Source organism: Lygodium microphyllum, chromosome 7 (assembly GCF_053477565.2).
Source record: "Lygodium microphyllum isolate KBCC chromosome 7, Lygodium_microphyllum_v1.1.10, whole genome shotgun sequence".
NCBI lineage: Eukaryota > Viridiplantae > Streptophyta > Polypodiopsida > Schizaeales > Lygodiaceae > Lygodium > Lygodium microphyllum.
The window spans coordinates 121,079,110-121,147,570 of NC_141141.1; the positions used below are offsets into that span (position 1 = coordinate 121,079,110).

A 68,461-nucleotide genomic window follows, 5' to 3' on the forward strand; every position below is an offset into this window, starting at 1 on the left:
TACAAATTTACTTTTTGAAGCTTGTGATCCGAGGTCTGGCTAGAAAGTTATAAGCTATTCTGTGCTGTGCTCTATGAAGCCAATTTTCAGAAAAAGGAGTTTGTCTTTGTCAGATGTTTTCAAAGCTTTTAATCAAGGTTTGTTCACACTCTAGGGGGTGGCTAATCATGGTGAGTGAAAATGAGTGACCGGGGACATGCTGCTTCATGAAGTCAAGTGGGGTAACACTTGCAAATATCATTTTTTTGTCTTTCTAACACTTACATGTAGTGGAAGTCGGGTTGATAAATGGAAATCCCAAGTGGTACCATGCATGTTTGACACGTGGTTGAGATATTTCAGTTTTGAGACACGCGATTCATGCAGGAAGAGAATAAAATGTGTTGTCATTTTCGATTTTGAGTCCCCTAGTGGAATTTTACGTGGCAAGGGGCATGTTTGCCATCTAGCAATTAAGGGGAAGCAAGGAGCAACTTGAAAAATTGAGGGAAAAAGAAAAAACATGAGTAGTTTTTAAGAAGAAGGGAAGAGAAGTTTAAAAAACAAGAGAAAATGTGTGTGTGTGTGTGAGAGAGAGAGAGAGAGAGAGAGAGAGAGAGAGAGAGAGAGAGAGAGAGAGAGAGAGAGAGAGAGAGAGAGAGAGAGAGAGAGAGAGAGAGAGAGAGAGAGAGAGAGAGAGAGAGGAAGAGAAGAACATTGTAGGCTCAAGAAGGTAGAAATCTGAAGCTCAGAAGAAGAACAACAAATTGTCAGAAGAAAGAGACTGTGAAGCTGAAGTTATTGAAGCTGTGGAGCAGGATGGCAGGGCTGCAGTCGATGGGCTGATGTGGGTTCTCAGTTTCCAAATGATGGTAATAAGAGTTTTCCTTTGTTTGGTTTTCTTCTACTGCTTTGTGGAGCAGAAGGTTTGTAGATCAGTTTTGATGTATGGACATGAGTGAAATACATCATATGGCTATTCTTCGTCCTATTGAGAGTCATGCACATTAGTTGTTGAGTGAGGCTTTCAATAGAGAAGAATGGAAGTGAAGGGCCTCTACATCTGAAACTTGGTATGAGGCATGGAATATGTATTATGGAGAGATGTTGAATGCATGGGTTCGAGTTAGTGAAAATCTGAAAGGATTCGTAGCCAAGGAAATAATGAATCAGTATTTGTAAAGTTCAAAGCTCCTACAACTCTTCATTAATGTAAGATTCTACTTTTGAAACTGAGTATTTGTGTTTGTTGTATAGAGTATGCAAAAATTTATGAGTGCAGACTGTGCAGAGCTATTTCAAGGCAACAGATCAAAGAATTTGGCTCTGAGATGTTCTAGAGAATTATAGAGTGGAAAGAGAGCTAAAACTTTCCTTTTTAAAGCTTGGAAATCTGGTGTTAAAAAGTTATGAACTTTGTGTGTAATGCTTCATGAAGCAATTTCTGTGCTCTATGAGAAAATAGGTGAATTTAGCCACTTCTACAACACTAACTTGGTTTCCCATGGAAGTCATCATGATTATCCATTGATATATCAGTGTAAAAAAATTTTGATGCAATAATGGAATGTCTACAGCAATGAAATGCTTGTAGCTGTTGAATGGGGATGGGAATTTTCCATGTAAAGCTTTGATTACCTGTGTATTGGGTTCGCATTTATGTGTGATCCGAGGAAAGAAAAATCGAGAGGGTCTACAACTGATTTTGTACTACTTGAAGCAATCACGCTTTGTGGAGCGGTTTGTTGCGTGGGGTTGCCATCCCTTAAAAATAGGAGTCGTGTGAATGTGAAAGCTCTTGTTGTCAGAATCTCTATCATGGTTGTTTCAGCATTAGATTCTCTCTAAAAGTGGTAAAATCTGAACTTGAAGTTTTGAATTATTTAAGTGTTGAGTTGAGTCTCAGTGAGGAGTGAGTGATCGGGAATTTCTTATCATGTGTTTAGTGGTGCCATCTCGTGGGTTTTTTTGAGGTGAGATCCTTAGTCTTTATCTTGCGGTGTTGTCTTGGGGGTTGTTAGAGGCCGACTACCCAATTCACCTACCAATGTAGAGAGATACCAAGAGTAAATAAGAGAGAGTATGTAAGAGAGTAAGAGATAGATAGATAGATAGAGAGAGAGAGAGTGTGTGTGTGTGTGTGTGTGCATAGATGAGAGAGAGAGAGAGAGAGAGAGAGAATAGGTTAAAAGAGAAACAAAGAGAATATAAAAAGTAAGGGAGAGAAGGGAAAAAAGAGAGAGCAATTGTGTGTGTGTGTGTGCAAGAGAGAGAGAGAAAGGAGCCAAATAGAAAGAGCAGGTGAGAGAGAGAGGGAGGGAGGGAGAAAGAGCTAGAGAGAGAGAGAGTTAGAGAGAGAAAGAGTAGGAGAGGAAGAGAACAAGAGAAAGTCAAAGATAAAGAGAAAGATTAAGTAAGAGAGTAAGAAAATGAGAGAACTTCAAAGATAAAGCAAGAGAGTAGTATAGAAAACTTTGAGCTAAGGTATACAATACCAAAAATGAGTTGCAAAAAGAATGGACATATTGGGGATCAGGGGACATATCTCCATCAACATGTCCCATATTCATGCCCTCAATGTTAGTGGGTAATTTTTTGAATGCTTCATTTTTCCATAGAGCATGTGTGATGGCATGTGATTTCCAACCAGAAAGTATTACTCGAGCAATTATAGACTACAAGTTAGTGATGAGTAAAGTGTATGTGTTTTATGTGGAACTCACAATGAAGACATTCACTTTGTGCAATGTGTATAAAAATGGAGGTCTCATAATGTATTGCTTATATTTATAAATTTGTGCATGGTGATGAAGGTATATTGCAACTAGTAAATCTACTACATCACATGAAAATACTTTGCATGCCATGCAAGGAGCACCCAAGCAATTCTTCTACTATACCTTTCACAATTAATAACTTTTCAAAACTATGTTCCTTCTCCACATATCCAAATACACATGGATAATAAGAAACTATATATCTATTTTTATCATATGACAAGCCCCTATAAACACATGATAATTATTGTATATCCAACTAAATCTCTTTCAATGAAGTTAATCATACTCAATGTTATGTTTGATTATGTATGACGTGCCAAACCATATATCTTGATAATGTATCTTTTGGTACTAAAAACTGAGCCTCCATGACATCCTGGATTACAAATGCTATTAGCTCTTATCTACAATGTAACATCAAATATTCTCTTTAAAGTATACTTACATCTTGCATATAATAACTACAATTGAGTTATTCTCACAACATGGGCACGATTGATCTCCTCTATTTGATTTTGACCAATTTTCATGCACTTTTAAAAATCAAAATTGTGAGAAAAATGAATTTCCACTTGAAATCATTCCAAGTCTTTTATTATATTATCTTATCTTATGATATTGGTAAACTCCCATTCAATTTCAATACCATATGCAGATGCTATTTCAAATATATTGAAATAGGACTAATGTTAATAATGCCGAGTGTGATTATCCATATGATTTCAAGCTAGTCATTCTTAGATTCCAAAAATCATGGAGGGAAACATAAGTGACAATGGAAAATTAAAGCTTATTTAAGAACTCAAAATGTAACCTTGAGGGAGCCTTTTATGCCTACTTGTGAACAAATAATATTGGGACCACCATGACCCACTTTCTTTAATCGGGATTTCACAAGATAGTTGGAAAAGCATGTATTTCACTTTTAGATTTACCATGCATAGAATGGAGAAAAAGTTTGAATTTAGTATTTGAATGTTTGACCACATTTATATGAGATATGCTTTTACTTGTCTTGGGATCTCTACTTTCCGCCACATGCATGTGAGGTTTCCTATTTTGTGTCCACAAAGTATTTCAAAGGGCCATGAAGCTTTATTGCAAATCTATAAAAACTCCTTATAGAAAACTAATATACCATACTTTTAGATTTAGTTAAAACCCCTAGTTAATGTTACTTGGAAATGTAGTAATTTACTAATCTAACATGTTTCCTTTCTTGCTCAATCTATACTTATGTAACCTAGTTAGTAAGGTATGTAATGTAAAGTATTTTTCAACTTTCCTAGATTTCTCTACTACAATTGTCTCCTAGTGGGTTGCCTATGATGGGCACATCTTTCAATCATGACATATAAGGATCTCTTACTCTTATATTCAATTTTTAATTACTATCCCAAAATTTTTTCCATTTGTATTTACCTCGTTCTTTTAGGCTCTGAATGCCATATTGAACCTTCCAAATCATGAGAGGATATAACCAATGCATTGAGAGAGTGTGTTTAAGTAGTGGATATGTATTTATGCATTTTATTATTCTCTTCTAATAATATCTACAATGCATTTGAGCATGTTAATCCAATTATCTCAAATCAAATAGTATACATAACATCATTATGAATTTTTATATAACTATGTATTGCACTTTTAATAAAAGCAAGCATGGATTTCCAATCTTCATCCTCCTTGCTGAGAACACTTAAAACCCACTACATTAGCCATAGCCACAAGTTTGAAGCACCAATTTTGTCAATATTTGGCTCTTTCAAACTTCTAAGGATTATCTAGTATCATTTGCCAGCAAGGTTGGCTTCAATTTTGAAGACATTGGAAAGATTCTAGCATATTGAGGTACTTGGAGTGCATAATGCGGTTATCTTTTGGGGCTTCTGGTCAGAGATCTTAAGTATTTGGTATTCAAGTGTTCAAGAGTACTCAAGGCATTGATTATTTAGAAATCTTAATAGTCTTCAAGCATGTCGGAGTTGATTTAATTGGATTCTTAGAAGCATGAAGCTCTTGGACATATTTTGGGCAATCTCTTCAACTAATGGACTAATAACTAAATCATTCATCTTCTTTAAGCTCAATAAAGTCATTTCACATGCTTAATCTTTGAATATTTATCAATAAAGGTATTTCACGTTCTTAATCTCTGAAAATCTCTCAATATCCACATGTTCTAAGCTTTCTCACTTGTTGATGGGAGATTTTTTATCAATTAAGCATCTAAATTAATCAATAGATCAAAGATTATTGCTTTTCTTCAATAATCACAACCTATTAGTTGAATTTTATCATTCATTTTAGTCCTTTTTCATCATGATTATCATATACAATACCTTGATGCTGCATAACTTTGATTTGATTGTGTAATTCGCTTATATTCAAGAAACAAATATTGTAATGGGTAGGTACTTGCAATTAGTGAGTCATTAAATTTGGGTGGTAAGATCCTTAGTCAACCCCCATTTAATGATTCCATTTTGATTGATCAAATACTTGCATATCATTGAAGGTTGAAATGATTATACATCTCATCCCTATTTTCTTAAATAGAATGATCTTTCCATGTTAATATTCCCATTAAGGAAAAAGGTAGATGTTGGGGTTGATAGTGGGACAATAGAGAGGCAACCCATCCCCACTATTAAAGATCTCAAAGGAGTACAACCAACCAACCTAGGAAAGATGTTTCCCACCTCCTAGTGATTTGAAGCCCATGTAGAGAGCATCTCATGCCATTTTATCCCTTAGCATATGTTTCATGACTAAATTCATCATGATGAGGAAGAATCTCAAGAGTATGGTACATTTAGAACTCTCAATGCCACTCTTTGTAACCATGAGACTAGGCATTCTATCAAACATATGGAGTGAGTCTCAAAATTGGATCAAGTGATAGAATAGATGGTTCAATCCAATATTAAAACCAAGGAAGACATGTAGTAGATGGCAGACTCTATGAAGGATTCCTTGGAGAAGTTTTCCTCTTCTACTAGCCATTCATTGGAAAAGCTTAGTGCTCAAACCTCTATGCTTGTGGTAACACAAATGGGGCACAAAGAGAGTAGAGATAAATAGTCCTTTTAGCCATCAAATAATAACCCTCAACTTGATATTATTAGGAAGAAGGGTATACCATATACCACTCATGAGATTGGGGAGACTTCTTTTAGGACGGATGAGCCTATTTTAAGTATTCATGGGTCAAATCCTCCTATAGGAGCTAGAAGTCGACTACCTATTCCTCAAACTAGGGTTCAAACTAACTATCATAGGAGTACTTCTAATCTTTCAAGCCCCATTGGTTGTTACATGGATACGTAGCCCCAAGTAATCAATGGACAAAAAAGCTTTATTGAGAGGAAACTATGTGATAAGATTGTGTTGACCAAATATAGTGGTCATTCGTCATCACTGGTTGATTTGCAAGAGTAGACTTTGAAGTTAGAATCTTATTTTGAAATTTTCTCTATGTCAGATGACCAAAAGATTCATTTTGCTACACTCTACCTTGAGGGCTTTGGTTATACATGGTGGAGGTACATAAAGAGGGAAAATCAATAGGTTGATAGTTGGGAGGAATTCAGAGCTAAGATGGCTCAAGTATTCCTCTCTCCCATTGAGCAAGAAAAGTTGGCTAGAAGATGGTATCAATTGGACCAAAAAAACCTATCAGCCTAGAGAGTATACCAATGAATTCTTGAATCTTTTCATACCATATATGTAAAGAGTGTGAATGATGATGCAAAGTTGCAACAATACATTTATGATTTAGAGCCTAATTTTTAAGTTGATGTTATGGCCTAGAAACCCTCCACACTATTCCACACTATTAAGCTAGTAGAGAGATATGCTTGTAATTACAAGAAGGATATTCCCATGCAAGGATCTTTTGGACAACAAAGGGTTATCAATAAACAAGGAAACTTTGGTGGCAGAACTTCAATTAGTAGTCTCAAAGTCCCTACATATTCTACTTTCAATATTTCAAGATAGCAAGGTGCTTCAAAGTAGAAATCAACCATAAAGTAGAGCTTGAGAAAGGTGATAATAGACCTAGAAATAATTAAGCAACCATTTGTGGCAAGTTTGTATTTATGGATCCTTTGAGAGGGCACAAAGAGAAGGATCCATGTTTCAAATGTGGTAAACAAATATACAGTTGATCGTGCATCTAAGTGCACTTATAAGAATACCCAATACAAGAATTACAATATGATAGTACTTGAGGATGCAAATTAAGAGATCATTAAAGAACCACATGTGAGTGTATAAGATAAATTTGAAGAGCATGATGATGATCTTGATTGGGATCAGTCTTATGAGATTGTTGATGGATTTTCATTTGAACTTGGTGGACTATTTATTGAGATGGCAAGCTCAACACGTGCAGACATTGATGATGAACTACCTAGTTACATGGGTCCACATGTCTACAATTAGCATGTTGGTGGTCATTATGATCCTCACAAAGCCATTGAACTATCACTTATTATATTTAGATTGTTGCACATACCTACAACTGGTATAATTATAGTGCCAATAAATTAGTATGGTTAATTATGCATTGTTTGACTTAGTAGGCCACTTTACTTTATGTTACATTGTATCTATACTTTGTATATATTATATTGTATATGAAAATAGAAGAAAAAACCAGCAATAAAATATTTTGGACCCTATCTCTCTTCTTGTATTCTTGAGTGAGCTTCCTCTTATATCTATGGTGTGTGTTTGGCATAGCACGTCCAGCAAGTCTACCTACCATGTGATTCATGACATGGATCTTGGGTAAATTACTCATGAATATATGTGTGCATCACATGGGTTCAAAATAAGGTATTTTTAAAATACCATTTTTTACATTCAAAAGGGTGTAATATAAAGGAGTTACTTTTAGATTGAATAGAAAAGGATTATGTTTTATTCATGACAAATTCACAAATAAGGATATTTATAAATAGGCATTGAACGCATGTGACGTAGTGGATATACATATAGTAACTTCCATGATTGTAGTATCAAAGAGGATCTCCTAAAAGCATAGCACTTGTCTATCAAATTACTGACCTACATTGAGCATAAGAGATTCTTTTACTGTAGGTTAGAGGGGCTATCTTTAGAGAAAATTTGTGTGAGAAAATGATAAATCTCGTGGAACAAAAAATTAAAAAGAGAAGACTATGTTTCGTTGTTCCTTATATGTTAAAACAATGTATCCCAAAGCTAATCCTAGGGTATAGGAGAGCCATAGGAGCCACAACATTCAGCTGAGGGGTTCCATGTATGTGTATAAATCAAGGTGAAGTAGTTAGCTATGTATGGAAAGCTCCCTATGCTAGGAGTCCAAATGGGTAAACTATTGGACTACACTTTGAAACTTATGTTTACAAACACATTAGTTACATAAACCATTTTGTATTATCCACATGCTACCAGCCTTGAGGCCATGAGGATTGTTTAGTGTGTGTAGGAGACTACTGATAGAGCTAGTGTCAAGTCGTGCCCATTTTTGGTCCCGACAAGTGGTATATTTGTTAGGAGCTGCTAATAAGGGACAGTTCTTGAACCTTGGCTAATAGGGACCTAGTTCAATATATCCCAATACAAATTGTCAAGCTTAGATTCAATGTCAAGAAAGATATGAAAGGGCTAAATGAATAGCAGAGATCCTTAGAAGGTATTCTCCTAAGCACAATAGTCCAGTATCGCTAAGAGTGAGATGTCTTACTAACCCAAATATCCCAATTTTTCCATTAGGGGGAGGAGAAATCTCTAGCATTCCTATTTTCTCCAAAAATTAGTCTACTTTGAGTGGGAGTGTAATTCCCCTTGACACAAACCCCTAGAGAAAAACTAGTCCTTATTATGACACAATTAATTGTGATACTTGTATGAATGGTGGATTTGCCTATGCTTAGTTTTTCCCCACCCATTTTTAATAGTTAGTAAAAGAATATCTTATATACATGTGGGGAGTTTGTACTCAATCTTGTATCGTTTAAGTTTTGGAATTCTCTTCTCTCATAGTATTTGTTACTTTCTTTTTCTATTCTCAATTATTGGCTACTCCATGGTGAAGGCAAGCAACATTGGTATTAGAGCAAGCTGTTTGGTTCAAAGTGTCAACATCAAGAAGAGACTTATCCATCCATCTTGAAGACTACATCCTTATTCATATCAAGCACCATCACCAAAATATCTATTTAAAAAAAAGCTTTGTACTTTGATTTGTTCCATAAATCCTAGAAGGGTAGCTTTCAAGGTACAAAGTTACAAAGGTTTCACACAATGTCATTTTCTCTTCTTTTTCTCCAACCCAACTTAGAGACTAGCATCAAAACTACTTTTCTTAGTGATTTTCACCATATAAGAGGTTTTCCATAGAGAGAGGGAAAGAAGGATTGTCTACCATCATCGATTCTTCTGTGATTCCTCACATTACAAGGGAATGGGGTGATAGCAATAGCAATTTGTGATGCAAAATAGCAGCCTCACTATAAGAATCTCTATTAGCATCACAAATTGAAATTTATAACACATATAGTGACGCCAATAGTGACAATTAGCGATGTCAATAGCAACGCTTATAATGGCACTTAGTAACACTAATTGTGATGCAAACAACAATGTCAATCCAAGAAAAAAGTGCCAAAAACCAGAGCGCGGTATTTTTTGCAAACATTTCTAAGAGAGAGAATAAGAGAGCAAGAGCGATCACCACTTTAAGAGAGAGAGAGAGAGAGGGGGGGAGAGAGAGAGAGAGAGAGAGAGAGAGAGAGAGAGAGAGAGAGAGAGAGAGAGAGAGAGAGAGAGAGAGAGAGAGAAGGAGAGTTCCTCATTGTCGCCACTGTCACTGCCATCGTACGCAAAGAAGAGGGAGAAGTCTAGAAGGGAGAAATAAGAAAAGCAGCAAAGGGGAGACACACATCTTCAAAACTTTGAGATAGGCACATTCCTCTTCTTACTTTATTTTTGTGTTTTTTTCTATTCTTTTTTTTTGTTTTTCTTTGTAATTAAATGCATTGAAACAAAGTGAGAAAGGAGGGAGGTAGAAGAAGGAAGGGAGGGAGACGAAGGGAGGAAGGGAGCGAGACGAAGAGAGAGAGAGAGAGAAAGGTAACAAAAAGAAAGAGAAAGAGGGAAATGAGATATGAAGAAAGGGAGAGAGAACAATAAGTGAGAAACAATGAGAGATAGAGGGGGGGAGAGAATCAATAAGAAAGGAAACAAAGAAAGAGAAGAGAAAAAGAAGGAAAGGAGGAGAGAAATAGAGAGGGAGAGAGGAGGAGGCAGAAAGAAAGGGTAAGGTAAAGAGAGTCAAAAGAACACAAAGAGAGAGAGAGAGAGAGGGGGGGAGAAAAAGATAGGAAAAGAGAGAGAAAAATATAAAAACAAATAGAGAGCAAAAGAGAGGGAGAGAGAAATAGGGAAACAATGAGAGAATTAAAGAGAATTGAAAGATAGAAAAATAAAGCGGGAGGGGGAGAGAAAGACAAAGAGAGGTGGGGAGAGAGGGTCTTTCAATATCCTAGTTTTCTAAGTTTCTTATTTTCTATCTTTGATTTTGATTGTAACAATGCATTGAGTGAGAGTGGGGAGGGAAGGAGAGAGAGACAGAGAGAGAAATAGAGAGAAGGGAGGGAAAGAAAGAGAGAGAAGAAGTAAGAGTGGGAAGGGAAGGTGGGGGAGAGAGAGAAACAATGAGAGAGAGAGAGAGAAGGGAGAAACAAAGAAATATAGGCAAATAAGAAAAGAGAAAGAGAGAGAGAGAAAGAGGGGTGGGGAGAGAAGTAGAGAGGGGGATAGATGAGGATAGAGAGAGGGGGAAAAAAAACGAATAGACAAAGAGACATGAAGGGATTAAAATAGAGGAAGATCATCAATGAGGGAAACAAAAACATATTTTTTGTCATAACATAGACCAATGGCGAAGGATCATGGTTATGACATCCAAGATTGTGAGGCATATCTTAATCAATGTATTTTGTATCCTTGTACTCAGTACAAACTGAAAATCAAATGAAAGCATTGCTTGTTGGAGCCCCAAGAGAGACACCAAGGCAAAGGGGATTCTACTGCAAGAAAATCTATCTTGTAACATCAACAAGCTTTTATTTCATTCTTTTGATGACCAAAACAAGGAAAACAACAAATCTTCACGTAGCATCATAGTAGATATCTCCCACGGATTTGATAGAATCAACCATAATCTTCAGCATCTTCAAAGAATCCATCAATAGAACAAGGAACATAAAAGAATATACCATTTTTTAATGGAAATTAATCACATAGTATTCATCTTCAATGTCTTCATAGTTTTCTCTCCCAATCTCTCATATACAGTTAGACTATTTTGATAGAATTGACTATCTCTGGCTCTCTCTCTCTCTATCTCTCTATCAATAGTACATCATCTCTTCACTACAACTCAATAATGACACTTAATAATCCCTCTTAGGTCGTGGATGCACCTCCCAAGAGGTATGGGAGTTATGAAAGGGCACTAGAGCCACTACAGTGTCTCCTCATAACTCACTACTGTCACTATCACTTCAGTCTTCTCTTCAATCTTCAACAGTTGCTTCTTCCATTTGTTTTAGATCTTTTGAACTTATATTCATCCTTTCCAAAAGTTAGATATCTTTTCCAAAGTCAAACATACATTCTACACAACACTTACAAAAGATCTACAGAACAGAACAGAACAGGAACAGAGCAGAGATAGAAGGTCTATAGAAGGTTTACAAAGGGTTATAGAAGGTCATCAGAGAACAACAGAACCTCATAACTCATACTAAAACCATTCCAAACTATCAAAAACTATTCAATAAGATTTCAAAATATTTCAACCTTCATCAATCATCAATCCATGCTTCATACAAAAGAAAATCGGAATAAAACAGAAGCTAAATAGAAGGTATCAGAACCAATCAGAACCTCAACAGAACCTATCAAAACATCACAGAGCCTCATATTTCTAATAATAATCATTATGAAATTCCAAAACATTATCAATATCATCCAAAACACTCTCAAAACTTCCATTAACAACTATACATCACTCAAAATCCATAAAAAATCAACCATTCAAACTCAAAAACAACAAAAATCAACCAAAATTTCAATGTTTTTCCACTCTCAACATATCCCCACACTTAGAAAGGAAGCATCCTCGCGACCTAAGGAAAAAAAGAATATAATTTCAATAAAGAGGTCAAGCCTATCTTCTTTAGTATCTTCAACAATCACTCCACCACGACCCCAAATTATTACCTGTATCTCTCATAATACTACAACGAAAGGAAAACACCCTTTTGGATATTATCTCCTTTTTTAAAAAGAATTGTTAGCAACACAAATTCATAAAGGATATAAGAGTTTTCTTTGAATCAACATCATCTTCTGCTAGCTTTTAGTCCAACGTCTTCTTCATCAATCCATCTTCAACTTCAGCTCCATTCAACAAAGATAAACAATATATACATACCATATATACAACTCACACAGACACAACACCAAGTAATCTGAATGGCACATGCCCCCAAAAAATGGTGAGCAAAGAAAAAGATTTCCATTAAAGAAAAAGAATTGATACATCCAAAAAGAACTCCACTGTTAAGCAGGATGCAGACACTTCTTTTTGAGATGCTCCAAAGTTTTACTCTCATCTACAAAATGCAAAGGCACATTCTAGAGGAACTGTATACAACACATCCTTTCCAGCAAAATAAGAAACTTGGTAGGAAAATCTTGTGCAAAGTAATACAGAATATCCATCTGAGTAGCAGTCACATCCACATTCGGATTAATGATCAAACGGGAGATACACTTGCGAGTGTTCAAATTAAACTTCTGATGCATAAAAGCAAGGTACCAGCAAAAATGAGCTGCAAGACATATAGAGGTATCCTCAGAATGAGTATGCACCCAAGCAAAATGAAGGTAAGAGTTTGAACATGTTGCAGAGGTATCCCAGCGCCTTGGAGTGAAAGGCCGGTTAAACACTAGTCCTGTCACAAAATCATGTAGTGTCCATTGTCGTCGATGAAATATGCACTATCATATCCTAGTGTATCCAACAGTGATTGAGGAGGAAGGTTAATGTAATCGAAAGGAGAGGGGAATGGAATAAGAGGAGATAATTGTAAAGGAGGATAGGATAGATCATAAAAAGAAGGAAAATGAAGAGATAAGGAAGATGGAAGAGATGGAAAATTCAGCAAAAACTTTTGAAGGGAATCTACTAAGAAAAAAAAAGGAATAGGAGGAACTACAGGAGGAGGTTCAGAAGGGGTGGGCGATGATGTTGGATCGGCAATGAAAGGACAAAAAGTAAAAACAGGAATGTGAGGGAAATTAGAAGGAGTAAAAGACAACAGAGGAATAGTGTCAGGGTTGGAAGTGAGGAGGGAAATATACAACGGAAAACAATAGGACATAAGAGAATAAGACAAAATATCAATGGGATCTAATGGATAAAAAGAACAATGATAAGCAAGAGCTTGGAAAAAGAATCAGTGAATAATGGATGATCACCAATATGACGCAACAGTTGAGTTTGCAAAGGCTGGATTTCAAATTTGTGGAATACACCCCTGAGACAACGAGGCTCCAAAGCAACATCCTTCAAAGGTAGATGCCAAACATGTCCTCTACACCAATACATCTACTCATGATAAGTTTTTAACCCTTCAAATAAAAGAAGCTCCACTGAATGTACATACATCACAGCCTGTAAGATGACATCTCCCACATAAAAATTGATATCTTCCTCATCAAGAATCTGCAAATGCCCCGTAAGATATATGAAAGACAGCAAGTATACGTCATGCTAAAACAACTCATCAACAAATCTATCAAACACAGACTTTAACAAATATGCAGACCACAAATTCTACCACCCATCCTTTGGAGGTTCTAAATCCACATTGCTTAAAGAGATATACAAGGCAAAAAGCTGCTAATTATACTTGATCCAGCGGTGGGGATGACACCAGCTTTGCATAACTAGTAAAATCATCCTGCACATAGTTCATACGTTGTTGAAGGCATTCTACCTTAGCAGAAAAACCATTACACAACTTCACCTTCTGTTGTAACTAGTCAAGCTCCTCGTTGGAAGATACTACAGAAGAAACCACAGGAGGTGGAGGAATAGAAAGGGTAACAATCTTATGATTAAGCTCTGCAATCATCTTCTTCTGTGACTCAACAGTTTCTTGAGAAGACTATAGCTGACCCTCACAAGTACCCAACCTATTGGCTAAGTCGATCATCTCCTCAAGGGTAGAATTCTTCTCTTTAGTCAAAGACGCATTCTCTGCTTCCAGGGTAACTACTTGAGCTTCTAACTTCTGAATGGTGGCCTTCTGGGAATCATCAAGGTAGTAGCTTCAGTCATTTGTTTATGAACATCCGTGAGGGTGGATTTCTCAGATATTAGATCCTTCAAAGACTTACTCAATTGACTAGTCAGGGAATCCACTTTGTCCCACAAGGAAGTATATATCCATGTGTAAATGGATTGAAGACAGGTCCTCAGTGAAGTCTCCAATGTAGCCTGGACACCAGAAACTAGCTGAGGAAGCAAAGATCGAACTAACATTGTTTGTAAGGAAGCAAGGATTTGTTTTTCCATCTGCCCATCCCTTTGTGCTGCAAATAGATTAGGACATGACAAGAATGAAGGAAGGGAACTGGTAGAAACAAGAGGAATGGAGTCCTGTGCAGGAGAATCAGAAACTGAAATAGAAACAGGACTAAGGGGCCCTTTAGTACGTAATCTTTTACTGCGAGAGAATCTGGCAGGGGGCTGATCCGCTGAATTAGAATTGGGCTATAATGGAGGAGGAGTTGGAATAGAATGTGGCAGCTGCTTTAGAAGAGGAGGAGGATCAGGAACTGGCACATCACTAGGAGGAGGTGCAAGGAAGATCATCTTCTGAAGAAAAAAAACCATAGGAGACATTACTGCCCTGACCTTTCCGAACTCTCTAAAAATGATGATCCATCTTCGCGAGTATGAATGCTACCCAATTGAACTTGGCTCTCTCCAGGATCCTAACAGAAGCAGTGAACAGCTTCTTGGATAGACATTTGGAAGTAGGCTTCCTTGACATGAACTTGTCTTGTAGAAACTAGCAAAGTTATTTCCATACCAGGGAGGAGATGTGAGCTACAGAAACCCCAGAACTGGTAATAACTTTGCTGGAGACCAAAGGAGTAGAGGTTTCTTTTTGTAGGAGAGAAAGGATCTCCTTAGCTGTCAATAATTGATTTCCACTAGGGACAAAAGACACTGAAAGAGGCAAACACAACGCATCACTAATATTGGCTGTGGATAAGCAAAAGTGTCCGTTATAAACCAAGCCAGATTGTTTTTTGTAGGATGCTAGGAAGGAGTAGCAAATCGTGTTGTCCACTAGCGAAAACTTCAAACCTACAAAAGGACGAAGACCAGCACGGTGAATGCAATCCACCTCCAGGAGAAGAGCATAATCATGCACTGGCAACGGCGCATGTTGGATGACAATAGGAGGAATAAAGGTAGATACCATTCATACTACATAGGAGACCCACACACACAACCAAGGAAAAAGACAAAAATTTTCCTACAAAACCCAGACAAATCAACACTGAGAAGAATATCAAAACAAAGGATAGACGACCAGACCAGACTGAACCAGACCAAACTAAACCAAACTTCCCCAAACAATCCACATCCTATGGAAAACATTTTGACATGACCTATGCACTCGTGTGACCGAAAGCTTCATGCTATGCAATAAGCAAGCACCCTAATCCCACGTAATCAAGAAATCAATTTAAAAAACTCAAACACACCATACCCCATGCAATGACCAGACTCAAACAGAATCCAAGACTTGGACCAACAAAATAAAGAGAGATAAACAAGACTGACATCTCGGACTTAACAAATCCCAATCCCCGTAAACGCATTGCATAAACCTATGGTGCAGTGAACGTGGATGGGTGAACACTATCGAATTCATTTTAGCCATGTACAAATTAGATTGAAGTTTGTCATTAATTAACCATTAATGCACAGTGAGTCGATTACGTAATCCCAACCCCTACTTAGACTGACTTGACTAACTGGGGGTCTCTAAAAATGCAATTCATTGTTACAACTTACGTGATCTGTGGCGCAAAGCGCATGTATGCGTGACAGTGGGGGTTCATTTTAACTACAAATAAATTGTGTCTGTAGCGCGTGTGCGCGTGCACTGTGGATTTATTTTAGAAAATTATGTGGGTTATTGTACCATGTGCTCGTGCAACGGCGGGGGTTCCTTTTACAATTAATGGTTGGGTTCCTTTTAAATTAAAAATTAATGAAGTGCATTCTGTTTATTTGGTGGGTGCAATGGTTGGTTGATTTTATTACAATTACATTTGTGTTACGATGCAACACGAGAGAGGGAAAAAGAGAAAAAACCTAGCAATGGGTGGGGATGTCTGCAAAGTCTGATACCACATCCTTTAAAAAAAAGGAAATGTGCAATCCACAAATATTCCACACAACGGACAAAAGATCGACTAAACTAATCGTCCTATCGTACGGAAAAATGAAAAAACAACTAACACATTAACGAAAACAAATAATGAAACAAATGATACGTATGACCAAAATAAAATAAAAATATGATGGATATGTTGGGATTTTATTTTGATTAGATTTTATTGTTATGGTTTTGGTGTTTATTTGTTTTTTCATTTTTTCTTTTTAATTTTTTGTTTAAATGATAAAATTGCGGAAAATAAAATGAAGGGCAATATGGTGGTTCATGTTGATGTGTATCGAAACAACAAACCAAATGAGAAAACATGTCGTAGTTGAAATTTCAATATGCGGAAAGTTTGTGGTTTTGTTTTGTTTTGTTTTTTGTTTTGATAGTATGTTTTGGTTTTTATTTTCACATAATGTAAAAATGAGATTTCATCAAATCAAATATGATCATACAATGCCAATAAGGTCATTAGATTTAATTCACATTTTTCAGCCCATTGTTGAGATTGAAAATGAATTTTGTATGAATTTGGGCAAAAATTAGGGTTTTGTCTTCAAATAATACTTCGACCAATTAGAAAAGCATTTTCAATTGAGAAATGATTGAAAAAAGAGAAAAGGAAGTTTTTCGAATTTCTTGAAATTTTTCTAAGATTATATCGGTATTTTTATCAAATTTTAAGAAATTTTGTCGAGTTTTTTAATGTTTTTGAAAAAAAAAATTCAAATTTTTTTCAAATGTTTTCTGACATTTCCAACTTGAAAAATATTTCAATTATGTGGAAAAATATTGGATATTTTTCAAGATTTTTTTGGTATTTTTTTTATTTTAATTGAATTTTAATGAATATTAAAATTTGTTAATGTGTTTTTAGAGATTTCGAGATTTGAAGTACCCGTGACTGCATATGAACGACTGCTAATGACTGTGACTGCATACGAATGGCTGCAAAACCCTACCACACGAACAAGTCGAACGTGCCTCCTCGCGCGTGAACGCACGCGAACAACACGAACACCATGACCATGCATGGCTGCGTGGGCGGAGGTAGGGGGTGGGATAGGGGGCTTAGGTGGGGGGTGAGGTAAATTGAGAGGGGGGGGTAAATTTGGGAAGGGGGTCAACTTAGAGGGGGGGTCAAAGTAGGGGGGGTGGTCAAATTAGAGGGGAGAGTCAACTTTGGGGGGTTAAACGGGCAGGCAGTGGGAGGTTACACCGGGTAGGCAGTGTGGGGGGGGGGGGGGGGGGGCGGGGGGGACTGGTGGTGGGGGACAGGGACAACGGGCGGGGTGGGGTGGGGTGGTGGGGGGAAAGGATAGCGGGCGGTGCAATGGCGTCCGGGGCGGCGGCGACTAGGGTCCGGGGTGGTGGTGGCGACTAGGGGCGATGAAGAAGCGGAAGGGGAGGAGAAGAAGAGGAGAAGAAGAAGAGAGGAGAGGAGGAGAGGAGGAGGAGGGAGGAAGGAGGGGAGGGAGGAGAAGAAGAGAGAGGGGAGGAGGAGGAGGAGGGAGAAGAAGAAGAGAGGGAGGGAGAAGAGCAGGGGAGGAAGAGGAGGGAAAAAGACGAGGAGAGAGAAAGAGAAGGAGAGAGAAGGAAGGAGGGGAAGAAAAGTGTCGGATGGGGACGAGGAGATAATTGTTTTTTTTTTAATTAAAAGAAATATTGTTGTTTTGTTTAGTTTCTTTTTTCTTTTTTCTTGTGTGTGTGTGTGTGTGTGTGCGTGTGTTTTTTTTGTGGTTTATGTTTGGTAATGGTTTTGTTGGTGTTTTATTTATTTATTTATTTTGTTTGGTTGTTTGTTGTTGTTGATTTTTTTTAATGTTTTTGTTAAAATAAAGAAAAAGAAAGAATGGGGAGTCGGTTCCGTCCCGCGCGCATGGACGGGGAGGGGCTAAAAAAAATTAATAACTCGCAAGAAAAACGACACAACAAGGGATAAAGGAAAAAAAAGAAGGAACAGTCCCAAGGGTGGGTTGAACATGGATGAGTGGATGGGGAAGGGACCTCATCAGGGTAAAATCAGGTCAGGGCATACATGCAGGATTAAAGTGAGGCATAGGCAAGGGGTTATGCATCATAGACGTGCAGGGACTCATCCCCACACTTAAAACCTTAATGGACAGGGTTAGATGCAGGAACACAACCTAGGACTCATCAACCGACTAGGCGCTGGCATCCGCACACTTAAAAACATAACGTACACTTGCAATCATAAGGATAAGGGTAGAAAGACTTGGCCTATTTTGCGTATGGTCGAAGAAACCGTAAATGCTATAGAGGGTTGGAGTCGGCTACAAGAGGTACCACGGCTCGCTCCAGCATTCAGCCAGCATGGCTGGGACCATGTAGCAACACCTAGGGAGGTAGCTGGTTGATAAAGCCCATTGGGGGTAGGTGTCGTTGACAAAGGATAGTCACTCCACTCACGGGCACTCAAGAGGATGATAGAATAGTCACTCACCCCATGATGCACATCGCTCAATGAATAAGCATGAATTTTCATAACTTACAACCTGTGTCGAATTGAACAAGGGGAAACTGATTTGGAGAGAGTATGCCAATGTGCGCAATTAATGGTGTATTCATGCATTCCACCCATCTGGCATAGGTGCAAAGAGGAAGGTCAGGGAGCCTTGTAGTGCAGTGCACAGAACAGAGTGGCATGTCTTGTGCTGATGACAAAGACCCATCCTGTGGGTGTATAGGGAAATAGAAATGTACCTGACTCCAATGGTCATAACGTTCCTCAATCCTCACCTCTCAATAATTGATTGAAGAAACACTAGTCACACTCAGCCCACCCTCTATCTCACTCCTTGTTGAAAGATAGAGGAGGGCAACCCGTTCTTGAAACTCATTGATGTAATCTTCACTGTCACTTGTGCAGAAGTTATATGCCTTATGCGCATTTGATGGTGCAACAGTGCATCCCACCCTGTGCTTGCATATAGTGCAAGAAGGAAGGCGAGGGAGCCTTATGGTGTAGTGCACAGGAACATATCATGTGTTGTGCATTGAGAGGCCCCACCCGTGTGTGCAACACTCTGTTCACACATCTCGCCCCTCATTTGATTTAAAAGGAAAAAGTGGTCACTCACCCCACCCTCTGTCTCACACTCTATTAATAGATATAGATGGCATACCATACTCACATCCCCATCCTGTTAGGATGAAGGCTCGCATCACTCAAGGGGTTGGTGATGAAGATCGTGTTCGGCTGTTGTTGTCATCAGGATCTCGAAGACGAGCATACACAGGGAGGCAACCAACAAGTCTAGTACTTCAATGATTTGTATGGAAGGTCGTTTGTTAAAAAGGGAAAACGGACGGATATTGCAGAGACAGCACATCAAGGAAGGTTGCTTCAAATTACTCACTGGAAAGGTTCTGCTGGTGAGTTAGCTATCCTGAACTACGGGGAAGTTATCACATTTTCCATAGTCAGCTTTCCGCCAAGGGTGTTTCCACCTTTTCTTGGAACGATGCCTATTATGACATGAAATTTCTTCCTTTTCTCCCATAATAGTTTTTTTTTTGTGTTATTATTATTTTTTCTTTTTTTTGTTTACTAATAAAGAGAATGGTAGAAATACCATGTGTCACGACCAACCTTGCCACCGTTGCTGAATCAAACGAGAAGAGAACAAGGTAGGGTTGAGAGGTATCTGTGAGGGGCTAGCAAAATGAGACTGCCTCATGAGAAATATCATAAGGGCTATCAGAAGTACGAAGAGGATGATAGTGCGATGCCTAAAAGCGAGAGGGTAGGTTGACTGTGATTGTCAAGATCCCCAAGGAGAAAAGTACTTCTTCAGATGATAGCCATTGATCAGAAAGGGATTGTGAGAAGCGTCGACAGCTTGCACTTGGATAGAGCCATTAGGATTGACAGTAAGTACATTGTAAGGGCCCATCCACTGTTGTTGAAGCTTGCCAGGAAACTTGCCAAATCTCAAATCATAGGCCAGGACAAGATCACCTTCTTTGAACTCCTTGTGCTTGATGAAGCTATCATGATAGGCCTTGCGTTGCGCCTGAGTGGTTTCCATGCACTGTAGAGCTATCCTCCGAATCTCAACCAAACATTCCAAGTGTTGGAGGCAGCATTGCAGTGACTCATCATCTCCCAAGTGTTCTTTAACTGCCACTCACAAAGAGGGCAATTCTAGTTCAACATGGAAGATGGCTTCTGTACCATACACTAGCTGGAAAGGGGTTTGTCCTGTAGCTACCTTATGGGAGGTTCTATATGCCTCGAGGGCCTCTGTAAGTGGACCGTCCCAATCACAACGATGTGCGGAAACCATTCTTGTCAAGATCAAGCAGAGGATGCGATTGGTGACTTCAACTTGGCCGTTGGCTTTGGGATAGTAAGGAGTGGACTTGCAACGGCATATCTTATACAACTCCGTCAGCTCCTCCATGATTTTGTTCAAGAAATGAGTACCTCTGTCACTTACCAGCTCGAGGGCACTACCGAAATGGGTGATAATATTTTCATATATAAATAGAGCTACGGTGTTACCATCGTCCCACTTCAAAGCTTTAGCTTCACACCACTTTGTGACATAATCCGTACATACTAAGATGTATCTATTCTACTTCCGTCTGGTGGGTGGATCAATGGGACCCACAAATCAATCCCCCCCACTTCTTGAATGGCTTTAGGGGAAGAATAGATTGCAATGGCATGGCACTTGTTTTGGTGGGTTTTTCCATTTGCTGACAAGCATCACATCTCTTGTAGTAGTCATGTGCATCCTTGTGAAGGGTCGCCCACCAGTATCCTACTAATAGAGCCTTCGTGGCTATTGCTTCTCTTGCGAAGTGTCCACCACATGGTTTGTCATGACATGCTTTCAATACTATGCCGATTTCATCTCCTGCAATACATATTCACAATACTTCACCTTTGCCTCTCTTGTATAGTGCACCGCCTATAGCAAAGTGTAGGGGGATGATTCTAAGAAAAGCTTCTTTTTCTCATAGCTTGAGATGCTATGAAGATACTATTGAGTTGCCAGGAGGTTGGCTATGTTTGCATACCAAGGAGTAGTTGTTTCAACTAGAAACAAAGAAGCATCAGGAAGGTCTGGATCATCCTATTTCTCTCTTGCAGTTTGAGGGATCCGTGACAAATGATCAGCTAGGAGATAGGAATGGCCAGGCTTAGTGACCACTTCAAAATTGAACTCCTGGAATAGGAGCAACCATCTCATCAGTCGCCCTTTGGCATCTGCTTTGTTCATCAAGAAGGAGAGGGCTTCATGATCCACGTAGAACTTGAAATGCATTGACAATAGATAGTGTCGAAACTTCTTTAGTGCAAACACCATTGCCAAGCACTCAAGCTCTGTCACTGTGTAGTTCTGTTCCCTATCAGTGATCTTTCATCTTGCATAATATATCGGTTCATATAATTTAGGGGGGCCCTTTTGACATAGGACAACATCTAGCCCTTCAACTGATGCATCTCTGTGCACATGAAACTCCTTCGTCTAGTCATGCGGCTGTAAGATAGATGCTTGAATAATGCACTATTTTAAGGTATTAAAGGCTTCTTCACAGTCAACGGTCCAAAGGAAATCTGCATCTTTCCTTAGGAGCTTGTGCAAAGAGGCTGCCTTGGTTGCAAAATGTGCAATAAATCTTCTGTAGTAGCCCACATGGCCAAGAAATCCTCTCAATTTCTTCAGGTTTATTGGTGTTGCCAAGGTGGAAATCTTCACTGAGTCTATTGCAATCCCTTGTGCAGAGACAATATGGCCCAAAAGAACTCCTGATGAGATGCCAAAGACACATTTTTCGGGGTTGAGAGAAATCCCATACTCTCAGCATCTATCAAAACACTTCTCTAGGTGTCCCCAGTGCTCACAGATTAAGTTATAGACACAGAAATCATCAAGATACACCTCAATAAAATCATGCAAATGATTCTGGAAGGCAACCATCATTACTCATTGGAAGGTGGCAGGAGCATTACAGAGCCCAAATGGCATCACTCTATAGGCATAGGTCCCCCATTCTGTGGTGAAGGTTATTTTGGATTTGTCCTCTTCTGCGATTTGGACTTGGTTATATCTGCTGAATCCATCCAAGAGGGAATACAGCTCATGGCCTGCCACTGTGTCCAATAGTTGGTCTGTAAAAGGAATAGGAAAATGATCCTTCTTCGTCTTTGAGTTTAGCTTTCGAAAGTCTACACATATTTTAAGTTTCCCATCCTTCTTAAGTACTACCACAATGGGTGAAACCCATTCACTGTTAGCCATGGAAAGAATGAGCTTGGCTTCAAGAAGTTTCAATAATTTAGTCTTTACTGGAGCAGAATTATTTAGGTTCATACATCTTTGTCTTTGTCTTACAGGTTTGGTATCAGGCTCTAGGTCAATGTGATGTTGGCATACTGTGGGATCGATCCCCTTTAGATCTTTATATGACCAAGCAAACACGTCTAAGTTCTCCTTTAGTAAATCTCTTAGGACCACTACCCACTTTCGGGTGACGTTTAGTACCGTCAATATCCAAGAACATCACTTGCCTTTCACCTTCTCCTTCGTGGATAAATGTCCCACGGATTGCTTCTGGATAGAGGTCTGACTCTTTCAAGGGAGTCGTGTCCTCGTCTGATGTTCCACTAGAACCAGTGTCCTCCTTTTGAACAGATGACTCATTTGTCTATTGAGATTGCTGAAAGGGTATCAGAGTTTTGTTTGCTTTTGTGTGAATGGTGATTTCTTTTGGACTTAGGGATTCATCTTCAGAGGATGCGTCCAAGAATGTCATATAGCACGGACCCTGTAGAAGTCGTGGCTCTAATGGCTTTGGCTTCTATCGATAGGGGCACATTGTCATCATCTTTTCTCTAAAATGAATGGTCAGGGTGATAGGTGCCACTGGTGAACTTAATTTTTATGCCTTTGATCCATTGCTTATGCAGATTCTGCATACTTTGTGGTCCATTGGTCAACCCAAATGGAACCATGGTCATTCCATCCAACACCCCGAGATCTTCAGCCTCTGAGGTCTCTGTAGGGACATCAATAAGATCGTCTGCTATCAGAGGATCTTCTTCAATTGCACTTTCATATCCTGCTTCATTTTTTTCCTCATCATTCTCATCCTTTTCCTCTGAAGGCTCTGTCTCTGCTTCTGTAGAGGCTCTATAGGAGAAGAACAGATCCTTCATCTCTATGTCTATTTTTGCTTCTCCTTCTGTCTCTAGATCTATATTTTCTACTATCTCTGCAACTGCCATGTAACAGGGAGAACAGTATATCCATGCTTCTATTTCGCTATCAGAGGTCAATTCTAGTTGAGGCAAGAGGTATTCTCCCATAGACAAAGACTTGGATTCCTTTGATAGTTGGCTTACAGTACCCATTGTTAGGGACTATGCCTCTGTTTTCTTGGAAAATATCTGTTTAACAGTCTCTTCGTCTCCTGATGTACCATCTATTATCTCTTTGGAGGAGTCAGTTATGACTTCGATGGATGTGGATCCATTACCTTTTTGCGATCCATACAATTTCAACACCACTTTGTTGGGTCCTCTACCTAGGGTTAGGGTGCCTTTGAACCAGTCCGTCCTAGCTCTTGCTTCAAAAAGCCAAGGTCTTCCCAACATCAGAGGGTATGAGGTCCCATAAGAATTTGGTTTGACCACCAGATATGTCAATCAATCCTCTCTTTTTGCAAGGGTTGTTTTTACATATATGGGAGGAGGCCTAACTATTTAATTCTGCTTTGGTCTGCCAATCTGATAAGCTATTGTGTAGGTTGAATTCCTTGCAACCCTAAGTCCTTCATTGTCACATCTATCATTATGTTTACTGATGAGCCTCCATCAATCAATGCATCTAAAATAAAGCATCCTTCTATCCATACACTAATCTCTGGGGTTCTAGGATCTAGGAAGGCGTTAGCCACATCTACTTCCTTTACAGGCTCCAGGGCCTTATTGGTCTTGGTCGTTGTTGAAGGAGCAATCCTTAATCCACATCTTCAAGTCAAGATGCTTTTGAATCAGAGATGGCTTTAGTCTCTGGGGGATTCTCTGGCCAACATCTCTTCTACTTCCTTCTTTTCAACATCTTTGAATTTGGCTTTCAAACCACTACAGAGGGGGAGATATTCCATTCTGAAAGTATCAAAACTCATTCTTCTTAGGATCGTTGTTGTACCATCATTATAATAACGCCATCTTTTGAGGGTTTCAATAGTGTATGTTGTAAAAAACACTCTATCTACCAAGTTCCAGTGGGTTGCTAATTGGACAAACAGAAGATTGTCAGTGCACCAAGCATCCCACATATCTTGCTATTGAGCATCCATGAACAAATTCCAACTCTTTTCCTTCTTGTTTTCATGAGCCTCGACAGACCACGACTCCTAAAGCTTCTTCACGATCTCCCACTTGATGATGTCTGAAACTTCTCAATGAATACCAAATCTTCCATGCATAGTCATTCTCTCTGCTTTTGCTCCTCCTCAGTTTGTTTCCAAACAATTTGCCACCAAGATGCACGTCTCTATTGCCTCAATAGAAAGAGGAAATAGTCCACCACATAGAGCTTGCATCATAATGGTAATATGTTTCCACCATTGTGGGATGAACATCTTGTGGAAAGTGGCTTTGGCAATAAGAATCTCCAACTCTTCAACAGAAGAAGGAACTTTGCAAGCATCCATTGAATTCTCCTCTTCTTGGCAATGCCATTTCCTTCATTTTCAGCCTCTTCTGATGCTTGTTGATGGCAAGCTTCCTCGGCTGCACACAAAAAACATGGAGTCCCAAGAGAGACACCAAGGAAAAGGGGATTCTACTGCAAGAAAATATATATTGTAACATCAACAAGCTTTTATTTCATTCTTTTGATGACCAAAACAAGGAAAACAATAAATCTTCACGCAGCATCATAGTAGATATCTCCCATGGATTTGATAGAATCAACCATAATCTTCAACATCTTCAAAGAATCCATCAATAGAATAAGAAACATAAAATAATACACCATTTTTGAATGGAAATCAATCACATTGTATTCATCTTCAATGTCTTCATAGTTTTCTCTCCCAATCTCTCATATACAATTACACTGTTTTGATAGAATTGACTATCTCTGGCTCTCTCTCTCTATCTCTCTATCAATAGTACATCATCTCTTCACTACACTACTCAATAATGACCCTTAATAATCCCTCTGATCATGGATGCACCTCCCAAGAGGTATGGGAGGTATGAAAGTGCACCACAGCCACTACAGTGTCTCTTCATAACTTAGTACTATCACTGTCACTTCAGTCTTCTCTTTAGTCTTCATCAGCAGCAAGCTGCTTCTTCCATTTGTTTTAGATATTTTGAACTTAGATTCATCCTTTCCAAAAGTTAGAAAAATTTTTCAAAGTCACACATACATTCTATAGAACACTTACAAAAGATCTATAAAACAGAACAGAACAGGAACATAGCAGAGATAGAAGGTCTACAGAAGGTTTACAAAGGGATACTGAAGGTCATCAGAGAACATCAGAACCTCATAGCTCATACTAAAACCATTCCAAACTATTAACAACTATTCAATAAGCTTTCAAAATATTTCAACCTTCATCAATCATCAATCCATGCTTCATATAGAAGAAAATCAGAACAAAAAAGAAGCTAAACAGAAGGTATCAGAACCAATTAGAACCTCAACAGAACCTATTAGAACATCACAGAGCCTCATATTTCTACTAAGAATCATCATGAACTTCCAAAAAATAATCAATATCATCCAAAAGACTCTCAAAAACTTCCATTAACAACCATACATCACTTAAAATCCATCAAAAATCAACCATTCAGACCTCAAAAACAATAAAAATGAACCAAAAATTCAGTCTTTTTTCACTCTCAACACTTGTCCATTATCACGTATGGCACTTTGGTGAGTTTCAATCAAGGATAATTGACTAGGTGATCTCAGACTTTGAATGAATAGTAAGACAAGTGTGTATCAATCATGTTTTATATTCGCAAATTAATTGAATATTACATATAAAAATATTAGACATACCCTAGAAATTTCTACAAAGAGGTGACACTTCATCCCAAGGAATGTACCTATTACGGCTCATCAGAAGAGTTTGTGGGTGTGCAATTGGATGGCATGCCACAGACTACACCCATGATACTAAACAGAGATAATGAACCTATTGGATCTTACTCCAAACTTGGAGCTTGAGATGGAGGCAATGATCGATGCATTATTGCCCATGGATGCCTAGTCATCTGATCCACTAAGAGAGAAAGCATCCATACCATTCTATAATGAGTGTCGAGTATCTCACTTAAAGACACTACTTGTTCTCCTAAGTGTGCAAGCCAAGTAAAATTGGAATGATACGAGTGTGACTAAGTTTTTGAGGTACATTCTACACTTTGTTGCTTTTGACTTCATTATAAAAAACACTTTTTGTGCTCTTCAAGAGTGTTTCATTTTTTTAAAAAGGTTACTAAAATATCACATATTACCACTTGGAAATACGATACTCGAGTCTTGTAATGATGCATGATTGGTGTTACGAAAACTTGGAATGAACTACAACATCATTCATGCATATGTCAATGATTGTGTTTTGTTTTGAGGAGACTACGAGACTATGGAGACATGTCCGAAGTGTGGTGCTCACACAAGTATTGACACGACTTAAAAGGAAAAATTATCCCTCATAAGATTCTCAAAAACTTTTCACTTATACCGCATATATGTCATATGTTTGGTACGTCAAACATGGTGAGCTTGACAATGTGGCATGTGCAAAATAGATCCACACATGGAGTCCAACAAATATTAGTAGATTCATGCACATGGAGCCAGATTGAATCCACCTTTCCATGCTTTGCATGAGAGCCAAGGAATCTTCAACTCGGTCTTGCTATGGATGGCATGAATCCATTCAGTCTTCACTTAACTTCTTACAGTGTTTAGCCTATAGTCCTTGTAAACTATAATATCTTGCCATGGCTTTCTATGAAGAAAGGACACTTCATCCTTAGCTTGCTCATTCTTGGGTGCCACAAAGTCAAGAACATGGATGTCTACCTCTATCCATTATTTGATAAGCTCAAGATTTTGTGGGAGGAGGGGGTTGTATGGAAGACATTAGCAAGCACTTCAATCTCGCGTAGACAAAGTTGACACTCTAGATTGGCTCCGGATGGAGAAAGTGGTTTTGGGAGGTCTTGTGTAGATGTAGATTCTATAAGCCCATGGTCCATTCCAGAGTGGGTTACTACTCCTCACTCTCATACCGATTCTAGAGAGATTAGCTCAGGCAGATGTTGTGGAGGCACCGATGCAATGTCTCCATCTCATTGATCTAATGCAGCACTAGTGCTTACAAGCACTCATCTCACGGTATATGTGTACAAGTCAGCTTTCTGATGAGCTTAATGATATCCACAAATTATATTTGGACTTGATATAAAGCTTCTAAATTAGCACCACACTCTGACTGAGATTAATGAATGATTACAATCTCTGTTAGTGTTACCTAGTGTGATTAATATTGAAAGAAGAAAGCTTGAAGCTTTCTAGCAATGGCTTCCAACAAGGTATACAGTTAGGGTTTTGTTCTGTGTGAGCAATCAACATGATTTTTCTAGAAACCCTCTCAGGTGGAGATATTTCACTTGGGGGGCTACAAATGCCCTATATTGGCTCAAGGGATTGCACCCTATGTTGCCCATGGTGCAGCTCAAAAGTTCACACTATATGAAAGTGCACCAATCTGCATTTTTTGCAATGTCGTGCTCCTGTGCCAACAACATTAGGTTATTTTATGCCAAGATACTACACCATGAGTTGAGAAAGAGATATCTAGAAGAAAGCAAGGAAATATATGCCCTCCTTTGGCCACACCAGCTTCTCCAAGGTTTACAGCTCTAGTTTGGCTATGGAGGTTGACATGTTCAAGTGAGAAAATGGCATGCTCATGTGCACTTAGTGGAGATGAACTTAACAAAAGCTTTTCGAATCAAATATGGCTCTGATACCACGTTGCAATATTAGAGTGAGCAAGAGAAAGTGTACACAAGAGGGAGAGAGAGCTCAAGTACAAGAAGAAGATCTTGCTTAATGAGTTGTTCACAATTACAACTGATACACCCTCCCCCAATTTGACAGTGACTTCTTGGCTATTTAAATAGCCTCTAGATGGCTAGGGTTAGGGTTTTCTCCCACCCTCTAGTCCATTCACACTAGCTACCCTTATCCACCCTTGCATGTATAGGGTTCACATGCCTATCTCTCAACACTATCATATCAAGTCCTTCCAACACTAAAGAAGTTAATATGGAGAACATAAAATCACCTCTTTGGAAATTTTCCTTGCAACAATAAATTGATATTCTTCAACATTATTTGAATGTAGTCATGTGGTCACTTCAAGAGCATAAATGCCAACAAAATCGACAGAAGATGATGATCATATTGCTCAGATCTTGAAGGGCGTATTTGATGCTCAACAAATCAAGGACTAGAAAATCAATTGTAACTATTTTCAATTTTTTAATTTTATGGAGGAAATGATGAAAATTTTATTTTATATTGGTTGAGCCACTTGGAAAGCACAATTAGAACTTGGAACTAATTACAACTAGATACACAACACTAGAGACATTGGATGGGACTTCTATAGTTTCAAAAACTCGCAACTCCCTTCGATGACAATCTTTTACCTTGTCTCTCAACACTTCGCTCTAACTAGCCATACATTCTTCTCCCTAAACCAAGAAATCAATAACACAAGATTAGCATTGAGTTTTTAGTGAGCTCACCTATTTTACCTTCTCCCATTGTAGTCCAAAAGCTTGAAGGCTCTATATTGGTTCTAGGAACCAAGAAACATGATCCGATGCCATCACTCATTCGCATCCACCACTAAGCATGCCAATTAGTTGAGAAGAAAGTAGAGTAGAAGAGAAAACCAAAAAGTCTATGAAGAGCTTCACCTTCCCTCAGTCCCTTAATCAACATACCTCTCACACACTCTCTCTATTACTCACTCTCAATAATGGAGGCAAGGTGATAAAATAGAAAGCTTTAATAGTTGCATTGGCAGAGCTATTGTAGCATGGATGTACCAAAAAGGTAAATAAAATTGAGACCTCCCACCTTATATAGAGACAAAATAGGGTTAAGATTAGATCACCTCTCTAGAGTGGCACCTTGTTTTAGGGTAAGGGTTAGGGTTTGCCCTCCTTTTGCGTTTAGGGTTTTTACAATTGTGACTAGCACTTGCACCGTGTTTTGGAGATCAATCAATCCTTAAAGCATGCTTGCACTAAGCCTAAATAGACTTAACCAATACTATTCTAATAATAGATCCATATGTGTAACCCATGCAACAATTGTGGGTATGATAAATACAATTGTGGGTGATGATATAATGTGTAAAGGTATTGTGAGTGTTGCTCTCACAAAATAATGCAATCATGATAATATGATATTCTCATGAAATATAGAATAATACAAGTCCCCAAAAATACTACACTAAAGCTCCACCAAATAATAATCCTTCAAAAAACTACTCTCTAGATTTGTGCTTTAACCTTCCATTTTAGCCTTCTCCAAATATAATTAACAAACCAATTGTTGCAATACATGATGTGATGATGGTGATGCATGGGTGCTTGTTTCAAGCCATTTGTTATAGCCTATGTGGGGATGATGGCATCAAGATTGTGACGTTTGTTGCAATCTATGCACCCTATACAGAGGAGATGATGGTGAAGCAAAAGATGATGAGGATGAAGATGATCGTGATAAGGAGAGACTAAAAGCAACAAGCACCTATACGTAGCAAGATGAGGTGATGTCATTGAATATGATGGTCTCAAAGGGCAGATGATTGATTTTGGAGGGGAAGAGATTCAAAAAAGGAAAGGAGAGGGAGGTGCCTCTTATTGCTATTTCTTGATTTTCCTTGCTTTTCTTTTGCCTTGCTTTTACTTAAGGCTAAAAAAATCAAGCTAGCCCCTTACTCACTCGTGGGGAGTTCTCTGTTTTCCTATTGACCCTTTGTGCCTTTCTGAGTTTACAAGATACCCAAGGTATGTACCATCAAAGCAAAACGTCCAAGAAAGGAATACCATGCATGATGCCCTTGTTTTGCAATCACTTGACTTTAATAGACATTCTTCCTAGTAGTCATTGATGCTAGTGGATTTGGAATAGGACAGCTAATAGCAATTGAGGTCAATTGCTATCCCCCCCCCAGGGGTATGATGGCAGGAAGCATATTCCACAGTGGATTTCATGAGTTCTTTATTTCATGGTGGATTTTGTAAGGTTTTGCATTGGATTTTGTAAAACTATATTTATTTGCCGCCCGGGCTCGTGCACAAGGTGGATTCCTTATGCGAGAAGTTGACGAGGACGCCTGTCCTTTTTGGGTGTCATGTTAATTTAATGTGCACATGGGTGACTTCACAGCGGGTGATTCCGTAAAATACATATTTAAATTAATGGACGTTTATGAGTTTAGAGTGCACTCGTATTAAATTAAGGTTAGGATAGAGTTTCAACCTATTTATTTATTTTGTAGCTGAAGACTGCTAGGTATTCACTTTTTTCGGTTTAATTTTATTATTTTCTAACAATTGTGAATGCTTCAGTTGATGTGTAGAGTAGGCGGCAGTGGCATTAGGGAGCACTGGGCAATAGCATGTATTCAAATTACCTAGAAAGAATTATCATTTTTGATGTGCGTGCATCTTATCATTAAATGCATGGCGCTAATACTTATTTAGGCGGACTTATTTATTGAAGTGCTTGACAAATATTTATTATCTTGTATACGCATGGGCGCATGATTTAAACATTTCATTATTAGACATTGTATTTGGACACATCTTGACTTTTGGGCCGCCCAACTACTTTATTTTTTATTTGGACAAAAGGAAACACAAATGCTAAAGCATGCTTATTGTAAAATTTAGGCTATTTTTGAGCTTGGAGATGAATAAATTTATAAATACATGCCTCGTGAAGCGCTCACACAAGGCATGGGGGGAGATTGTACCCAATTTGTCTGTTTGCCTCATATGGTGCAAGTCTATCTTATTGTTTTTTGAGATAAAGTAGAGTTCTTTTGTTCTTAGAGACCTTTCAGTGTGCTTGCTACGTACACATCCAACATCCGATTTGCACACCACATACTCAATTGTAAGTGATGTGCATGAGTACAATTGCAATGTATCCAGGAATGACACCATAAGTTATGTGCAATGCAACTGTCTATTTACCCTAGTGCTCAATAATTTTATGATTTAAAAATAAGCATTGTGAAGTCCAAAGACGTTTCTTTCAATGATTTCAGCATACATGTAATATTGCATTTGCTAAGGGTCAGCACACCGAGCATTCTCGTGCTGCTCGACCCTCTTAAACTTAAACCATGAACGTATTATATGCCATGCACAAGCAAATAGACCATAATTTAGAACCTTATCAGCCATTGCTCACCCTTAAAACCCCTCTTTCTCTCTACTATTTAGGTTATGCATGGGTTGATAAGTGTAGAAGATATTTTTTCATGTATTTTTCTTATAAAAGTGGTAAAAACTATACTTTAACATAGAGACAAGGCTCAACTAAGGCTTACCCCTCATGCTCCAGCCATGTCATACATCCACGAACATAAAGCATGTTTTTTAGAATTTTCTAACGCAAAATTTCTTTTTTTTTATTTTTCTTTATTTATTTAAATAAAAATATGATATTTTTTATTTGTGGGTTGGGACCGATTACGATCACTAAGAATGGATTTTACATTCATTTCTAATCCACATGAACCCCAAAATCACAACAAAACTCCGAAAATTTTTTCATTTCTATAAAAATCACATAATTGCGAGTTTTGCATATTTGGATATAAATTATAATATAATTAAATTTTCTAGTTTTCTTCAAGATTTCTAATAGATTTTTGCATTAAGAACCAAAGGAAACCATTTTCGAGCATTTTCATCAAACATCTATCATAAAAAAAATGCAATCTACTACTTACGTTTAGAATCACACTTTTAGAGACACGTATTTTGAGGTTGGGAGGCTGATGACGCTCTCTTTTGGGCACTGATGCTCTCTCACAGTCCCCTCGATCTATGATCTCCTTCACTCCAACACCATCATTCCATCAATATCTTTCATCATCAAACCCCATCTCCTTCTCGCATGAATTGATCCATAGAAATAAGCAATAACAGGAGTGAGGAGTGAGAATAGAGAAAGACTAAAAATAGATCTATTTTTTTAATGCATCAAATTCGATCATTTTTTGAGCAATGATGGGCGAAAAAATTTAGGATCTCATGCCTAGAGCATTCCTCCTAATTCCCATGATAAATAAACCTCATTTTTTGTGTTCAAAGAGTAGAGAGAGAGAAACGGAAAGACTCCATATCCATGAGCCTTCAGGCTCTCAAGCTCATTCCTTCATTTCCACACACTCTACTGAAAAGCACACACACACTACAAGATAAAGTGACCTAGTGTAAATGTAGACTAGACTGACTAACTCTAGTCAGGTCACTGACTGACTACTAACTCGACTTATTTAATGTAGTCACATGTAGATAGCTGTACACACTAGTTGTCATAGATGTCGGTCATAAATGAAGACACATTGACGTTGAGCTTGATTTCTAACACTCCCCCTCAAGCTCAAAAACAAAACTCAAATCATCTGCATCACTCCAAGTAGCTGTCTAAAGTGAATGAACTTATCTTTACCAAGTGATTTGGTAAAGATGTCTGCTACCTGGTCTTCAGTCTTCACATGCTCCAAGTCAATCTGATCTGCTAAAACCATTTCCCTGATGAAATGGTAGTGAACCTCAATGTGTTTTTATCTTGCATGATAAACAGGATTGCTTGCTAACATAACACTACTCAAATTGTCACAGTATAACTTGACTTTGTTGTCTAAGTGTACTTCCAAGTCATTTAGTAACTTCTGTAACCACTTAGCTTCACAGGCCGCTAAGGCCGCACCACGATACTCTACTTCCGTATTGGACAATGGAATTGTAGGCTGTTTCTTACTCTGCCAACTAATCATGCTACTACCCAATCCAAATGCATAGCCACTGGTTGACCTCCTGTCATATGTGCAACCAGCCCAGTCAGCATCAGTGTACCCCATCAAGTCAAGGGGTTTCCCATATGCATAAAACAACCCATGATTTGTGGTACCCTTTACATATCTCAGAATTCTTCTGACTGCATCCAAGTGTGGTTTGCGAGGCTTCTGCATGAACTGACTGATCAGCCCCACAGCATAACTCAAGTCAGGTCTAGTGATCGTGAGAGAGATCAAGCTGCCTACTATATGTCTGTGCATAGTAACATTCTCAATCTCTGTCTCAACATCAATCTGCAGCTTGACATTCTGCTCCAAAGGCGTATCCATAGGCTTGCAATCAGCCATACCATATTTCTGTAACATGTCATGAGAATACTGCTTCTGTAGCAGCCATATGCCTTGAGGTGTAGAAACAACCTCAATCCCCAAAAAATATTTCAGCTCTCCAAGATCCTTGACCTTAAACTTAGCCTGTAAACATGTCTTTATTTCTGCAATCCCATTTTCATCATCTCCTGTAATGATTAAGTCATCAACATAGACAACTAGAAAAACATAGCCACTATCTGTCTTCTTCACAAACAGACTATGATCAGCATCTCCCAATCGGAAACCATGTTGCTGTAAATAACTGTTGATGCGAGCATTCCATGCTCTGGGTGCCTGTTTCAACCCATATAATGCATTTTTCAGCCGACATACATGTGTTGGAAATTCTGGATGTACATAGCCTTCAGGCTGTTCCATGTAAACCTCTTCCTGTAATTCTCCATTGAGAAATGCATTCTTTACATCCATCTGCCATAGTTTCCAGCCTCTAGCTGCTGCCAAAGCAATCACAGTTCTAACTGTAGCCGTCTTTGCTACAGGGCTGAAAGTCTCCTCATAATCAAGACCATACTGCTGCGCATACCCTTTTGCAACCAGTCTGGCCTTATATCTTTCCAATGATCCATCTGATTTACATTTTACCTTATACACCCACTTGCATCCAATAGGTGTTTTGCCCTCAGGAAACTGTACCAAATCCCATGTACAATTTTCAGCCAAAGCTGAATATTCCTCATCCATAGCAGCACGCCAATTCTCATCTGAAACTGCCTCATCAAACTTACTTGGTTCTCTAAAACTTGTTACTTTTGTCATATAAGCATAATGACGGGCTGAATATCTAGTGTAAGTATACCTATCAACAGGTCATCTAACCCTCTCTGATCTCCTGAGCTGTGGCTCACTGTGAGCTTGCCTCTCATGAGGTGGCACATAACGGCTCTGTCTAGCACCTGGCGTCATAACAGACGGAATCCCCAATTCACTATCTAAGCTGTCACTGCTAGATGAATCATAACCTGCAGTGAGTGGACCTATTACATCTTCAAAAACCTTTTCTTTTCCCTTATCTGTTCTCCCCCTCACTGACATATCCGTGTCAGTGGATGCAATAGTGCGACTCCGTAATCGACCTGTCCAAGGACTCACTGTAGATGATACATCACCTGTCTGACTAGTCATGGAAGTACTCTCTGCAGGAGTATTTTCAGCATGACTCATACTGGGTGAGCCATCAGTAGGCACTACAACAGGATTCCCATACCAAGATGCTAACTCATCAAATACTACATCTCTGCTTATGAGTGTCTCATGCATAGAAGGTACATAACACTTGTAAGCTTTCTGTTCCTGTGCCTATCCAATAAACACACTTTTCACTGCCTTAGGATCCAATTTCTTCCTCTTCTCATCCGGTATATGCACATATGCAATACTGCCAAATACCTTCAAGTGTGAAATATCAGGTTTATGACCATACAACCGTTCATAGGGAGTGACATCATGAATCCTTACTGTAGGGGTTCCATTCAGCACATATACATCAGTCACCACTACTTCAGCCCAATAACCATTTGGCAGACATTTTTCATTCAGCATAGCTCTAGCTGACTCCATCAAATCCCTGTTTTTCCTCTCTACAACACCATTTTGCTACGGTGTATAACTGCATGTGAGCTATCTTATGATCCCATGTTTAGCAAGATACCTGTCAAAGTAGTTTGAGACATATTCACCTCCTCCATTTGATCTCAAATATGATATGTAACAACCCAATTCATTTTCAGTATGTTTCTTGAAGTCTTTGAACGCATCAAATACATCATCCTTATGTTTCAAGATATAAAGCCAAGTGTACCTGCTGAAATCATCAATAAATGAGACATAATATCGTGCACCGCCAAAAGAAGCATTATGTGAAGGACCCGAGACATCAGAGTGTACCAACTGTAAAGGCCTAGTGCTGTTTTTTACATGTCTCATGAAAGGAAACCGTGCCTGCTTTCCAAACTGACATGCAGGGCATACATTACCAAAATCATTATACTTGAATTTAGGTAATCCAAGTACTTCTTTCTGCTGCATAGATTTTAGCTTTTGTACATTGACATGTCCAATCCGCTTGTGCCAAATCTCTACACCCCGAATGGCACACTCATCATGTGCAAACATAGCTGCTTTAAGTTCAGGAATGGTCACTTCCAAAGTAAACATCCTGCCATCCCTTCTGCCCTTGGCAATTTGCTTGCAGCCATTTTCATACTCCTCAATGAAACATCCATCCTTGTCAAACCTCACTTGCAGATTCTGTTCTGCCATTTGACCCACAGACAACAAATTCTTTGTTACGGTCGGTACATGTAAGACATCATGCAGGCCTTTCTTCTTTCCATCAAGCATCATCAATGGAACAATCCCTTTATGCTTTATGTCATGTTGGGTATCATCCCTAGTACATACATGACCATGTGTACCTACAACCATCTCATCAAACCACTCTCCATGTGGGGTCATGTGGTTTGACGTACCAGAGTCAATGTACCACCTGTCATCTCTATCATGTCTCGATGCATTTTTAGATACATGCTACATGGCAAAGAGTCTATCAACTGACTCATCATGGGCACTACTAGAAGATGCATAATGCCCATGTTGTTTCCCTTTTGTCTTCATGTCATTCTGCTTTTTGTAACATTCCTTCGCTATGTGCCCATACTTACCACAATAATGACAATCCTTGTCCTTGTTGGACTGATCATTACTTCCAAGATCCAGATCCATCTCCTCTTCCTCGAGGTAATCTCCCCCTGCCTCTAAACCCACCAGATCCACGCTGGCCTTGTGTATTTGCATCATGCCAATTACTCTGATGCTGTTGCTATCCATAAATATTACGAGTGTCACCACGACCTCAAAATGAACTACGACCTCTACATCCTTTGCCATGCTGGCTAGAGTACAACACAGTGTCTCTACTCTGAGATGCACTAGAACCTGTATTCAAACCAAGTTTGACTTCCTCATGTAGCAAAAAAAAAAACTAGCTCTTCCCAGCTAGGGGGCTCTTCTTTGATAGAAATGGAAGTGTCAAAAGCTTTGTACTCTTTGCCTAAGCCATTCAAAGCAACAGCAATCATATCATCTTCTGATACACTTGAGCCAATAGTAGCAAGTTGATCAGCTATGGTCTTAATCTCCGTGGTATATGTCTGGATGCTCTTGCCATTCCTTGACATGTTGTTGAACTGTTGTTTCAACTGAATCTTTCTTGCATGTGTCATGGTTCCATAAATTTTCATCAGTATGTCCCAAGCATCCTTCGGAGTCTCACATCCAGTGATTTGAATTACCATAGCATTAGATATACATAAGGAAAACCAATGCAGCACCTTGCATGCTCTTTCATTCCATAGCCTGTAGGCTCTTTTCTGTTCATTTGTTGGATTGTGTGCAGGCAACTCAAGAGCAACTTCATCTCCTGTACATAAATCCCAATAACCTCTGCCAACCAGAAAGTTTTTCATTCTGAATTTCCATAATGTAAAGTTCTTATTATCCAACTTCTCTCCAACTATCTGAGTGATATTGTCAGTCCCATGTGCATTAGCCATGATGCAATAGATAGTCTACTGACTCCCTGCAGTCCAATAAGTATTAGCCATGATGCAATAGATTGTCTATCAAGTGCCTGACTCCCTGCAGTCCAATAAGTATGACTGACTAAGTTCAGTCCGTAACTTATTGGACTAAGTTCAGTCCAATAAGTATGACTGACTAAGTTCAGTCCCATGTGCATTAGCCATGATGCAATAGATTGTCTATCAAGTGCCTGACTCCCTGCAGTCCAATAAGTATGACTGACTAAGTTCAGTCCATAACAGTTTATGACAGTTTTTTGCACTAAATTGCAAAAAAAAACCAGGGTATTTCAACCCACTCACACCCCAAAACAACCCACAAACAAGTGGTCTCAACTGTAGATATAACTGTCAATACATAAGCTATGTGTTTGCTTCAACTTAAGCTTATGTAACCTCACTGCCAAGGTACATACATGCAGTCTGAAAACTATAAACTGTGAGTAACTAGCAGCAATTTCAAGTCCAAAACTGAGTGTGTCAACAAATTCAGTTTCACGTTGCAGTCAACCAGAATTCAGCATGCCAAGCTCCAAGCAGCTCCAAAATGTCTTTTGACCATATCATACATTTACTTTGTAGTGGCAAGTTCAATACATGAGCATATGAGTAGGCATAGACAACCTATCTTCATTGACCAATGACATAAACCTCATGAGCTGTTTGTAATTAACCAGGACAGTGTAACTGCATTTATTTCAGCTTCAAAATTCAGTTTTCAATGATGCTCATTGCTTGCTTCAATTCTGCATGCATTCAGCATGTATAGGCAAGTTCATATAGATGATGGAACCCCCAAGATGACCTGTATTGCTTCAGTAATGCACAGTACTTGTCATTGACTCTGTATGACAGTTTTCAGCCTGCTGTCATTGATGGAACCTAGAATAAGCCGGCACTGGCTCGTGCACTAGCCGGACCTCTATCTCACGCGCTCAACAATCCCACGGCCTCGCGGCTAGGAGCGCTGATGACACATACATTGCCTTCCTAAATGTCTTGCGTTTGTATTACGTCGTTTGTAGTCCACTCTTCTCTCACCCACTACTCCTCAGAGGGAGTCCCTTACACATTGCCTAATGGCACAAAGCACAAACATAGGGGGTCCTCCAACGGCTGAATGCCGCCACCCCTCTGCGACTCTCCTACACCTTGGGGATTGGCCCCTCGATGCGTCGCTCAACATATAAACATTTCGCACAAAATCCACTCAAGGTACCATTTAATCGTATACAGGAATGTACCATTGTCCTTACTTTTCTTTTCCCTAGACCCCACGACTAGCCTATGGCTTAGGGTGTCATGTCTCTCACTCAACGTGGGTCAAGGTCCTAATGAAAGGAAATGCTGTGCGTCCAGGATGTCTGATACCTTTAAATATTTCCATGATTTATGCATATTGTGGATGCTAAGTGCTCAAATAGTTATGAAATCAATATTGTGCATATGTGCAAAACATCCCTTCAATGATTTTCAACTACCGTTCTTATGCGGCGTTGCACGAATCTAGCACCGAGGAAACCCTCATGCTACTGGGCCCTTATTTTATAATTATTCACCGACTTATATGGCATGCAAACAAGGCAGCAATCTTTTCATCATTTGACTCCACATTTAGACACATTCTAACCACTCTACCCTTCCATCGATCCAATGTTGTATTATTGTAAGATTTATAGGGCATTTTGCCATCATTTTATGTGTAAAAAGCGGAAAAAACACACTAGAACAAGAAGGTGGGGTTGAACTGAGGCAAATCCTCATGCTTCAGTCCCCACAAACATTCACAAATATTGTTCTTAATTATCACTAATTTTCCGCACCCAAAATGTAATTTTCCCCTATTTTTAGTGATTTTTCTCTATTTTCCTTGTATTTTTCCTTATTTTTTGCATTATTCTATTACTAAAAATTCAAAATAGGTTATGGGCTGTGACCCTTAGTTCCTTCTTGCAACAAAAATGAAAATTTAGTTGGTGTTCCTATTCATTTTTTCATTTTTATGCCCAAAAACATCATTTTCCCTTGATTTTCCATATTTTACGTGTTTTAGTGTATTATTTTGAGCCACAAGATGCATATTTCTTTGATTTTCTAATTATGAATATCAAGTACTCATGGAAAACAGCAACATAAACAATTTTTAGCCCACATGAACAATATTTTATCAATCAAAAGCCATGAAATCTCAAATTTCCTTTGAAAAAATTGAATTACCGCTTATTTGCGTGTTTCGGGTTTCATGTCCATGGCTGCAAATCGGAAAATCAGCAGCACTTCATGCTCATGACAATCACAAATCACCATTTCCAGCCCGTGGAGCAATCCGATCGATGCCGGACAAGCCTCCACCATTCTTTCTTTTTCTTTTCTCTTCTCACATGAACTTCCCCTTAGAGGAGAGAGAGGGAGGAGAGAGAAAGACTAGATTTCCATCTGAGCATTCAGGCCATCAATTGAGGAGTGAAGGGTAGCGATAGAGTCAGCATTCAGGAGGGAATGAAGCCCTATAATCCATTGGGGGGGTTGTTTGCAGCAGGCAAGTTGCCTCTCCATCCTCCATGGCGCATTTTTCGGGCGCCATCTTCCTCCACGTTTTTTCATCCCTCTTTATTCTCTCTCCACGTTTTTTTCTTCATAAGGTGCATAATTTTTTTTTTGGGGGGGGGGGGGGGGGGGGGGGTGTTTTCCAAACTCAAAAGGCATGCTCAAATTTGGCCTCCCAAGTGTCCACCTTTTCATATCTTGACCATTTCGTGGCCATTTCCCCGTCCGGACTCCGAATTGAGCTTTGAAAAATCTTGGGTGTTCGACTTGGCATCCCGCATTGACCGGTAGCTCGTGTCAACCCACACGACCGTCGAAAAAATTATGAAAAATCAACAAGTGTCGCTCGGGCACCTTTAAAGCACTTTGATGCTTAAAATCGTCCTAGATCGAGCCGCCAACTTTGACAGTGAATATTTTTCCCTTGATATTCATAATTTTTAGCTATTTTTAAGCACTTCCCAGCACATAAATTCTGCTCTCAATCATTGATTTTCATATCTGAGTATTCTGTCATTGACTGTGTATGATAGTTTTCAGCCTGTCATTGATTTTCAGATCTGAGTATTCTGACATTGACAGTGTATGACAGTTTTCAGCCTGTCATTGATTTTCAGATCTGAGTATTCTAAGCAAGAGATCTCAGCTCCAAGACATTTGATCCAATGTATACATGCTTTGACACATTCTTGTGCTCCAAAGATGCCTTTTGAGTGTAGTACAAGGCTCATGTGTGTCAGTAATGACTGAATGCATGCTGTCCATTCATGTTTACAGTAGTTCAGAAATGATTACAGGTCTGTGTCTGTAATCATTTACTCCTTGCACACTTCAAATACCTTCAATAGTGAGCATACATGCTCTATGAACCTTGTCCAGGTGCCCCACTGAAGATTGACAGGTTGTTGTCCACTCAGATCAGCAGGCGCAGATTTTCAGATACAAGTTGCTGTCCATTCAGATCAGCAGGCGCAGATTTTCAGATACAGGTTGCTGTCCATTCAGATCAGCAGGCGCAGATTTTCAGATACAGGTTGCTATCCATTCAGATCAGCAGGCGTAGATTTTCAGATACATGTTGCTGTTTTTCAAGAGACAGTCCACGATTTTCAGACACATGTTGCTGATTTGCACGAAGCAATCCACAATTTTCAAAAGGCAATCCACACTGATTCATTCCTTTGACTATGGCTTCATTTGCAAGTTGTCATGACCATTCTCCCACAGCCTCATGGATGAAGCTCTGATACCATGTTTAAAGAGTAGAGAGAGAGAAAGAGAATGACTCCATATCCATGAGCCTTCAGGCTCTCAAGCTCATTCCTTCATTTCCACACACTCTACTGAAAAGCACACACACACTTCAAGATAAAGTGACCTAGTGTAAATGTAGACTAGACTGACTAACTCTAGTCAGGTCACTGATTGACTACTAACCCGACTTATTTAATGTAGTCACATGTAGACAGCTGTACACACTAGTTGTCATAGATGTCGGTCATAGATGAAGACACACTGACGGTGAGCTTGATTTCTAATATTTTGGCCATGAAAGGATGCACCAAAAAAATGGTCCCCCCTTCCCTCCAAAAACGTTTTTTTGTGTTTATAGGTCCCTTAAACAAGTTATTAAGACTTAACATTAAAATATCTAGTTCAATTCTCAAGTTTTCACACTGTAGGCAAGTGGTTTTTTCACTTTTGAGGGGGCAAACGAGCTCGGATTCGAGATCCATCTAGACGACTAGCGTCGTGACATCAAAATCTAAGAACATGGCACCTGCCACGCACTTTTCAGCTCCCGAATCATGTAGGTACTTCATAACGTGAAACCTTACGAAGATTAAATGGGAGGTCAAACAAACTTTGATCGACGAATTAAGACTTGCATTGGGTTCTTGGCATCGAACTCCATCTAGGAAAACTCCAGCTCATCGATCTGCAACCATTTTGTTTTGCATGAAAATTTGGTCTTTTATGGTCTCTCGTGCTCTTTTCCACTTAAAGATGGGTCTTTAAAATATACTCTCATTGGCGACCATGGGATATGACAACTTAGCCCGTCGAATCCCATACATTAATCTATACAAACAATGACTAGAGAAAGCATCAAGATGCCATAAAAAATATACTCAACAAAGTACAATAACAACTCAACCTACCCCCTGACAAAATCAAGGCATGAGATTCCACAAGGGATAAGCCCAACATAATTTGACAGAAATCTAAAGTGAGTCGCTAACCAACTTCTCTAACACAAACTTGAACACTATATTGGGGAATATGGGAATTTCCCATAAGTTTGGGACACGTGGTCAAATCTTTGGATTTTTCATAACTTGAACACTATAACTCCAAATTGAGCGCTCTATAGCTCAATAGATTCTATTTTTCAAGCGCTTTCCAATGATAGGTCACATCATATGGTTTTGAGAAACTTATGGGCATGTTATCCAGGTGCCACCTTTTTAGTATTCAAAAAATGGGAATTGGGAGATTCCCAAACTCACTAATATTGTATTCTTGCTAGAGAACCTATCAAAGAGGTCATCCTAGTGGTGGTATGAACTACCTACTTAACGAAGGACAACTGGACCAAGATCTCTTACTAGGCGAGGACTCCTATAGCTTGGTCATCATAGTTTTCATGTAACACATTTGCCTCCCAAGGTTTCTATACTCGGGTGTGTAAAAAGGAGAGAGCTGAGCATAGAATAACATAAGGAGAATAGGGGATCGACCTCATGTCCTAATTATCCAAGAACCTACCAAGCTCTCACCAGGTGACACTTAATCCTTTTCTTTTTCTCACTTCTATTTTCACTCCAACCTTCCTTATTTATTTTTTGGCTAGCTGCTATCCCTAAGAAGACAAGGCATCAGCCTTGAGTTTGCACCTTGAGTCTGACTCGTCCCATGAACCTATCAGGCCTCCACAAGGCGATAATCAACTACTTGTAGGAATTTTATTTTTTTTCTTTTCTAACTAAGGGGTTTTATCTTTTTATATATTTAGAACTTGCTCTTCTTTGTTATTTTGGCAGGCTTCTCTAACTGCTTCACAATAGCAAGTACTCCTATTGATGCCAGGAGGCATATTTCACGGTGGATTCCGTGAGGTTTTACGGTGGATTCCATAAACTTTGATGACCAGGGCTCATACACAAAGTGGATTCCTTGTGCAAGAAGTTGATGGGGACGCCTGTCATTTTCAGGCATTTCATTAATTTAGTGTGTACATGGGTGATTCCATAGTGGGTGATTTCGCAAAATGAATATTAAATTAATAAACGTTTATGAGTTTAGAGTGCACACTCGTAATAAATTAAGGTTAGGATTTATTTCTAACCAGTTGATTTATTTATGTAGCTCAAGACTGCTAGGTATTCACTTTTGTCGGTTTAATTGTATTATTTTACTAACGATTGTGAATGCTTCAGTTGATGTGTAGAGATAGCAGCAGTGGCGGAGGAAAGCATTGGAGTCTAGCGAGTATTCGATCTATGGATTATATTTTAATAGGCGCCACGCCTATATTTTGTCATGTCTATTAAGGCATCGATTATTTATTATTATTTTGTATGTGCCCATGCACAAGGTTATGTTATTTCTACTTGGACATTGTATTGGGCGTGTCAGACTCTTTGGGCACCGTCCATTAGCTTTATTCCTATTTTTGTAAAAGAAAACTCAAAAGCTAAAAGCTTGATATATTTTTGTAAATTGGGCTATTATTGAGAATGAAGATGGAATATACATAAAATACATGCTTTGTGAAGCGCTCACACAAGGCATGGGGGGAGATTGCACCCAATTGGTCTCTTGCTCTTGTCATTCATGCTTTTTACCTTGTAACTTGTGCAAAAAGTAGAGCTCATTGTTCTTGGGGACCTTCCGGGATTCACTACGCGAGCATACAACGACCGATCTGCGCACCAGTGGTATCAGAGCGAAGCTGAGATCAAGAGCTTCCAATAGCTACCCATCTCGCGCGAAGGCGGAGCTCCTGGAACGATCGGGCTCTATGGTCAATCTCGTCGCGAATCGTCGATACAAGCAAACTTCTGGCGATCAAGAACCCCTGTTTCTGTCATCAGATCGCGAAGGACCGGGCTGTATAAGCGGAGAACCACTCCATCTCCATCAACAAGTCGTGGTTAATCAGAGAGATACTTAAGTCTCAACTCCATATCTTTCAAGACTTAAGTAAGCTTCAAAGCTTAGAGTATAGAAGCTTAAAGCTTCAAAATTTTTTAATCGAGGTCTCAGAGGGGCCTCCAATTTTTTTGCACGGCGAAAAAAAAACGGCCCCCCCCACGAATCAGTGTCGTTTTTTCATAAGCCCCCTCCCCATTAAGCTTAAGCAACTAAGCTTAATCCATTAAGCTTAATCAAACAAGTAAGACAAGTCATCTCTGGTCAACAACTCCAGGCCACACACCACCGAAGTCAAGTTCTGCAAGTAATCAGTGATCAAGTTCTGCAAGTTCATTAAGTCGGCTAAGTTCTGCAAGTCTGCAACTCTGCAAGTCACATAAATCTGCAACTCTGCAAGTTAGACTAGTCACCAATAAGAGTCAGAAATGACTTGTGCTCAAAACTTCTAGAAGGACTGTTCCTGCGCAGAAACTCCGAACTGCAAAGTTGTTCGATGGAAGGTATTCTACCCATACGCAGGTTTGCTGAAGCATTTTCAGCATAGAATAAGGAAAAATCGCAGATTTTCTGAAGATTGAGAAAGAAATACCCAAAAACACATAAGCCTTGTAACCCCGAACTTGAGCTACGCTCATCCCGCTAACTTGATTTTGAGTGAGAAAGGTCTTTTGAGTTTTACAGGATGGCAGATTCACATATGGATGATCTTATGGCTGAAGGTGACCTACCTGAACCTATGATGGAGCAAAAGCTAGACTTAATTATGATGCAATTGGAAGAAGAACGAAGGGCTAGGCAAGCATTGCAAGCGCAACTGGCAAAATTACAAAGAGCGTCTACCGACAAAGAAGAACCTCAAGCTGAAGATCTGATTCGATGTACCATCGACGCCACTCTTGAAGCTCAAACCATTCGCAAGGAATCAAAGATAAGTAAACGAAGTTTCAAATTTCTTACTTTCAATGGCATACGAGAAGGAAAGACTGTTCTAGCATTCATTAGTCAGTTTGATGACTATTTCCATGAGGAAACCTATGCAAAAAAAGATAAAATCAAGTGTGTTACTAATCATTTGGTAGACAGAGCATTACTTTGGTGGACTGTAGTACGCAAGAGCATAGAATGTCCTACTACTTGGGAAGATTTCAAGAAGAAGTTCATGAAGAATTTCCTTCCACCGCAATTTCATGAGAAAGCTATTAAGCAATGGGATCTACTCCAGCAATGGGATCGTGAGCCTATTCCTCAGTATACAGAGTGTTTTTGGAATGCACTCCTCTAGCTACGCATGCTTGAAGACGTACCAGAAGTGACACATAAGCGGAAGTATTTGTCTGGACTTCTTGGGCATTACTACGCTGAAGTTAACATGTTCAAGCCTGCTACTCTTGAAGACGCCATTTCACTAGCTCACGACATTGAAGATAAGCTACACGGTAGAGACAGATGACCATAGCAATTCCAAGCCAATGGTAATTATGGATCTAAACAATTCAATTCCAATTTTAGAAGATTTAATCCAGGTCGTTTCTCTTCATTATCTTTCCGCAAGAATTGGGTAAAACCACCTGCATTACCATCCAATGTAAATCAAAATCCTAAGCCTATTCCACAGCCAAATCCAAATGTACCTAGACTTCCCTCCATTGCAAACAATGTAACCAAAGCCAAGCCAATAGTATGCTATAAATGCCACTAGCTTGGACATCTAGCAGCAAATTGTCATTTAAAGAAGCCACCAGCTCATATCAACTACCTTGGAGCCATGGATGAAGACGAACATGAGGATATGCCTGATTTCACTGAAGATGAGGACGACACTACTACTACTTCCGATACTTTACCAGGTATGCCTACTCCACATTCTTTATTGACTATGAAATGTTTGGTGCATGGAAAGGAAAATACTATTTTGCATGATGACGGTAGTACTCATGACTTTATTTCAGCAAAATTGGTAAAGGAATTGAAATTACAGACTGTACCTACGCATTATCGCATAAAAGCTACATTTTTAGGCACCAGGTATAATGATACACAGGAAGTGCAAGACTTAGAGATTCAAATTGGTTCATACACTGAAAGAAGAAATTTCTTAGTTGTTCCATTACAGTCGAGTGACATTATTTTAGGTATGCCTTGGCGACACCAGCATAACCCAGATATAGATTATTCTACACACACAATGAATATTAATTTTCAAGGAAAATCTATTACATTATATGGTATGCATGCATCTAATGTCTTTCCACTGCTTTCGCATGCTCAAGCTAAACGTGCATTACGCAAGAGTAGTAAATCCTATCTCATTTGGGTGAATGAATTGTAAGTAAAGGAAAATCATATGCACTCTAGGCATAAAGAATTTCTTGCATACTTTAAGGACTGTTTTGCTGAAGACCTACCACCAGGTTTACTTCCTTCACGTCTGAAAGACCATAATATAGATTTGATCCCTGGCACACAACCACTTGCAAAGCACCATATAGACATAACTAGATAGAGCAAAAAGAAATCCAAAGTCAAGTTGAGGAATTACTAAATAGAGGATTGATTCGACCTAGCAGTTCTCCATTCGGTGCACTTGTATTGTTAGTGAAGAAAAAGAATAATACCTATCGTATGTGCATTGACTATCGAGCTTTAAATAAGATCACTGTAAAGAATAGGTACCCTATTCCTAGAGTTGATGACCTTATGGACAAATTGCAAGGATCTATTATATTTAGTAAAATTGACCTTAAGTCTGGTTATCATCAAGTGAGGCTAGATAAGTCTGACATATTCAAGACTGCATTCAGAACACAGTTTGGTCATTACGAATTTTTAGTCATGCCATTTGGATTGACTAAAGCACTTGCTACCTTTAGTAGAATGATGAAGAGGCATATTTCACGGTGGATTTCGTGCCACGGTGGATTCCGTAAACTTTGATGACCGGGGCTCATACACAAAGTGGATTCTTTGTGCGAGAAGTTGATGGGAACGCCTGTCCTTTTCGGGCGTTTCATTAATTTAGTGTGTACATGGGTGATTCCATAGCGGGTGATTCCACAAAATGCATATTAAATTAATAAACATTTATGAGTTTAGAGTGCGCACTCGTAATAAATTAAGGTTAGGATTTATTTCTAACCAGTTGATTTATTTATGTAGCTCAAGACTGCTAGGTATTCACTTTTGTCGGTTTAATTGTATTATTTTACTAACGATTGTGAATGCTTCAGTTGATGTGTAGAGATAGCAGCAGTGGTGGAGGAAAGCATTGGAGTCTAGCGAGTATTCGATCTATGGATTATATTTTAATAGGCGCCACGCCTATATTTTGTCATGTCTATTGAGGCATTGATTATTTATTATTATTTTGTATGCGCCCATGCGCAAGGTTATGTTTTTTGTATTTAGACATTGTATTGGGCATGCCAGTCTCTTTGGGCACCGTCCATTAGCTTTATTCCTATTTTTGTAAAAGCAAACTCAAAAGCTAAAAGCTTGATATATTTTTGTAAATTGGGCTATTATTGAGCATGAAGATGGAATATACATAAAATACATGCTTTGTGAAGCGCTCACACAAGGCATGGGGGGAGATTGCACCCAATTGGTCTCTTGCTCTTGTCGTTCATGCTTTTTACCTTGTAACTTGTGCAAAAAGTAGAGTTCATTGTTCTTGGGGACCTTCCGGGATTCACTACGCGAGCATACAACGGCCGATCTGCGCACCACCTATGACAACTACTTAGCAAGCGGGAAGGACAAGGCCATAAGGACTACCCTCTATCACAGGTCTTTAATGCATGAAAATGTCTTAACAAGAGGTAGACAACTACTCAAATCCCCCCATATATACCTAGCCAAGCCCTAGGACTTCATGCCTTGATTGCCAATCCCCACAAATAAAAACAAAATAGCCCCCACATACACATATAATATTGTTAGCTTAAGAGAAAAACTTGGAAAGGCGATGACACCACTTGGAATGGTCACAATAAGCTCCTGTGCAGCAAAGGCTCCCTCCATGCACTTCATACAACCAATGTGATGGAATCACTAAAAGAGAAAACCATTAAACATACTTGCATAAAATAGACACACAATCCTCTTGGCCTAAAGAGATAGAACATTTCACAACCAACAGAATGACCCTCTTGGCCTTATGAAATAAAACATTTGAAATCGACAAAGACATCCCTCTTGGTCTTATGAAATAAAACATTTTACTACCATTCAGAACACTGTACTGCTGAAACGATCCCTTGATCCTAACATTACTCTACTAAAGCACAAAACTGACCAAGGATAAGGCCTCTTAGGCCCTACACTAAGTGCATCAAGTTATTAGCTAACCTCCCATATAAATAGCAAGGGGTGTTTGATGAATATGACAGTACACAATCCTATGTGTCCATGACAAAGTTAGAAGGTGCTCACTTGTGACTTGACTCATAACCCAGACTAACCATCGGCGGCTAAAATATGACATGTCAGCAAGAAGATCCCAAAGTTGTCCAGGGCTAATGTTAGGAGGTAATTGTAAGGGCTCCGAAGCCTAGACCACAATTGAAGAAGACATCTTCCACAAAAGCATAGTTAGCTAGGGAATCCGCAAAGCGATTCCATTGTTGAGGAACTAACTGATAAGTCACCGTCTCAAAGATATGCAACATATCCAAGGCTACACGATGGTACATCCGTAGGATGGGATCTCATACATTGTAAGTCCCATTTAGTTGATTGATTACTAATCGTGAGTCACCTTTAACCAATAATCCACGGATACTACCATAGTGGGCTACATTCAGCCCTATGATCAAGGCCTGGTATTCTGCTGTATTATTAGCAAAAAAGGGTCCTAAATAGACTCCCATCTTCATGACAACCCTATGTTGGGGATCTTCAATGACAACACCAACACTCACGTGTTTAGCAGGCCCTCTGGAAGCTCTATCAAAATAAAGAGTATAAACTCAAGCTTCATTGATAGGCCATGCCCTAATAATCAGCTCACTCGTACATACGATAATCAAAATCAAGTTGAGAGAGAGGATGTATAATAGGCACAATCCCTCCTTCCTCACTATACTTCATAGGAATGCTAGTCAAAAGTAGTTGACAATTGGTAGCAGTAGGCCTTAATCTCCCATGTAAAGGATCCAGCTTGCCACTCAATAACTTGATACCCTTTGCTCCACTAGATCACTCGACCTTGGTGGTAACGTTGCTCAATATACGAATATCAAGTTTTGTACTTCATAGCCCAAAGATCATAAAGGGCTTTCATTCTCCTCTTCCCTACTTTTTGATGTGGCAAAGAACAACCCTAGCTTTGATTTAATCTCTAGCTTGCTCTTGTGTTTTATAATGCACTTCGATTTCGTTCAAATTTTACTAGAATTAAAATTAGAAAAGCCCTTCAGTGAATGTATCATGCAAATTTTACTAGAATTAAATAACCCTCTTGTTGATCACATGTGGGTACACTTTTATTTTTTAAGATACCTCGCCCCACAAGAGAAATTGGTTATACTACATTTATGTAGGATGTTCCTATAACATTGCTCACCTTAAGTAATCAACATTTCCTTTTTCCACAACATAAAGTTTTGGAGCGGATTCCGACATTTAAATTATGTCTTATGTTTGAATAGTGAGGCCTTACAAAGGCTTATGTAATGTAGTAGAAAAAACCATTTCAAAACTTATGTGAATTTGATCGATGGTAGATAAGGACTCGGAAAAGCATACCTAAACAATGAAATGTTGCATATAGAGCATTTGTGTGTTTTAGAGTAGAGATTTTTGCATTATCTCAAATAAGTATGCATGGGTTTTATATATAGGGGCTTGGATGCATAATAGTGAGGGAAAACTAGCCATGGAGAATATCGAGCATGCAAAAATGACAAATTGATTTTGATTCATGTTACATGTTATTACCTCTAATTGACATTGTTGATGTAGCCAATGTCGTAGCTTTTGTATATTTTCTTATAGTGCATATATTTTTGTTTTCGGGATAGGAGGCATTTATGCAGTAGGCACCCATGTGTATTGAGAAATATAGAGGAAGTTCATTTCTCTTGTTTGTTGCAAGGTATGCGAGATTGTTTGAGAAGAGTTGGGTGATGTTCTCCCGTACTAAGCAAAAGATTGGTTATGTCCTACATATAAAATGCATGTAGAACAATAAAGGTGGACGAATCAAGTGTGGTGTTCATTAGGCAAAGCTGTGTGTCATTGTGTCTCACGTCTTACTAGAGCAATGCCTCTTCAAGCTCTCTTCCTTATTAGAATCATGTGCCATTTACATGTCTATCAACCTTAGCTTTGATTTCATCTCCAGCTTGCTCTTGTGTTTTATAATGCACTTCGATTTCGTTCAAATATCCTGCCACATCACCAAGACACGTAATGGATGCCGGCTTATGAAGAGCTCGACATCTCAACAATCAGCATGCGCCATTTACATATCTATCAACCTGAGCTTTGATCTCATCTCTACCTTACCCTTGTGTTTTATAATGCACATAGATTTCCTTCCAAACATGAGCTTGCGCATTCTCCAAGCATACTCTTAAGCTTCAAATAGTTGAGAGAACTTGGTGATGTGGGATATTAAGCGAATTCGTATTCTTCTCTTTCCTATTGACAAGTGGTGAAGCACAATGTATGCATATCTAAGAGCAAAATGGCTTGATAGTGTGAATATTAAACGGCCATATTAAAACAATGTAGGAAACCTCAAGAGTGGAGCAATTCTGACAAAGTGAGCAAAATGTAAAGTGTGGGCAAACTTGAAAGAACCCGGTGGTAAGATGAGTTGCTTTGAGAAAGTAAAAGGAAGGAGAGATAGAGATAACTTATGTACATGTGCATTTAAATGCAAGGTCAGCTTATGCACATTTGCATTTCCAAGTTTTTACGCCTAATCTCTCGCAACATGCGTACGTAGGTCCTGACGACATGGTCCAAGGCGTAGACGACGGCCATGGAGGAAGCCCGAGGACTCCCAATTAATTAAGGAAGCCGCCTTAGTGTAGAGGTGGATATGTTGACATGAATTAACAGACATGACATGCGATGGAACGCCTAAGATCGAGTCTAAAAACCTAGGACAAACAAGCGTAAGGTGTTCGTTTACACATAAGTAGGCTAGTTCACGAATAAGACTTTGAGATGCCTCAGGACGTTGTTAGCAGGAGCAGAGCGACGCTGCTGAGCGGGCGACTTTCTTCTCGGGATGGTGATGAGGAGACGGCCGTCCTTGTGCCAAGCCGCGTGGGTGTGGCTGGTGAGGAGGTTCGGGGGCAGCGAGACGGGCTTGGTGAAGGTGGGTCCACAAACGTACAACGTCTGGCTGTGGTCATCCACCTCGACTCGCAGCTCCCCTCGAAGCGCTGCAGCAAGCAAGCAAGCAAGATGAACCGGAAATTAGCAACGACATCTTCACCACTCATCGAACGCCGCATTATGCAATCCTCCTTAGTATTAAGGTACTGTCTCAACGAGTCATAGGCTCGTGCAACATTAAACATCAGTTTTGCATGTTATGAGAACATTAATTTACCGTTATCTACGAAGGCTGAGACAATGTATTGCGAGGCTGTCTCGCTGCAGTCGATCTGTGGCTCCACATTTGTAACAAAATTGGGAGCGCTTAAGGTGATGGTCTGCCATCCGGCCGCTTGCTTCTTTATGCATGATACTTGACTGGCATAATATGGGACGTGAGCCATCTCTCTCTCTCTCTCCGCGTGTCTGCGCGCTTGCGCTGTGGAGGAACTATCCTCGACTTGTGGAGAGCCCGCGACCAGTTCAATGTCACAACCTGCCCTTTTATACATGCCTGGCCCCACGCGTATTATTTCATATAATCATCGCAAATAATGCCCTCTCACATTATTTGCCTTCGAGAGATAAGGCAGAGTCTGCCACTTTCGCATCTCCGAATTCGATACGGGGTGAAGTTCTCCACATCTCCAACTACACGTGGATAATGAGCAATTATGGATGTCCATAAACTCACATGAGAGGCCATCACAAGCACATGCTAATTATTGTGTGTCCAACCATATCTCTTTGGATGCTCTAGACCATGCTCCAATATGCTGTGCTAGAGTGAAAAATCCTAATCCTTCCTCCCCTTTTAGATGTTAAAAAGCAATCCATGGCATCTTGGAGTGAAAAATTCTCCCCCCCATTTTAGAGCATGTGCAACGCCTTAAAGTTGATAATTGCTTACCGAGATCAGAGCTTTATATATAATCTCTTATCTTAGACATGTGCCCTTCTATTCTTAAGATTTCTCAATGGGGCCATTCCTTCTTGATTTGTCTTTCCTTTTCCATTAGAGAGATACCAAGAGTTCTTGGTTTTGTAACTAGCCATATTGGCTCCAATTAAGCTTTAACTCATCATGAAATTAGCTTTGTTTCACGGAATCATGTTCCTAAGTGAAATAGAATACAAAGATACCAAGAATACTTCATTTGTCTTTCCTTTTTCACTAGAGAGATACCAAGAGTCCTGCATTTATAAGTAGCCACATAGCTCTAAATAAGTTTTAAAATAGCCTTTACTCATCATGAGGATTAGCTTTGCTTCATAAGATCATGTTCCTAAATTAAATAACACATAAACCATAAAATAAGAGTTGCATGTTTCATAAACTAGGAGTTGCACAAGTTCAAAACATATACACGTAGCATTTTGACTATGGTCACCCATCTATTAATCTCCTTTGTCATATGTGTCTTCAGCCCATCTATTTCATCATTGTTACTGGTGCGCAGATCGGATGCTGTATGCTCACGTAGTGAATGTCGAAAGGTTCCCAAGAACAATGGAACTATACTTTTTGCACAAATTACAAGGTAAAAAGCATGAACGACAAGAGCAAGAGACCAATTGGGTGCAATCTTCCCCCATGCCTTGTGTGAGCGCTCCACAAAGCATGTATTTTATGTATATTTCATCTTCATGCTCAATAATAGCCCAATTTACAAAATAGCAAGCTTTTAGCTTTTGAGTTTGCTTTAACACAAAAATAAGAATAAAGCTAATGGACAGTGCCCAAAGAATCTGTCATGCCCAATACAATGTCCAAATAGAAATAACATAACCATGTGCCCATGCGCATACAAAATAATAATAAATAATCGATGCCTCAATAAATAGGCATGACAAAATATATGCGTGATGCCTATCATAATATACTCCATAAATCGAATACTCACTATCCTCCAATGCTTTCCTCCGCCATTGCTGCTATCTCTATACATCAACTGAAGCATTCACAATCGTTAGTAGAATAATACAATTAAACCAACAAAAGTGAATACCTAGCAATCTTCAGCTACATAAATAAATCAACTGGTTTATTACGAGTGCGCATTCTAAACTCATAAACGTTTATTAATTTAATATGCATTTTGCGAAATCACCCACTATGGAATCACCCATGTACACACTAAATTAATGAAACGTCCAAAAAGGACAGGCGTCCCCATCAACTTCTCGCACAAAGAATCCACTTTGTGTATGAGCCCCGATCATCAAAGTTTACGGAATCCACCGTAAAACCTCACGGAATCCACTGTGGCACGGAATCCACCGTAAAATATGCGTCCTGGCATCATACCCCCGGGGTGGGATAGCAATTGACCTCAATTGCTATTAGCTCAATATGGAGCTAATAGAGTGGGGAAAGCATTTAAGTCTCTAGCATGCATCCATTGTGCTTCCTCTACAGGATGGTTCTTAAATTTAACTAGATATCTAGAATATCTTCGGCCAGTTCTAGTGGTTAAAAAGTCAGTGTCTATGATAGCTTCAGGTTCAAGTATTTCAATCTCTTCCTCTAATAAAGGTGGGTTTTCATAAACAGGGTGTACTGGTAATTGGCCTCTAAAAGGTCTTAATAAACTAATATGAAATGTGTTGAGAATTTTTCAATGAGGTGGTAATTCTAACTTGAATGCATTGTCATTAATTTTATGAATTATCCTAAATGGTCCATAGAATCTAGGGACTCATTTGACAACTGGGTGTGTATCTACACTTTGTAGTCTATGTTTTTCTATTCTCAACCAAACATAGTCATCAACTTTGAATTCATTGCTTGTCTTTTCTTGTTGGCTTGTTTGGTATATGATTGCTGGTCTTTGACAATCATATCTTTAACCTCATCAAAAATAGTATTATGCATACTAGCAATATCATCAGCACTTTGAATTCTATTTGACAAAGATGCAACAAGTGTAGATAATCTATATCTATAAATCACTTCAAACGGTGCTTTCTTTGTAGATGTGTGTGGTGTATTGTTATATGTAAACTGTAATAAATGCAAATGTGTGTCCCATATCTGTGGTTTAGAAATAGTATATGCACGTAAGAGATCTAGAATAGTGCTATTAGTGGCTTCTGTTTGTCCATTAGTTTCAGGATGAAATGCAGATGAGAAATCAATCTTTGTGTCTAGGTTAGCAAACAGAGTAATCCAAAAGTTGTTACAAAATCTAGAATCACGATCTGAAATAATAACTTTTGGCAATCCATGGTTAGTAAAAACAGTTTTATAAAACAATTGTGCTACGTGTAATGCTGTTAAAGTTTTCTTACATGAAATGAAATATGCTTGTTTACTAAATCTATCTACTACTGTCTAAATCATATCATGGTTAGATTTAGTATTAGGTAAACTAGTAATGAAATCCATAGAAATTTGTTCCTAAGGTTTGGATGGAATAGACAAAGACATAAGTAATCCATGTCAAGATTGTGGGAGAGAAGGAATGAGTCTCACTTGTAGCTTTCTTGCTTGCACAATGGGGAAATACACACAAAGATAGAGGCTGAAAACAGTTTTCCTCTTCTTAGTTGTGTAAGCCAAAAGAACTCAAGTACAAAGAAATAGAAGAACCCTATATATGGGTCTCAAACCAAACTCAACTAACTAAGGTGGCATACTAACTGAGCCACGAGCTAGAGTAGATAAGTATAGCTATCATGTAGCTATTATTCATGGGCGGTGTACCAACTGCGTTTGCAACTGACAAGTCGGTGACATAAATACACAACAGTCACCCTGGCGTATCACGAGTGGAGCTCGATATCTCAACACTCCCCCTCGAGCTCAATCCCAATTCCTGCACACCAAGCAGGTCTCTCAACTTGCGCAGCTTCTCTACGCCCAATTGTGAAGCTGAGCACAGATGTAGGTGGGCTTCTAGAAGACCCCACTATGTACAGACGCATAGTAGGAAGTTTGATTTATATGACTATTACCAGGCCAGATTTGAGCTATGATGTTGGATTGGTAAGTCAGTTTATGTAGGCTCCAAGGAAACCACATTTGGATGCGGCTAGACACATACTCAGGTATGTGAAGTCCACATTGCAGTATGGACTATTTTATGAGACGGGGTTCAGATACAGTTGCATGGATACACTAATGCTGATTGGGCTAGTAATATTTCTGATAGGCGATCTACCAGTGGATATGTGTTCTCTTTTGGAAGTGCTGCAGTCACTTGGAGCAGCAAGAAACAGCCTACAGTTGCCTTGTCGAGCACAGAGGCTGAGTACAGGGGTGCAGCAATGGCTGCATGTGAGGTAGCTTGGTTGCATAAGCTACTTTATGATATGCATCAGTCTACAGATGGGCCAGTTGTCATTTATTGTGACAACATGAGTAGTATACACTTGGCAAATAACCCAGTCTATCATGCTAGAACAAAGTACATTGAGATGCATTATCACTATGTGCGAGAGAGGGTTTTACTAGGTCTTATTGATCTAGTTTATGTCAGTACAGAGGATGAGGTAGTTGACATATTCAAAGGAACTGAAATAGGCTTACAGTCTGTCATCCCATATTTGGACAGCATGTCCAATCCATACTGTCTCTGCAAGACCTGTATCCCACTTGGTGATCTAATTACCTCAATGCCCAAGAAATAACACAGCTCTCCCAAATCCTTCATCTCAAACTTCTGCTTCAATAGCATTTTCACATGAAGGATATCTTCATCACTGTCACCTGTCATAATCAAATCATCAACATAAATGACAAGTAGCATAATACATTTCTCTGTTTTTCTCACATAAAGTGAGAAATCTGCCTTGGAAATCTGAAAGCCAATAGTGACAAGATACTATCATATCTTGTCAGACCATGCTCTAGGTGCTTGCTTCAAGCTATACAAGGCTTTCTTCAACCTGCAAACAAACTCAGGATAAACAGCATGCACATAACCTGGTGGCTGCTCCATATAGACCTCTTTTTACAAATCACCATGCAAGAAGGCATTCTTTACATCCATCTGATGTAAAGACCATCCCTTTGATGCAGCCATAGCAATGACTGCTCTTACGGTTGCCATCCTTGCAACTGGACTGAATGTTTCTTCATAGTAAATGCCATATGTTTGTGCATACCCCTTGACTACTAATCTTGCCTTGTATCTGTTCACAAAACCATCTGCATTGTGCTTCACCTTATAAACCCACTTACAGCCAATTGCATTTTTACCTTTAGACAAAGGTACCAATTTCCATGTAGCATTTGCTTCCAAGGCATCCATTTCTTCATCCATGGCTTTCTCCCATTTTTCTTTTCCCATGGCTTGCTCAAAAGAAGTGGGTTCTGGTTCCTATATCACTTTGACCATATATGCATAGTGAATGGCTGTAAATCCATCATATTTCAGCCTATCCACAGGATACCTAGCTCTCGTAGACCTGCGCAAAGTAGGTTCACTCCCAGGTGCTCTCAAAACATCCCTAGTCTTCCTTACTCCAGGTGTAACAATAGAAGGAATACCCAACTCATCATCAATGCTCTGTTCTAAGCCACTGGATTCACCATCCACATAAGAGTGACCTGCATTCACATCAAACATGGGCTGATCAACCTTCTCTTTTCCTTTTCGTGATACCTTCATACCACTATCTGCATTACTTTGAGAAGATTCTCCTAATCTCAATTTGTCGATCCATGGCGAAGAATGTGAACCATTGCTAGAGGACGCTCCAGGTCCACTAATATTTTGTGACTGCTGATGTGAATTCTGTGCAGCATTACCATTTTGTGCATCTACATCATCAATCACATTTACTGGTTTATACCAGCTACTCATCTCATCAAAAATAACATCTCTGCTCACTGTAAACGTACGAGTAGAAGGGTTATAGCATCTATACCCTTTTTGCTGGAGAGAGTAACCAATAAAGATGCACTTCTCAGCTTTTGGATCCAACTTGGATCTCAACTCATCTGGCACATATACATAGGCAATGCAACAAAAAATTTTCAAATGAGAAATATCTGGTTTCCTACCAGTATACCTCTCCTCTGGAGTCATTCCATGTATTGCTGTAGTGGGAGTCCTATTCATTATGTAGACTGTTGTAGCAACTGCTTTAGCCCGTTAAAAATATGGCAAGTCTTTTTCATTGAGCATGGCACGAGATACCTCTCCAATGTGCCTGTTTTTCCTTTCTGCAATTCCATTTTGTTGTGGAGTATGACTGTATGAATATTGCTGCTTTATGCCATGCTCCTACAGGAACCTTGCAAACTCATTTGAGAGGTACTCTCCCCCTCCATCTGACCTTAGGCATTTTATTTGCATGCCTGTTTCTTTTTCAACCATAGCTTTAAGAGTTTTGAAGTGCCCAAAAACTTCACTTTTCTTTTTCATAAAATACACCCAAACTTTTTTGCTATAGTCATCAATAAAAGTGACAAAATAATGACAGCCTCCAAGAGATGCAGCTTTAGTAGTCCACACATCAGAGTGGATTAATTCCAATGGCTTCTTACTCTCTTGAACATGTCTAGGAAATGGTTTCCTTGCCTATTTTCCAAACTGACAGGCTTCACATACCTTATGCATTTCTGCAACCTTGAATTTGGGCAATCCTGCAACAATATTTTGGGCCTGCATTGATTTAAGTCGCTGTACATTAACATGACCAATGCATTTATGCCAGATATCAATATCTGCAACTACACCGGTCCCATGTGCAAACATTGCTACACTCAATTCAGGCATGTCTGCATCCAACGTAAACATTCTGCCCTTCTTCATTTCTTTTGCTATCAAGCGACCTTTATTTTTCATATCCTCAACAAAGTATCCATGAGGATTAAATCTGACCTGCAAGCCCTGCTCAACCATTTGACCAATAGAAACCAGATTCTTGGTGATATTCGGGACATGAAATACATCAGACATGTATTTTTTTTTCCCATCCTACATAGACAAATGAATTTTTCCAATCTGCATAATAGGATATACAGTATCATCACCAGTTTCCACAAATCCTGGTTTTTCCGTTTTCCTTGCATCCTCCATCCATTCTGCATGACCTGTCATGTGGTTTGATGCACCTGAGTCAACATACCATACATCATTACTTTCTTCTACACTTGTCACAGAATTGTTTATGTACTGCACCATAAACAAATGCTCATTTCTATCATCATCCTGTCTACTAGAAGATGCATAATTTCCTTGTTGTAGTTTTCCATTCATGATGTCATTCTGCTTTTTATAGCAGTCTTTAGCCATATGACCCATTTTACCACAGTAGTAGCATTCAACATTACTGTTTGCATTTTTGCATCTTTGCCATCCACCATGACCTCTTTGGCTCCCCCTGCCTCTAGAGTTACCATGTCCTTCTCCATAGGACCGGTTTTCTTGAGTTTGTTGCATATTCTGATTTCTACCACGGCCTCCATATCGGCCTCCTCTACCTCTACCTCTACCTCTTCCAGCATTTGAGTAGAAGACAACTTCTTTTGAAGTTCCTCCTGAAGAAGATGCACCACCATTTCTCTACTCCTCAGAAATTAGAAGAGCAATCAACTCCTCAAAATCAAGAAATCTTTCATGGACGGAAATGGATGTTCGGAACTGTGCATAATCCTTTCCTAGACCATTCAAGGTCACTGAGACTAAATCATCATCTTCCACTGACGACCCAATGGAAGCAAGTGCATCTGCAATCTTCTTCACCTTCATGTGGTAGTCATTGATGCTCATACTTTCTCTTTGCACATTGTGCAACTCTTGCTTGAGCTGCATTTTCCTGGCTTGCGTATTTGTGCTATACATTTTTGACAAACTATCCCATGCCTCCTTTGGCGTACTTGCATCTTGAATATGCACAATCATAGAGTCTGAAATGCTGATAGACGGCCAATACATAACTTTTCTGGCTCTCTCATGCCATGCTTTAAATGCCTGCATTTGCTGTTGATTGGGAATATCAGGAAGAACTGGTTCTTCTTCATTTCCTGCAACAAATTTCCAATATCCTTTTCCCATAAGGAAATTCATCATTCTAAACTTCCAAGCTTGGAAGTTATTCTTGTCAAGCTTTTCAGTGACAATGTGTGAGAGAGAATCAGACGCCATTACAGAACACTGTAAAAAATTCTGTCACTGCAAAGAACACAGCTTCAGCCTCACAAAGGCAAATCTGCAAAACTGAGAAAGTGGTATTTGACCACACAGTCACTTCCTAGTGACGATTTTGCATTAACAGGCAATAGGGATGATTCTGTAACTCCCAATGTCTCTGTGCATAAGCATACGATGCAATTTCTATAGTAACTTTTCACCGACCTGTAGAACAGTGGCTGCATAGCATAAAATTGGGCCTTTTCCTGAGTGCGTGCAGAAAACTTCCGCCTTCAAAACAGGCCCCGAAATGGCCTCAAATAAAAAAAACAAGGTTGCCGAGGGCTAAAGCCCTCACCCGAAGCATATATTTCCCTCTTGATTCACTGTGAAGGATGTCTCAACCTGAGACAATGCACTCCTGCACTTTTCGGCTGTGCTACCTGCAGAGATCTGCTTCCAAAACAGAAAATGAAAGCAACATTGCTCCTCTTACCAGAACACCGCAAGCTTGGCTTGCTTTCTTAAGCTCCTTACCACGAACAAGGCTTTGATACCATGTCAAGATTGTGGGAGAGAAGGAAGGAGTCTCACTTGTAGCTTTCTTACTTGCACAATGGGGGAATACACACAAAGGTGGAGGCTGAAAACAATTTTCCTCTTCTTAGTTGTGTAAGCCAAAAGAACTCAAGTACAAAGAAATAGAAGAATCCTATATATGGGTCTCAAACCAAACTCAACTAACTAAGGTGGCATACTAATTGAGCCACGAACTAGAGTAGATAAGGATAGCTATCATGTAGCTATTATTCATGGGCGGTGTACCAACCTCGTCTGCAACTGACAAGTCGGTGACATAAATACACAATGGTCACCCTGGCGTATCACGAGTGGAGCTCGATATCTCAACAATCCATACTGTTTACCATGATGTCTCTTAACTCTTTGACAAATCAAACATTCAGAAACAAAGTTAGATACATCAATGTCCATATGCGGCCAATAAAAATATTCAATTAAGGTACGTAAAGTAGATATGATACCTCTATGACCTTGATATGGGGGATAATGAATCTCATTCAAAACAAAAGATCTGAATGGAATCGTAACACACAATCTCTTTTCATAAAACATAAATCCATCATTATGTGACAATGAATCAATAGGAATCAAGGTATTTTGAACTAATTTATTCCAATCAGCATGAAAAGTAATATCCTGATGATAAGTATCTTTCATAGCAATCAAAGAATCAAAAGATATAATAGAAATATTATGAATGGCAGGTCTTCTACTTATTAATGCATTAGCCTCACTACATTTTCTTTACCGGGTTGGTATTGAATGATAGGATGAAAACTTTGAATAAAGGATGCCCATTTGATATGTCGGTCAGAGATTTGGGGTTGGCTAAGTAAATGTCTAATAATTTGCTGATCGGTCTTAATCATAAATTTTGAACCCATTAAGTAGTGTTTCCACTGTCTTAATGCTTGTACAACTGCTAATAGTTCTTTGTCATATGTGGAATATTTCAGTTCAGAGGGTTTCAGCTTACAACGAGAATAGGCTATAGGATGATTGTCTTGCATAAGTACAGCTCCTATTCCTAATCCACTAGCATCGGTCACTACTAGAAATAATGGTCTATTAAAATCAGGCAACTGTAGGATAGGGGCATAGGTTAATGCATGTTTCAATAAGTCAAAGGATTTCTGTTGATTTTCGGACCAATGATAGACAATTCCTTTCTTCAGAAGTTTAGTTAGTGGTAAAGCAAGTAATGAAAAATTACGTACAAACTTCCTATAGAAAGTAGCAAGACGAATGAATGAGTGTAACTCATGCACGTTTTTAGGTACAGGCCAATTTAATATTGCATCAATTTTCTTAGGATCAACTTTAATTCCATCAGATGATACAATATGACCTAAATACTCAATTTTTGTTTTAAAGAAATCACTCTTTTCAGGGTTTGCTTACAGTTGATTATCTTTTAGTAGTTGGAAAACCAATGACAAATGCTCATAATGTTCTTTCTCAGTTTGACTAAACACCAAAATATCATCAAAGAAGACAATTACACAATACTGATATTTCAAAAATATACGGTTCATCATTCTACTAAACGTAGCAGGTGCATTAGTCAATCCAAATGGCATCACTAAAAATTCGTAATGACCAAACTGTGTTCTAAATGTAGTCTTAAATATGTCTGAGGTATCTAGTCTCACCTGATGATAACTAGACTTAAGGTCTATTTTACTAAATATAGCAGATCCTTGCAATTTATCCATAAGGTCATCGACTCTAGGAATGGGATACTTATTCTTTACAGTGATCTTATTTAAAGCTCGATAGTCAATGCACATACGATAGGTATTATTCTTTTTCTTGACTAACAGAACATGTGCACCGAATGGAGAACTGCTAGGTCGAATCAATCCTCTATTTAGTAATTCCTCAATTTGACTCTGAATTTCTTTTTGCTCTATCTGGTTATGCCTATATGGTGCTTTGCAAGGTGGTTGTATGCCAGGGATCAAATCTATCTTATGGTCTTCTGGACGTGAAGGAGGTGAACCAGGTGGTAAGTCTTCTGCAAAATAGTCCTTAAAATGTGCAAGAAATTCTTTATGCCTAGGGTGCATATAATTATCTTTTGCTTGCAGTTCATTCACCCAAATGAGATAAGATTTACTACTCTTGCGTAATGGACGTTTAGCTTGAGTATGCGAAAGCAGTGGAAAAACATTAGATGCATGCATACCATATAATATAATAGATTTTCTTTGAAAGTTAATATTCATTGAATATGTGGAATAATCTATATCTGGGTTATGCTGGTGACGCCAAGGCATACCTAAAATAATGTCACTCAATTGTAATGGAACAACTAGGAAATTTCTTCTTTCTGTGTATTGAACAATTTGAATCTCTAAGTTATGCACTTCCTGTGTACCATTATACCTAGTGCTTAAGAATGCAGCTTTGATGCTGTAATGCATAGATATAGTCTGTAACTTCAATTCTTTTACTAATTTTGCTGAAATAAAATCATGAGTGCTACCGTCATCATGCAAAATAATCTTTTCCTTTCCATGCACCAAACATTTCATAGTCAATAAAGAATGTGGAGTTAGCATACCTAGCAAAGTATCCGAAGTATTAGTAGTGCCGTCCTCATCTTTTGTGAAATCACGCATATCTTCATGTTCGTCTTCGTCCATTGCTCCAAGGTAGTTGATATGGGCAGGTGGCTTCTTTGAATGACAATTTGCTGCTAGATGTCCACGCTGGTGGCATTTATAGCATACTATTGGCTTGGCTTTGGTTACATTGTTTGCAATTGCGAGAAGTTTAGGGACATTAGGGTTTGGCTGTGGAATAGGCTTAGGGTTTTGATTGACATTGGATGGTAATGCAGGTGGTTTTGCCCAATTTTCACGGAAAGATGATGAAGAGAAACGGCCTGGATTAAATCTTCTAAAATTGGAATTGAATTGCTTAGATCCATAATTACCATTGGCTTGGAATTGCTGTGGACGTCTGTCTCTACCTCGTAACTTATCTTCAGTGTCGTGAGCTAGTGAAATGGCATCTTCAAGAGTAGCAGGCTTGAACATGTTAACTTGAGCATAATAATACCCAAGGAGTCCAGACACATATATGCTCAAGGAGTCCAGACATATATTTGCACTTATGTGTCGCTTTTGGTACGTCTTCAAGTATGCGTAACTGGAGTAATGCATTCCAAAAACGCTCTGTATACTGAGGAATAGGCTCACGATCCCGTTGCTGAAGAAGATCCCATTGCTTAATAGCTTTCTCATGAAATTGTGGAGAAAGGAAATTTTGTATGAACTTCTTCTTGAAATCCTCCCAAGTAGCAAGACATTTAAGAACCATCCTGTAGAGGAAGCACAATGGATGCACGCTAGAGACTTAAATGCTTTCCCCACTCTGTTAGCTCCACATTGAGCTAATAGCAATTGAGGTCAATTGCTATCCCACCCCAGGGGTATGATGCCAGGAGGCATATTCCACGGTGGATTCCGTGAGGTTTTACGGTGGATTCCGTAAACTTAGATGTCCGGGGCTCATACACAAAGAGGATTCTTTGTGCGAGAAGTTGATGGGGACGCCTGTCCTTTTCGGGCGTTTCATTAATTTAGTGTGTACATGGGTGATTCCATAGCGGGTGATTCCGCAAAATGCATATTAAATTAATAAACATTTATGAGTTTAGAGTGCGCACTCGTAATAAATTAAGGTTAGGATTTATTTCTAACCAGTTGATTTATTTATGTAGCTGAAGACTGCTAGGTATTCACTTTTGTCGGTTTAATTGTATTATTTTGCTAACGATTGTGAATGCTTCAGTTGATGTGTAGAGATAGCAGCAGTGGCGGAGGAAAGCATTGGAGTCTAGCGGGTTTCCGACTTTTGGACTATATTTTGATAGGCGCCATGCCTATATTTTGTTATGTCTATAGAGACATCGATTATTTATTATTATTTTGTATGCACTTATGCGCCTGGATATGTTATTTCTATTTGGACATTGAGATTGGGCGTGCCAGACTCTATGGGCACCGTCCATTAGCTTTATTTTTCTATTTTTGTAGAAAGCAAACTCAAAAGCTAAAAAGCTTGTCATATTTTTGTAATTGGGCTATTATTGAGCATGAAGATTGGAAATATACATAAAATACATGCTTTGTGAAGCGCTCACACAAGGCATGGGGGAGATTAAACCCAATTTGTCTCTTGCCTCTTGTCGTGCATGCTTTTACATGGGTTTTTGTGCAAAAAGGTAGAGTACTTTGTTCTTGGGGACCTTTCGGGATTCACCACGTGAGCTATCTGCGACCGATCTGCGCACCATGTTAGTCAAGAAAAAGAATAATACCTATCGTATGTGCATTGACTATCAAGCTTTAAATAAGATCACTGTCAAGAATAGGTACCCTATTCCTAGAGTTGATGACCTTATGGACAAACTGCAAGGATCTGTTATATTTAGTAAAATTGACCTTAAGTCTGGTTATCATCAGGTGAGGCTAGATAAGTCTGACATATTCAAGACTGCATTCAGAACACATTTTGGTCATTACGAATTTTTAGTCATGCCATTTGGATTGACTAAAGCACCTGCTACCTTTAGTAGAATGATGAAGAGGCATATTTCACGGTGGATTCCGTGCCACGGTGGATTCCGTAAACTTTGATGACCGGGGCTCATACACAAAGTGGATTCTTTGTGCGAGAAGTTGATGGGGATGCCTGTCCTTTTCGGGCATTTCATTAATTTAGTGTGTACATGGGTGATTCCATAGTGGGTGATTCTGCAAAAAGCATATTAAATTAATAAACATTTATGAGTTTAGAGTGCGCACTCGTAATAAATTAAGGTTAGGATTTATTTCTAACCAGTTGATTTATTTATGTAGCTCAAGACTACTAGGTATTCACTTTTGTCGGTTTAATTGTATTATTTTACTAACGATTGTGAATGCTTCAGTTGATGTGTAGAGATAGCAGCAGTGGTGGAGGAAAGCATTGGAGTCTAGCGAGTATTCGATCTATGGATTATATTTTAATAGGCGCCTATATTTTGTCATGTCTATTGAGGCATCGATTATTTATTATTATTTTGTATGCGCCCATGCGCAAGGTTATGTTATTTCTATTTGGACATTGTATTGGGCATGCCAGACTCTTTGGGCACCGTCTATTAGCTTTATTCCTATTTTTGTAAAAGCAAACTCAAAAGCTAAAAGCTTGATATATTTTTGTAAATTGGGCTATTATTGAGCATGAAGATGGAATATACATAAAATATATGCTTTGTGAAGCGCTCACACAAGGGATGGGGGGAGATTGCACCCAATTGGTCTCTTGCTCTTGTCGTTCATGCTTTTTACCTTGTAACTTGTGCAAAAAGTAGAGTTCATTGTTCTTGGGGACCTTCCGGGATTCACTACGCGAGTATACAACGACCGATCTGCGCACCACCTATGACAACTACTTAGCAAGCGGGAAGGACAAGGCCATAAGGACTACCCTCTATCACAGGTCTTTAATGCATGAAAATGTCTTAACAAGAGGTAGACAACTACTCAAATCCCCCCATATATACCTAGCCAAACCCTAGGACTTCATGCCTTAATTGCCAATCCCCACAAATAAAAACAAAATAGCCCCCACATACACATATAATACTGTTAGCTTAAGAGAAAAACTTGGAAAGGTGATGACACCACTTGGAATGGTCACAAGAAGCTCCTGCGCAGCAAAGGCTCCCTCCATGCACTTCATACAACCAATGTGATGGAATCACTAAAAGAGAAAACCATTAAACATACTTGCATCAAATAGACACACAATCCTCTTGGCCTAAAGAGATAGAACATTTCACAACCAACAGAATGACCCTCTTGGCCTTATGAAATAAAACAATAGAACTCGATAGAGATGACCCTCTTGGCCTTATGAAATAAAACATTTGAAATCGACAAAGACAGCCCTCTTGGTCTTATGAAATAAAACATTTTACTACCATTCAGAACACTGTACTGCTGAAACGATCCCTTGATCCTAACATTACTCTACTAAAGCACAAAACTAACCAAGGATAAGGCCTCTTAGGCCCCTACACTAAGTGCATCAGGTTATTAGCTAACCTCCCATATAAATAGCAAGGGGTGTTTGATGAATATGACAGTACACAATCCTATGTGTCCATGACAGAGTTAGAAGGTGCTCACTTGTGACTTGACTCATAACCCAAACTAACCATCGGTGGCTAAAATATGACATGTCAGCAAGAAGATCCCAAAGTTGTCCAGGGCTAATGTTAGGAGGTAATTGTAAGGGCTCCGAAGCCTAGACCACAATTGAAGAAGACATCTTCCACAAAAGCATAGTTAGCTAGGGAATCCGCAAAGCGATTCCATTGTTTAGGAACTAACTGATAAGTCGCCGTCTCAAAGATATGCAACATATCCAACAAATTAATGGTACATCCGTAGGATGGGATCTCATACATTGTAAGTCCCATTTAGTTGATTGATTACTAATCGTGAGTCACCTTTAACCAATAATCCATGGATACTATCATAGTGGGCTACATTCAGCCCTATGATCAAGGCCTGGTATTCTGCTGTATTATTAGTAAAAAAGGGTCCTAAATAGACTCCCATCTTCATGACAACCCTATGTTGGGGATCTTCAATGACGACACCAACACTCACGTGTTTAGCAGGCCCTCTGGAAGCTCTGTCAAAATAAATAGTATAAACTCAAGCTTCATTGATAGGCCATGCCCTAATAATCAGCTCACTCGTACATATGATAATCAAAATCAAGTTGAGAGAGAGGATGTATAATAGGCACAATCCCTCCTTCCTCACTATACTTCATAGGAGTGCTAGTCAAAAGTAGTTGACAATTGGTAGCAGTAGACCTTAATCTCCCATGTAAAGGATCCAGCTTGCCACTCAATAACTTGATACCCTTTGCTCCACTAGATCACTCGACCTTGGTGGTAACGTTGCTCAAGATACGAATATCAAGTTTTGTACTTCATAGCCCAAAGATCATAAAGGGCTTTCATTCTCCTCTTCCCTACTTCTTGATGTGGCAAAGAACAACCCTAGCTTTGATTTCATCTCTAGCTTGCTCTTGTGTTTTATAATGCACTTCGATTTCGTTCAAAATTTACTAGAATTAAAATTAGAAAAGCCCTTCAATGAATGTATCATGCAAATTTTACTAGAATTAAATAACCCTCTTGTTGATCACATGTGGGTACACTTTTATTTTTTAAGATACCTCGCCCCACAAGAGAAATTGGTTATACTACATTTATGTAGGATGTTCCTATAACATTGCTCACCTTGAGTAATCAACATTTCCTTTTTCCACAACAAAAAGTTTTGGAGCGGATTCCGACATTTAAATTATGTCTTATGTTTGAATAGTGAGGCCTTACAAAGGCTTATGTAATGTAGTAGAAAAATCCATTTCAAAACTCATGTGAATTTGACTGATGGTAGATAAGGACTTGAAAAAGGCGCATACCTAAACAATGAAATGTTGCGTATAGAGCATTTGTGTGTTTTAGAGTAGAGATTCTTTGCATTATCTCAAATAAGTATGCATGGGTTATATATATAGGGGCTTGGATGCATAATAGTGAGGGAAAACTAGCCATGGAGAATATCGGGCATGCAAAAATGACAAATTGATTTTGATTCATGTTATATGTTATTACCTCTAATTGACATTGTTGATGTAGCCAATGTCGTAGCTTTTCTATATTTTCTTATAGTGCATATATTTTTGTTTTCGAGGTAGGAGGCATTTATGCAGTAGGCACCCATGTGTATTGAGAAATATAGAGGAAGTTCCTTTCTCTTGTTTGTTGCAAGGTATGCGAGATTGTTTGAGAAGAGTTGGGTGACGTTCTCCCATACTAAGCAAAAGATTGGTTATGTCCTACATATAAAATGCATGTAGAACAATAAAGGTGGACGAATCAAGTGTGGTGTTCATTAGGCAAAGCTTTGTGTCGCTGTGTCTCACGTCTTACTAGAGCAATGCCTCTTCAAGCTCTCTTCCTTATTAGAATCATGTGCCATTTACATGTCTATCAACCTTAGCTTTGATTTCATCTCCAGCTTGCTCTTGTGTTTTATAATGCACTTCGATTTCGTTCAAATATCCTGCCACATCACCAAGACGCGTAATGGATGCCGGCTTATGAAGAGCTCGACATCTCAACAATCAGCATGCGCCATTTACATATCTATCAACCTGAGCTTTGATCTCATCTCTACCTTACCCTTGTGTTTTATAATGCACATGGATTTCCTTCCAAACATGAGCTTGCGCATTCTCCAAGCATACTCTTAAGCTTCAAATAGTTGAGAGAA

The 68,461-nt window shown here is 39.1% G+C and overlaps 1 protein-coding gene across 1 annotated transcript; it reads right to left on the reverse strand.

Moving 5' to 3' along the window:
* Nucleotides 1-50,889: 50,889 nt before the first annotated feature.
* Nucleotides 50,890-51,909, reverse strand: LOC148033886 (uncharacterized). The gene is made up of 2 exons (XM_087682386.1): nt 51,674-51,909; nt 50,890-51,503 (listed from the first exon to the last, which is right to left on the reverse strand). The coding sequence occupies exons 1-2, from the start codon at nt 51,840-51,842 to the stop codon at nt 51,259-51,261; spliced, it is 414 nt and encodes a 137-aa protein (XP_087538512.1). The 5' UTR covers nt 51,843-51,909; the 3' UTR covers nt 50,890-51,258.
* Nucleotides 51,910-68,461: the final 16,552 nt, after the last annotated feature.

Bases quoted from the DNA above. Each gene is read 5' to 3' on its own strand.
- LOC148033886 (XM_087682386.1), bottom strand. From the start codon at position 51,842: ATGGCTCACGTCCCATATTATGCCAGTCAAGTATCATGCATAAAGAAG. The intron at 51,504-51,673 runs GTAAATTAATGT...TGCTTGCTGCAG, and splicing joins CTCAGCCTTCGTAGATAACG to CGCTTCGAGGGGAGCTGCGA.